Here is a 72,089-nt window from a genome sequence, read left to right as displayed (position 1 = left end):
AAGATTTTTGTAGAAAACGCGACTCGAAACTCGCGCAATCTCCCCTGACAATTACCGAGATTATTTTTGGAAATTTACGTTACGAGCGCGAAATTCGTTTTACGTTTCTCTCCTATTTATTCCTCGTTTGCCCACCCCCCACCCCCCGAAAAGTAATTTCACTTCTTGTTGGCTTATCGATGTTTACAATGTGTCATAACACCGTCGTGTCGCCGCGAGCGCTTTTAGACTTTGGCGCCTTGCCAGTACCACTGCCGGTGGGGTCGTTAGAAACTCGGAAACCTTCTTCTTCTCCCTCTTTCTTCCTTCTTTTTACTGAATACACGTCCTTCTCCCACCTTGTATGTATCACTTATCCAACGAAGATACAATCATTCATAAAAATGAAACTGGATATGCCCCGATATTAATCTTTAACGAATAAAACAAAAAACAAAAGAGTTGCAGCTGTCCCGTTCATGCGCCCGAAAGTCTTATCAAAATGCGCCTCGGCTACGAATTACCTCTGTTTTTCTTCACCAACATCAGCGAGACCAAAATAATCGATTCTCGGATCTCTTACTAACGACGAAGCTCGTAACGCGTGCCAACCATCTTTTGTTTTCTTCGTACTTTGTTTACAAGTTTATGTGAAACGTATATATGTTTATATGTATATTATGTGTGCGTTAAACTTTTGATATTTTTTGGTCTCTTTGTTCATTTTCTTATTTGATGTTTATACAAAACGGTAATGTTTCCCCATTTTTACATTGAACAAAGCTTTCGGATTTTTCTTTTTATGCACCAATGAAATCCTAACGTTTATGTATTGTTTCTTGTAATTCTGTTTTTCCAAGAAATTTACCGTGTTGTAATATTTATCACGTACTAAAATAACAGCCTTTTGTTTATGCTTGCCTAATTCACATAATTTAATCGTAAAAGATGATTTCCACAGGAAAGAGGTACAAATAGGTAAATTTCTTGAATGCTTGCTTTCGTCGAGCTTCGAGAAACGTACCTGCATTAACCTGTGCCTCCTGTAGATAAGACAGTGCCATTCTACGATCCGTAATGCTTGAATTCACTTTGACACTCCATCCACTCCCCCGCACAATGTTATCACTTACGACGAAGAAGATCGAAAATAGATATATGGCACTGCACCAACGAAAAGAGAGAAAGAGATCGATTGAAGACGAAAGAAAGAAAGATAAAGAAAGAAATTGAAAGATCTCGCGAGCATTACCGACGAATGTTTACTTTATATTTTTTCTTTCGGCGATCTCTTTTCCTTATCGAACTTCGAACAGAAAGAGTACTAATGCGCGGGAAATCACAGTTGTCTCGTACGATATCCTCGTGGGTTTTTCCTCATTTCTGCAGTAGATACGATTAGATATGCATATATTATATCTTCGTAAATCTTGAGCAGAGTAATTAAAGATGAGATTAATCCGTTCTCGCTTGGTTTATTTCATTTTACATATCCATCGGGTAAATTGTAAAACTTAAACCGAGTAAACGAAAAATAAAAAAAAAAATAAACAACTGAAAGGAGCCGAGGCCTATAGTTAGTGCTGTCCTACTATAAACAACAAACGGGCGGATGTTTAACTAGAAGGAAATAACTACTAACAATGATGTTACCACGGGCTGACCTAACCCAATACTAAATGACAGTCGAGTTGCGTTCGCAGTACTCAAACATCCCCACCCGTTAGGTTGATTTCCCCCACTAGATCTACTTTTGGTTACCCCCACTTTCCCACACGTTTCCTCTTCACCCTCTTAGGAACAAGAATCCAGGCTGCGCAAGCGGCGCGCGCGCGCGGCTCTTTCGAAGAGACTGGAGTATGTTTTTTGAGCGAGCTGGATATAGCATGATTCTACGCAATAGAGAAAGAGAGAGTGAAATGGAGAGGGATGGTGATTCCTATCGCAAGGGAGGGAAAAACCACGCGCGAGCGAGAGAGAAAGTGACTAGGCGAAGCTAAAGGCGAAGGGAGAAGAGAACCTGCGACCGTGATCTTTTTCGAGTGGGGGGTGGGGGTTGGAAAGAAGAGCACCAAGAAATTTCCTCCTCTTTCTTACACTAACCAAATAGAAAAAGACGCCTATTTTAGGTGACCGGAGAAACCTGCGAAGGGAAGAGAAAGATAAAACCTGTATATATGTATTTATATGTATAGGTAAAGAAAAAGCACTATGCTTGTTTCTCAGTAACTCTGAACCGGACTCACGTTTTATCCCTATTCGAGGGATGCTAAATCTAAGAAGGGGAAACGTCTTACATTATTATTTCAATTACAAAAAATAACTGGTGCATACTTACACAAATACGGTGCACGATAAATATTATGATTGGAATTATAACTCAATTATAATTCAAATGATTTAACAATAGTAGGTATTCAATTGTAACGATAATCACTAGTAACGAGCCTCTATGACTTATTGTTAATCAACTTTTCATATATAGAAACAAAGTCAATGTTCAGGCGCTAAATGCATCAATGCAGACAAAGATTTTCTGAACAACGATAATTGTTGCTTGATATAGCATACTAACAACAAAGATCAAGCGTACATTGATTAACTGATTATTACTCTAATTACTATCAAGTAGACTTTACTTGAATTTAAACTTTATAATTGATATATTAGAAATAATTGGAAAAGTCCGTATTAAATAAAAATCACTAAACACTTTTACGGTTTTTTTTGGAAATATAGATGCAACGTTGAATAGTAACATCTAATATTTTTATATATCGATTAATCTCGTAGTAAAAAACTTGTTTATATAAAATTTTTCACCAAGTGGCACCATATACACAGTTTTATTCGCACCAATCACATAGAAGAAAACAAAGTTTTTCTATAAGGTTACGAAGTTATTTGCGCACCAGTCAACACTTATTCACGTGATTATATTTATAAAAAAAAAAAAAAATAAATTTAAATAAAAAAAGAAAAAAAAAAGAAATGAAGGAAAGACAATATTTAGATTACGATTAATATTATCTCGAAAGGAAGAGTGATCCAAGGAACACCGAGTCAATACACCTGCCTATCACTCGACTGCTCTAGTAAAACTAACGAAATTGTAGGAGATGATTCTTAAACTGGACATCATTCCGGAAATCCGAGCATTTTCTACCGGTAGGTGTGGTAGGGTCGTAAGTTAGTGGAGGTGGAAGCTCACAACTTCCGACAAAAATAACGCCTCCCACAATGATCCTCCTTTATTTTCCATAGAGTGTTCACTGTTTTTGAATTGGTCAAAATTCGAAGCTAGCGGGTCAGCCCTCCTTTTACTTTCTCTATGCGACAATAAACCGTCGGTAAAATTTGTTCATGGGGGTTAAAAAGTACGTCTCGTATATACGTGCACACGTATAAACATACCTTTATTTTTCTCTCTCTCTTTTCCTCACCTGCTGGAAGTCGAGCGTGCGCAGCGCGTGCCTCAGCTAAAAAACTTTTTCTCCTACCACTACATACGCGTTGCCGTGTATACAAAAAATATAGAGAGCGAAAGGGAGAGAGAGAGGGAAATAGAGAAAGAGAGAGAAGAAGAAAAAAAAAGGAAAAGAATGCCTTTCGCTTCGGCTCTGATCGACACGCACACGTGCGCGCAATTTGGGATGTACAGTGAGGAGTTCGCGCTTACGCACGCGTTAGCTTTGAAGAAAGAAAGAGAAAAGGAGATAAATTCATATGTGTGTGTACGCTCAACGATAAAAGAAGCAGAGAGAGAGAGAGAGAGAGAGAGAGAGAGAGAGAGAGAGGGAGAATGGCTTCAAAACGCTCTCCGCGTCCTGTCAGCCGCCTGTCGTCGCTCCACGGATAAAGATGAGTAGATTGCTGAGCAGATAGGGCATGAGAAGAAAAAAGAGAGAAACAGAGGGAGTAGGGAAAAAACAGAGATAGCCAGCAGTATTCAGTAGGTCCAAATCGACAAATGAGATCTTTTGGAGGATCCTCTTCGATTTTACCGAGCTTTTTATATATATTTTTTTTTTATAATTTTTTATTTACTATATAGGTAATTTAGGTTACACCGCATTTAACTGATGATGAATGAAATCGTTTTGTAAGAAATCACAAATTACGATACGTTTAGAAAATTCTAATGTTGGTATTTATTTTTACAGATGTGCAGCATCATTGGGGTCATTACATTTTGCTCGATTGATCGAAATGATCTTGGACCTCCATTGTAATTATCTATAAGTAAATCTTCCTATTTCTTTTTCCTTTCTCTCTCTCTCTCTATCTCTCTTTCTCTCTCTTGCTCTGTTTTTTTTTTTATAATGTTTGGGAATTGCGATATTGTACAATAATTGGGATGCTTAAGTAAAGTCGTCAATAAAATAAGCTTGAGCAAACTAAATGTATTAAAATGTACAATTACATATATTTTTAAAAAGTAATATTTAAATATTATATATATGTAACAAAAACATTTGGAATAGGTCAAATTGGCTTAGTCCGTAAAACTAGTGTAAAGTATGGTATTTGTTATATATTGCAGAGACAAAACTAAGATCATTGATAAATAACGTTGAAATTTTTTAAATGCGTATGCAAATATATATGCATGTGCATTTTACTTCCAATAACATTGGTCACGTTTAATTTGCATTCTAAATTATTCACTTGATTGATCGTGTTAATTTTAAATATTTACAATCACCAAATAAAAAAAATGTAATTTTCAAGAAGTAATTTAACTTTTTATCTGCTAAACGGATGCTGAAGATGAGATGACGAGAAAAAGTAAATTGTTTTTATTAATGAATAACAGTTATATATATATATCTTTCACTTTGCAAGGCCACAAAAAGTTTAATTTTTGCTTTTCTAGTTATTTTACTTGTTTTTTTCTTTTTGATAGCTATTGTAGAATGAAGCAGGTATGTAAACACTTTTTTATACTTTTCTCGTAAATCCTGCCTCATTGAAAAGCTACGAATAGGAGAAAGGTTTTTTACGATCTATTTTGCCACCGAAAGAATAGTTTCTTTTTGGGTCACTTTTTTTTACGTGTTTAAATACATTTTTAACAGTTTGAGATACTTTCTTTATTGTCTGGAAGTCTTTTCAACTTTTTTGAAACTGGTTTTCATCAAACAATGAAGTGTTTCAAAATTCCTAAAAAGTCGACTAAGCTTTTATTGACGATAAATTAGGTAAGGTAGCTTACAATGAAAGTTTCGATTGTTTTTTAAAATATAGTTCTCTGCAGGAAGAGATATTACGTAACAGTAAAACGAAATGTCCAAGGAAAGAAAGCAGAAAGTTAACATTTTAAAAACAAGAGCAAATTTACAGCATTTCAAGGTTGCAGTAAAAAAAAGATCTTCGGGTGGTAGCTCTACACATACCTAACACTGTTAGTATATCTTGCCCTTCCGACATGTTATTATAGTAAAAAAGCTATACAATACGATTTCTTCTATTTCCTTACTTTTCTAAATCGAGCACATTCGATTCTTTTTTTTTTTTTTTTGAAAGAAACATCTTTTTTAAAGCGTATTAGAAAGTATAAAAAAATGTTATAAATCAAGTTCTCATTAAAACACTTAGATTCAATTTAAAACATTTCTCTGAGGAATATTTTATTTTTTATATATTTATATATCTACCAAAGCTGAAAATGAGTATGGGAGTGATTTAAGGCAGTGACTTCTTCATCATCTAATCTCAGGCAATTCGAGTAACTCGTCACAAAGAAGAGTAGACTCGAAGTGTTTCGACTTTTTCCGAAAATATCTTCTTGCTTGGAGGGAAAAATAAATAAGACAGCTGCCGATAATCTTGTTAATCCAATGTTTCATGTGAAAGTAATGTTTAGGTTTTATCGTGATAATTAAATTTGTAAACGGAAACGCGTTTAAAAAAATTATTTTTATTACAGGCTTTATTTATATTACATTTAATATTGTATAAGAGTTGTTGTTAAGGAAAAAGAAAAAAGAAATGAAAAAACGATGAACGTAACGGAATTTCTTCAGGGATATGTCCGTGTATAACGTACGCAAAGATGGCCAAATCTACCCCAAAATCTGACCACTCGGAATCGAAAACATTTTACATAGGGTGCACCGTTGCAAAGATTAAGTCGATATCTTGATTCGTTCTCGGTGGTATAACGGTTGCTCCTGTTTTTTCATAAGAAAGACTCCAACAAAAAAATAGAAAGGAGGAGATTTCGTTATGTCGTACAATCGACAGTTTGTTCAGAGATAGTGATCCAAACGCAGAATTTTTTCCAATCTAAATGAGTTTTCCTATACGTTTCGTTGAAGATTTCACGAATTTCACATAAGAAATCGACAGCTGGTTCTTCAAAAGATTCGTTTTATACGTTCTTTCGATTTGTAAGATCAGTAGCCATTGTGAATGGTCAAAAAATCTTACAAATCGAATTTTAGTAAGAAAAAACAGGCAAATTCTTTTTTTGAATTTATTTCATATTATTCTTAGAAATGATTCCTACACTAAACCTAAGATAAATTACAATAACATTATAATATGTACATTTGCATAGTTTCCAATTGACATGGTTAACAAAGCAAAGATAAATGTGTTTAAAGAAACAAAGTACAAGTATTTAGATTAAATTTCAATGACTTAATGGTTATATATTCCGTATTTATTTTTCATTCGATGACTCTATCAATAAATGTTTACAAGTAAAATAATTACTTTCTTCAAGTCTTTATATAATATTTAAAAACATTTTCCAAAATGTGATAATTAATATGATATAATAATTGTTGTACTTACATTTAAGTTTCATTTATTTTTCTTAAAATGATTAAAATCTTGCTTGCGTTCGTGTCATGTCGAAGCTTGTTATAAATGTTTAATTATTGAACATCAATGGGGGCTAATTGCCTAGACAGATAATACACCGGACCAAAAGAGCCTGCCTTTTCTGCATTAATTCGATGTTCGCCCACTGTCGAACATGTGGTGTGCGAATAGAGTTGAGACGCGGCCGACACACCAGCTGCTGTAAAAAGAGGAAGAACCTTTCTTTTTCTTTCACCCTTTTCTTCTACCCCTATTTCGTTACTTTTTATTCGATAAAAAAAAACAGTCAATTTCGAATTCGACGATTTTGATCGATAATCGTACGTTAATTGTATTATTCGACTATAGAATTACATTTTTTGCTTAACTTGTATTAATTTAATTAAAACAATTAATTTTCTTATCTGAAAAATGATAATACAGTTATAAATAAAAAAGACAATTTTTTGTCGATCTTACTATGAACAATATATCGATTTTATTGATTCGATATCTTACAATTAGTACGGGCTGTTGAATCTTTCAGGTAATCTTTTTTGAAGTATCAACAATAAAAAGACTTTTTTGCAAGTTTACGTAACGTGTTATGCCTTAAGAGGATAGACGGCACCCTTACTTCTTTCGTTGTCCGTTAGAACGAAAGAAATCTTTTCGTTTTCTATTTCCGATTAAACGGAGGAACCTTTAAGTCGGTATCGAGAAGAAAAAGAAGAAAGAAGATAGGAGGAGGGTTGAGAAACGATTGCAAGTAGGAAAAATGCTTTGACGCTTATGTGGCCGGTCAGCGCATCTGGTCGTGGAAAGATCGCACGTGATTCGTGGTGGATTTCATCGAGACCGGACTCCTGGCTTAGAAGGGGGCTGCTTTTGCATCGACCGATGGTCAGTCACCTCCTTTAATAAATAACGAAGCAGAATCGATCCTCGAGGGACGCGCAAGACACGTCGTCGTTTCGGTTTTTCAGGATTATTTGTCGAGGATCCGCGATCGATCGATCGCGGATAAAGAAAGAACGACATCTTCTAGGAGACAAGAATCACTCGCGATGTATCACTGTCCGATTAACGTTCATCTCGTGTTTACGACATTCATTCTAGTTGCGTCTATTTTAAACCGTGTTTGCTAATCGAGTTGTGTTTTTAGGATACGCCTTAACGTCAAACGATTCATTTTTGCAAATATATTTTGTAATATAAAATAGTGAGATCTAAAGTGAAAATTGATTTTAATCAAATTTCATATTAAATGATATTTATATTTACATATATGTATAACATTTTTGTGTGTTAAAATATTGTTAACCAGCTATTATATGCTTCATAATGATTAATTTTCAGTGTTTCGTATATAATTAATTAATAATTTAATTAGGATAATAAATAATTCAAAATATTTATATCACATTTTAAGTAAACACTATCATATAATAATAAATAATATTATAACGATAATTTTTGTACAATTCTATATTTTAATAATTACATAAGTTTCTTACATATAGAAACACGAGTTTACTCGTATATAATATGTTATTAATAAGTATCAAGATATTTTCTTGTCGCAAAATCAATTTTCCAAGTCCATATTTATGTTCAAATGTGCTTTTGTCGATTTGAAAATTGTACTTTAATCGTATTCATTGAATATAAGATCTTTAAAGAAAAATGTATGCACGAGAGAAAAGATCATGATTAGATATTCTGTCTCTCTTCATCTTACCGTACCTCTTCGTCTTTTTTTTTCATGGGTAACGTGCTCTAGCGTAACAAGGGCCTAACAGAGCTGTCAATCCGTCGATAAATTGAATGGCGGGCCGAAAACCACCCTACATTCCCGGAGCCACCCTTCACCCCCTTTCATCGAAGTACCGCGTACTTTTACACCCTATCGAGAACGTTGTTGGCGGTGGCGGTAGTAGCGGTGGTGGTGGCGGACCGACGTTCGCACGATATTTTTTGCCCTACAAAAACGTCTATCTCTGCGTTTGACGTGTGATTCTCTACCCGTCCCGTCCTTTCGAAGAAGGACTTTAAGGAACCGGAAAACTGACCGATCACACATATCTCTTAGTTCCTTCAACGTTCTTTTTTCTTTTGCGATGATACTTGGATACGTATTTTATCTAATCTATATGAAACAAATAATATAATAATACATTAATCGTAAAGATCAATTTTTTGTACAAATATATATCTACAATCGTAGATTTGTACAAAGGTTTCGCTAACATTTTCGTACAAATCATTCGCAATAAATAAGTGCTTGCAAGTGTATATACCTGCGAAAGTATATCGTTTCATTTATTTTCTTTAGTATTTTCATTTTCGAATAAGGGCGACTAGAAATGAGGTAGAAAGTAGACGATATATAAGAGAAATTCGCTTTCGAAGGGGGTTTATCGAAGCGATGAGAGAGAACGTAAGGGAGAAAAAGGGAAAGGGGAGGAGGAAAGAGTGGAAGGATGAAGAGAGAGGAGGTGAGAGAGAGATAGATAGAGAAAGAGAGAGAGATAGAGAGAGAGAGAGTTGGTCGACCCCACGTGATCCGCGGCTGTCCTTCCGCACACACGAACAAATCCCCTCGTTTTGGGATTTTCGGGTAAAACGGGATGGTAAAAGGGGGGGTTGGTGAGTAATTCGAGGCGGGCTTGTACGCTGGGCTCGTACTCTGGGCTCATACGATGGGCTTGCCCTTTCGAATCTCGTACACCCTTCACCACTCTCCTCCACCCCCGTAGCGCGCAATCTCTCCCTCCATGTAGGGCAGGTTTGACCAATATTTCCGAAGGGTGAGGTAAAAGAGAATAGGAGCAGAGCAACTAATTCGTCAGAGGCGCGACGTTGCAGCGCAGCTGCAATGGCGTCGATACGTTTCAACGAGAGGGGTTGTGAAATAAAGTGAAAAGAGTTGCCGCCGTGCAAAGAAGGAAAATTCCGTTAAAATCTAAATTTAAAGATTCGTTCAAATGTTCTTTTTCCTAATACATATTTCTAAATAAGGCTTTAAAGTGATTCATATTAATTCGAACCACTTAACTTTCTCTCATCTGTTTCGGAAATAATTATAATTGTATATTAACGTTATTGTCATTTGTCTTGCTTCGATAAGAATATAACCATTTAGAAAGATATTGCAATCATTCACAAATCACATTCCACAGCGATACGCGTCAATGACCTCGTGCCTTATCCACACTTTAATGGCACGTCGAGCTTCCTAACGATGATGGACAAATTCTTTCCGTTTCGTATTATTCCTCTGATTATCTTACGGCTTGAAGTATTATTAGACGTATGTACTTGCATCTAGAGAGAATTGCATTGAATAGCACTTATGCGTTTTACGACGTATATATACATATATAGAATAAATTTGAAATATATAATAATTGCCAGAAATTCTACGAAATTCGAATTTGATAGATCGAAAAATCTTGAAAGAGATAGAAATGAATAAGAATCGAGTTTTGGTGATGCGACACGACCGTTAAATCAACTTTGTTGTAAGAAAAAAGAAGACATAAAAAACAAGACAACGTATATACATTTGACAGTTCATGAAACGAACTTTAACTTTGGCTGTTTCTCCCTTTTACTTTTTGTCGATCTAAAAACGTCCAGTAAGATATTTTACGATTCTATTCTTAAGTATAAGTCAGGTTAATGTCGAGTCTTCGCATGCATTCTCCCTTTTGAGAGCGTTTGTCAAAATAACAGACATTGATTTCATTTTATTCTTTTTATTAGTGCAAGAGATCCTTGGTCGAGGGCCAAAGATATGTCCGGACTCGTTTCACCAATGTCCCTTTCTTGTTCCCACCTTGTCATTGACTCGTTCAAATTTTCCTACGTACCTATCTAAATACATAGATATATACATATATATATATAAAACGTACGATATATACTTACGTGTATTCTTCTTTTTTTTGTTCTCTAGTGATTCGGGAAAGAACGCAGAACTCGATGGGCCATGACAGTGACGAGCAGTTTGAAAAAATGTGAGCCTGGTAAAGCGGACGAGTTCGATACGACATCGACGATAATGGACGTCGCACATCCTCCGAGAAACGACTTTCGATCTCGTCACTTTTTACCACCGACCACCATGCGACTTCTTCTTTCGCATCGACGGCTCTCCGATCAAAATGAAAAAATAATTGAAGGTATTGCGTAGAGCTCGAACTCGTTCGACTATATATCGATATCCCTTCGAATGGCTATGAGAGCGGTCTGTGAATTTTTTTCTTTCTCTCTCTCTCTCTCTCTCTCTCTCTCTCTCTCTCTCTCTCTCTCTTTTCTTTATTTCTTTTTCATCGATCTTTTTATATCGCAATAAGAACATTTCTTTATGTGTGCTTTTTGTACTTTATCGTATTGGATATGGTATATTCAGTTGTTAGAGCTAAAAATGATAAAAGTTAAACTATTTCTTTTTCTTCTGTTTCTTTTTACTTTCTTTTATTTTTTACAGAGAAGAATTAATGTTATAAATTAAGACTCCATGATGATTAGTCTGAGCACACTCGGTTAGATTTATATGTCGTTACTATAAGACAGGTGCATGCTTCTCTCGAATGCATACCCGTCGGAATTAATAACACCTTTCGGTCTAGATCTAGATAGCACGTTTTCGAGTAAGGTGTAATTGTTTTGCCGTGGATTTTATGGCTCAATCGATCGGCAAACTATGATGAATGTCGTTGCCTCTGGTTCATAAACTATGTGCTTGTGTGGTCCACCCTCAAATCTTTATTTCTTTCATTTTCTCTTCCTTCTCCCTCTATTCCTACCCCTTCTCCTCTCCTTCTTCCTTTTATCCACTTCTTCGACCCTTTCTCTTTTTTTTTATTTTCTTTTTTCAACCCTCCAGTCGGACCTCGCGGTTTCATTGTCACAATTCCATCGGAAAAATGCGAACCGTCGGACGAAAGCGACACGGTTGATTTAATTTCTCGCCGATTTGGATTTTTGAGTGGCTTTACGTGACTCGTACAACCGCTGGAAGGCTCTATGGGATCTTTCTTTGGGATTTTTCTCTTTTCCCAAGCCATTGTAATTGTTATTTGTAAGGCATTGAATGATGTGACAAGTCCGTTCATCGCTTATTTTTTTCGATTATTTAAGAGAACGAAAGATATTGATCATATTTGCTTTTATTTTCTTTTATTTTATTTTATTTTATTTTATGTTACAGGGGAGAAACGTACTTTTGTTGCAAACTAGAAATGATAAGATATGATTAATTCGTTGTATTTGATTCGCGACAATGAAATTACAGGGATCGCCGCATTCCATTTGACAAGATGACGACGACAACGACGACGACGACACTGCTCAGTTCACGGCAGAAGCGCGTAGGTGGTCAGGTAACGTGAGTTAACTCATGCATGACGCAAAAGTAACTTTTATTTATATTCGAAAAGAAGGATACCTTGTCAGACCGCCTCTCTCCATCCACGTCGTGCCTCCGTTCTTATAGTTTTTCGCATGGACGCACCTCAAGTGGTGCCTCTTCTCGCGACAGTCAGAGAACGAAGGGGAAAGAGAGAAAAAGATGTATATAATAGAAAGAGGTGGAAAGAGAAAGAAAGAGCTGAAGAGAGTCGGAATACTCGCGCAGCTGCACAATCGTCGCCCACGGCGTAAGGTTCATTTAACTTTGCAAATACACAACTCTTTAACATTGTGTCGCGTTAAATGTCCTTTTGGCATGTCTCTAATGGACACTGACAAATGGTCTCGAAGAATTCTACAAGGAGGCTCCACGCTTCTATGCTTTTGTAATTCAAAGCCGAGTATCGGTAACTGGATAATTCATTCGAAGGAGGTGCGTTCACCTTGCATTCTCACGAATACACGACTTCCTACTTCGTTCTATGGACTACGAGAAAATACTATTTTAACACGATGCGATTAACATTCGCATGAAGTGGAAGCAAAGATCTAATGTTGGTATATATCAACGTTTACCTTCATTCAACCCACGCGTAAAGATTCTTTTTCTTTTTGTTTAACGAGAATTCACATAGACAATTTCTTGTTTAACTTTTCGCATTGAGCTTAGCTCTGATACGTCAGGTTTATACGTGTTATTATTATTGGCAATGAACACCGTTCGGAAGTACTCTTAACGAGGAAAGGAATTATATAGAAGAGTGATAAGGTAAAAGAGAGGGTGTGCTAGTGGAAAAAGGTTTTTTATTCCATTCGAAAAGATAGGCATTCACGTTTGGTAACATCCTCCGATGTGGCTTACGCTTTCGTTTCGACTCGTCCTGCTTTAAGGTTCCTTCATCTTCCCCCACCTCCTGCCGCCTCTCCGACTCCTCTTCTGACGGGGGTGCACACAAGCTTCACACATGCGAAGGATCCACGCGACCAGCAACAGGCTGCTCCTTCTTTCCTTTCTCCCGGCCGTCCCAAGACACGACGGCAACCGTTGTTCGTGCCAATGGATCATTTTATTGCGTCCGTGCTCCCGGAAGCAGAAACCTAAGCGGCTCTCTGGACGAGTCGCACACACTAGAAATGGTTATTGCATCTTCCCCCGATTTTTCTTCCTTCTCTCAACATACGGTCCTTCCTCAAATGTACTTACATATATATATAGATCGTATTACTAAGATCCGCCAAAAGACAACACGACGCGACGTCTAGACGCGAAAAACTTCAAACGTGCCGGACCACTCTTCACTACTTTTCGAAAAACCAGGACTAAACATTTTTTTGAAAGAGTCAAGTGGCCGCATGGATCATGTCGACGATTTACTCACGAAAAATCTTTAAGAGACTAAAACAGAAACTTCTCGATCGATCCTCTCTTCTTCTTCTCGCTAACACTCCTTATTCCATAGTCGGAGCTAAATGACAAGAAAAAGATAAAAACCGAGCGACAAGGAGAAAAATAGAGTAGGAGAAAATGTGCCGCTTTTGAGAGGACACTCGAGTAACTCGCTTTTCTCCTTGGATGAGGAGCTCTCTTCTTCTCTCGCGAGTCTCCAGCGCGAATAAGGAGACGAGATTCCAGCGGTTTGCGGTTTTTCACTTTTGTTGTTCACCAGCAAAGAGATGATTGCCAGCTCGATCGTAAATGATACCAACCAGGATACCTTAACGCATACGGTGTTTCAGTGGATTTCTTACTTCGTGAAAAGCTCGGAAGATTCGTATGTTTTCATATCATAAAAAATTTATTTCATTTTCTGTTCCTTCTTTTTTTTCTTTCTTTTATATAATTCTCGCGCCAGAAACGTTGCATCAACGAATTCGTTGATAGAGATATCGCAATTTGTTTTGTTGTCTAACAATGAGTGTAAAGCAGGTGTTAGAAATAAAGCTATCATTGTACCGGATTTAAAATCGCCCACGCGTTCTGAATCTCCGATCTCGGAGATCTTCGTGTCTTTGCATCGCAATCAGAGCTTGGCATAATTTTCTTCGATGCTCGTAACAGCTTGTACGATCTTTTGTGTAACATGACGTTTCATCGTGGCGTAACAACTGGATTTAGAGATCGAGAAATGATTTTTTTTTTCTTTTCCTTTGAACTACATTCGATATTCTGACGTAGAAGAAACAAAATGATTTCTATCAAGATAGAAAGAGAAAGAGTATCGATTATTGATGTTGAAGAAACAAAAAGTACCGTTAGGCCTATACTTATTCGATAGAATACCTTTGAATTCAAAGTTGTTACCATCGTCGAGAAATCTTGGTTCGGATTGTAAAAAAAAGAAGAAAAAATTCGATGAATCGTGTTTGTCAAATACAATAGGAATTTATCTCGACGGCACGCGTATGTTTTGCGCCATAGAGAATAATAGAAAAATCGTACAATAAAGCACATTCCCGAGACTGTCAAACTTATATCGGCTTGAAGGATTTTAAAAATCGTCTCCTTCTCTTCGATCCCCTATTGGACAGATGCCGACATGGTTCGATGGTCAAACTTAATAATGTTTATGCAACACGCGTGCACGGCCACTCGGATATATTTTTTTCTTTTTTCTTTCTCTAGATTTCAACACGGATTTCAAGGGTCCTTTATTAGATGACTTTTTTGCGGCAGGAGAGAGGTTTTATGGATTAAAGTGCAGCAGGCGTTTTTCAATCGCTGAGGTGGGAGAAAGCTTTTCTTACTTTTGTTAATATTTTCCATTAACGAAAGTCTTTAATATATCTTTAGCTTCCTTATAAAGTTTCCTTTCGAAGAAAGAAAGAAAACGGGATGGAGGGGAATGGCGCGTTCTTAACGTGAACGGAATTGTGAAAGAAGATGGAAAAAAATAAAGGATCAATGATCGACGCAAATTTTAATCCGATTACGTTGAAAAGGAGGAAATAGACAGTGTTTGCAAGATGGCCGCTGGCGGGTTGTATTATTTCTGTACGAACCCTTTCTTCGTGCATTTTCCCTCTCTTTTTCTCTCATCGACCCTTCCGAAGCATCAACCAATCAAAGCGCCGTGATTCATTTAACCCTTCTTGTTGCGCCCATCCCATCTTCTCGACTTTCTACCAACCCTTTGTAAGCACCTGCCAATTTCTCTTCTTATGTAATTATGCATACCGGACAAGCCCTCGTTTCTTCATTGGTTTAGAAATGAGAAAGGGGCGTGTACGTTTTACCCTTTCTTCCAAGCTCACTACGTCTTGCAGTTGTTTCCATGCTAATCAATTTTTTCACAACGCTTTCGTAATTATGTATTTGATTAAGAAGATTAGTCTTTTTTTTAATTTGATAACATTTATTAGCTGTAGAAATTAATTCGGTGCCTTTAAAAAACAAATTTAGCATTTATTCCAAGGCACCGAATTAATTTATACACCTAAAAAAGATCCTTAGCGTCTTTATTTTTTACTTTCCCGTAGTTAATATCACCTTCCTATGATGATATCGCAAAGGAACACAGTTCTAAATCTTCAAAGTCAGTAGGATCGAGTAAATGGTGGTTTGAAAGTTTTTGGTACTTGCATAGGACTCGCGGAGGACGAAGTTTAAAGCGGGTGCTTGATTAATGATGTCTAGATAATCGCAACTGAGCCAGTGGATTCGAGAAAGCCTTTAAAATAATCCCCATAAAATTGCGCCCTAATGCCTCATCCATTAATCCTCCGTCTTATCTTTGGCGCGGGCGAGACTAGAGGTAGGGAGTTTAGCGAGATTCGTTGAGTCTGCGCAAGCGCGAAAAAGAGAAAACGAGATTAGGGATTTAATTTCGAGGTTACGCTTCGGTGCTGTTTTACTAAGGAAGAGTGTCGTCGTTGTCGTCGTCGTCGTCTACGTCTTCGTCGCTGTTTTTGTTTGGTTAAAGTCGTTACTAAACATTGCCGTACAATCGAGTACTTTCGAAAAGCGATATTTAATTAGATATTTATAACTAAGGCTGTTCAAATCATTATTAAACATTTATCTCAATTTTTTCCTTTGATGATAATGATGATGATGATAATGACGTACAAGGAAAAGAATATAAATAAGGCGATTTTGGAAAACGTTCTGGGAAAGTCGAAGTAATCGATTTCTTAGGGAGCCTCGAGAGAATCGAAAGCGAATCTCCAGACACATCCCTGGCACATCGAAGTTTTTCTCCCTAGCTAGCTTCGTCGCATTTAAGCCGACGGCGATGCCGGAATTAATTATTTAGGGGACAGAAATGGCACCCCTATCCACCTCCTCGATTCTTTCCACCTCCCACTTTTCCCTTTTTTCCCTTCCTTCCTCTACTACTGTCTTTTTCTCCATCTCCGTCCACTTTCTCTTCTAGAGTTTCGCGATCGTGTTCTGAGCCTAACCCCAGGGTGAAGATATAATTATGGGAGGTGGGTGGACCTTCAAGTATTCATGTTTTCATTACGGCGTCAGTCTTCGCCGGTATCGCTCAAGAAAAAAAAGGGATTCTCGCCCTAAAAATATGCCTGCGAGTGCCCTCCATTCTCCTTCATCGTCCTTCGTCTTTATAACTTTCTTTTTATCTATATTATTTTTCTCTTTTCTTCTTCGTTTTTAGGAAGTTTCCGTTTCTAAAGTGCGAACAATTGTATTCTTTCTTTTTACTCGTTTGATCGTTTCTTTCAAATGTACTATCATTTATTAACTTAATCTTTTTTTTTTTTATCTTCGAAAGTAAAATAATCAAAGCTTTTATCGATGTTTCTACGTGATAATAAAAAGGACAAGTTTGATTTAATCGGCCGTGCAAAAAGTTCTATCTTTATCGATCATTCCGACACACCGCAAGAACTTAAATATCACCGTTAAAGAAATCGTATTTCGAGATGCACAGTTAAGGCTAATTTTTCTCGCGTAAGAAGGACGTCCATTTGTGCTTGGCTGAACGGTTGCGCCCTTCATCAGCTAACAACGCACTGTTTTTGCTACCTTCCGTTATTCGCTCTTTGTTCGAAACGTTCTCGCACCCTTTGTTCGCTTCTCCCTTTTGTAACTTCCGACTTCTCAAGGCATTGTCTTCGGAGGAAGGAGGAGCTTTTTTTTTTTGCAAAACGTCGTCCTTCCAAAATTAATCGACGACGAGCTGCTTCTTCTCTTCTTCTCGTATCTTCTTCTTTTCTACATCTACACGCTTCGCTTCTGCTTTCAGAGCAACATCGACGGGGATCGCCCATTAAAAATTCCTGAATCAGTCGCTCCTTGTCCCTGATTAACGGTCTATCCAGCTAACGACGATTCTTCATTGAGATTCTTTTTTGAGAGAGAGAGTGAGTGATAGAGAGAGATTTCTTCTTTTCTATTTTTTTTTTTTATTCCTTCTTCTTCTTTCACCTTTCTTTCAAGACGATAAAGACACTCTCCTAACTTGGCATTTTTCGCATAACTTGAAAATGTTCTATTAAAAAATTTCTGACTAGAAAAAGAATGTTGGGCTAAAGAAGAGGATCTATATCCACGGAGAGTTTTCTTTTGAAAATCTCTCTTTTTAATATGGCTAAACTTTTCTTTTCCCTCACAATGATCTTCCTTCGTAGCATTTCATCGTTATTCGCGCGTTATATTCATACACTACGGATATTAATTATCTCAGAAAATCTTATCGATTGTTTTTGGTCACTTCTTTCATTTCGAGTCATGACCCATTGTAATGGGCAATTAGAAAGTATTATAATGTTACGAAAAGATATTTTCGAAATACTCGTAATTAAGTTCGTATTAATATTATATTTGTCTTTGGCATTTTAAAAAGGATAAGTAAATTTATGTTTGAGAAATCGCGTTAATAATATTTTGAATATAACTTGTAACCATATCAAATTGATTCTCGATGAGAGAAGACGAAAAAATGTTAAATTTGTAAAAGCATTATATTAAATGTTTAAGTTTGTTGTAGAATATTTTCGAAACGTCTGAACGAAGAAAGAAAGTTAAGTAAATTTCTGTTCTCGGAATATCGATGTCGGTCTGTTTATTATTTAGTTGGACGTCGGACATCGGAAATATTACGAGTAACGGACGACAGACTTGCGTTACGATTGATGGGATATTTTCTCTTTTTTTCTCCGTTCTCTCTGGAGTTTTTTCGCCGTACGAAGCGAGCCCAAGGTAGAACTTTTAAAAACGTATTATTTTCCATGCACTTCGTGCAAAGCGAACTGCATAAAGTGTTTGTAACAGAGGGAGAACAACTACGCGGAAAGTTGCGCACGAGATACATTGTAACTATCGATCGTATAGTCTCTCTGCGTGGACATAAGCGAGGGGTAGCTTATTGGTCAGTTGTGCAGTGCACACCCCGTACGACGCAACGGGAAGGAAGAGAGGTAGGGTTGGTCGTTCGAGCGATAGGGTGATCGTAGAAGGGGGTTATTCGTAAACCTTGAGAGACGCCCTATGAGCGAGATAGACCAAGTATACCTCATTTTCCTAAATTATTGCTCCAGTTACTTCCACGAGCACATTGTCCAATAATATTATCGATTGTAATATTGTATCTTTAGTATAAATAATTATTTTATTGTTCAGATTTTCTTTTTTATAACTTTTCACATATCAAATGCTTATCTAATAAATGGTACGCAGTAGATACCCAGGAAGAAGTTTAAATTTTGATTTATTGTTTATTATTATTTATATATCTTTCATCGAGATATAGATATAATATATATTGGTTTATCTTTCTGATTTTTTTATTGTTATAAAGTGTCTCGAAAATCACGATAACCATAATACCCTAAGGTGAGCGGTCAAACGTGTCTGGGATAATTCGATGAAAGAATAAAAACCATTAAGGTCAAACAGAAAAGAATGGATATGGCGATACATGCGGAAACATTTGAAATCAAAAATTTATCTGCCGCGAGAGTTTTCCTTCTAGGAGCCTTTACTCTGACACAAAGCCGACTCCGAATTCATAGAATATTTGATGTTGCCATCTCAACGATGAACTCGTCGACATCATCCGAAGTAAAAGAAGTTTCTTTGAAGTTTCGCGCGCCGAAAAAGTTCCTCGTCTTCTTTTCCCCTTCGACGAAAAACGTTCGATATAAAAGTTTTCTTAGGAAGAATCGTGACCGGTGGATATCGTGAGGATCAAGCGGGATACACATCCGTATTATTCCTCGCGAGGGACTTCACCACGGATGGGCGAGAAAGATCGATAGCCGAAGCATCTCTGCCAACCGGGTACGAACTTTTGCTTCTCCAGAAGAAACGGATAAAGTAGGTATCCCTGGAGTATGCTGGGTGTTAGAGATAGAATGAGAAAGATAGATATCAAGAGAGAAAGAGAGCTATGTCTTTCCATCTTTCCTTTCATCTTCCTTCATCATCCTAAGACCTTTCGACGATTCCTTTGTTTCCATCGTGCGATGGAAGAGTTAATCTCTACTGTGCTCCATCCACGAGGAAATTCATCTTTCAGAATTACATCTTCTGTCGTCACTTTCTTGCGATCGACAGAAATAACTGTTCGAAAAAATATGTAATACTTTTTCTCTGGTCCGACTTTTCATTACTTTGTTAAAGTCATTTTAGAATTATTTACTTTATTTTATAACAGGTGGAGTATACATGTGTCTACCGTCCGAGTAAATGATCCTTTATTCATTTTTAACACATCGTCATTACGAGAAATATTTGTATAAATTTATGGATGAACATTTTCATTATATCCGATGCAAATGTTTTCATAATCGAAATGAAAAAAAGGAAGTTTTTTGAGGTAAACTATGATCTTCGGTACAGATCAAAAGGTATATCGCGCATGAATCCTCACATTAAATCTTGAAGAAAAACACAGAACTCATGAAACTCGAGATCCCACTGGGAACTAACATTTCTTCACAATCTTTCGAGGTGGCAGATCATATAGTTGCACCATCATCCTATTCATTTAAAAAGATCGAACAGGATATACCGCTTGGTGTTAGCTAATTTTACGGCGGTGCTTTCTACGTGATTCTAAGAAACCAAAAGATTAATTGGTTCTCGTTTGATACGTTGCTTTTTTCAAGTCGTTTAAGCAACTTTCCTTACTTTTCTTCGCAAATGCGCAAAGAAGTCTCACGAAAGGTTAATTGCTTTCGACTTCTATACGACATCGTTATTTCGACTTTTTATCAGTGAAATCGTTTGAACTCTTCTCCTAGTTAGTAAGACTATCTTAATGATTGCTTTTATCGAAATTTCAAGTTTTTATGAGTTTCCAACGAGTTTTCTAATATTACTTACATATCGCAACGATCGTGAATGATATTAGTCAGATTGATTGACGTTAACTAATGATAACTAACGGTTAACCAATTTTGAAATGGTATCTTTTTCTAATCTTAACACAATTTGTTTATTGACCCGAGGAAACAAGTAAGTAGTTTGGAAAGAAGAAATTCTTTATAAATCAATCGGCCCCTCGAGGTGAAAACAAGGAAGTCGTAGTATCGAAGGAGGTTCGCGTTTCTTTCTCGATAGTTTTATTTGCAAGAGATCGTTCCATGCTCGGAGAAGGCTTACGCGTCGGACTTTGAAGTTAGAAAGCTTCCCGAACGAGATTACGCGCCCGGGAAAGAACTTTCCGACACTTGTGTGGTTTTTTCCACCCTCTTTTCTCAACTTTTACACCCACCTACTTTCCTTTTCTTTTTCTATCATCTTTTATAGCCTACTTTCTTCTTCTTACAATTCCAAGTCTACAATATCGATGAAGGTCTTCGATGTTTTTACAGATTAGTCTTTTGACGTGTTTCTAATTAACTAGCTTTAAGTATCTACTTAATTAACTATTATAGCGCTAATTACAAAATAGAAAGAGAGATAAGATTAGCTTTCGTTCGAGAATGTTTTTTGATATTAATTTTCTTCCTTTTCGTATATAAACATTTGGCTATAAATCTTGTGTTGCCCTTTGGTATAGCGAACCTTTGGTAAGTAAGGGTTTTCAAACATGAACATTTTTACCTCCAGAATAAAGCTATAAACACATTTAATATTTACACGCTAAAAATTGATTCATCGAAAGATCACCTATCGATGGCCGAATACGTGCATTCTTCATCAAAAGTAACAACCTTTAAGACTATGCATTCGCGCGGAATGCCGGTTTCATCGAAGAAATCGATTCGGGACCACCGTGATGGTAAAACTTATTCGGAGAATGCTTTCCAAGAATCTTATTCAGCTGTTGGACGTTTTCTCCCTTTCCCTTCTTTTCTGAAGGGCTTATGGTACCTTTAGCCTTCCATCTTCTTCTATTTCTATATATCTATACTACTAACCTTTCTCTTTCTCTTTCTCTTTCTCTTTTCTCAACGGTTGCTCGTGACACGCCCGTCTCGAGACTACAGAAAAAGGAAACGAGAAGCGACCTCTCATTACTCGGTACCGGCTAATTATCGAGTCCATGTATCCCATAGCCTTTCATCCCTTTTTCTCGTGGCGCCATCCTACTTCCGGTTACAAGAGAACCGACGACGATCATCATAATAAGCGTCGATAATTATTGGCTTTTAGCAAATTTCGATTTTTCAGTCTGGTTGGCTTTGATTTTAAAAACAGACCGCTTCCAATTACTAAATTTTCTATTTTTTTAACAAATGCTACAATTTCTTAACGATCTATAAATCGATATGAACAATGCGAGAAATATGTATACTAATTATTATTTTATAATAAGCGCGGTATTATGTCTAAATTATATGATACATTGTTTGAAAAAGACATTCGTAAACGAATAAAAAAGTTAAAAATTCTTCATGCGAAAAAGGGTGGAGGTAAATTAAAAAAAAAATAAAATTATGTTGTGGTGTTGCGCAGTCTCGTGAAAGGAATTGCAAAGGACACGGATCCCAACCTGTTATGCGAAGAACCGCTTTTTTCCCTCGTTCGGTATTGAACGTTTAACGACATAATGCCTCGACCTCGAAAGGGTTGTTTACCGATGGCGCCTGCATGTACGAGGGCTCAGTCTGCATTCTTGTATATGTGCATGTCTGTGTACGTTTGTATGTGTTTGAGTTATACCTGCGAATTTACACGGACATGAATTGTGGAAGAAGGGTTACCTCGAACCAATCATTTTGGGTCTCTCACCCTTTTTAACCCTCTCAAAAGAGTTCGACCCTCAGATCAGTAGAAATGCGTGTTACTATGTGCATCAGGTGCATCATGTATATATACACACATATATATATATATATATATATATAGATATATTTGAAAGATAGAAAAAGGAAAGACCTATGATCTACGACAGAAGGGTTGTGACCCTACTCTTGCAGGTGGATCTGACCTGAGTATTCTTCGTGGGATTCTACTACCCACCACGAAGTGTACAAATGTTGAGCGTCCAACTGTATTAGGCGTGATCTTTTCTTTCTATTTTTTTTTTATTATTTCTCAACGTTTAATAACATAATTGCATATACTTTATGAAAATGTATTATTCGTATATGCATGAGTAAAATGCCTGAAAATATTACAGGTGTTTGTTTTCCGCTCTGATCTTTTAAATGCATTTATATTATAGTTAGGCTATCTTTATTATTCATTTGTTTAAAGATCATTTTGAATAGATATGTAATTTATATATTGGAGATAATATCAATTTTTTTGTTTTAATTTTCCTTTTCTATAAAAATTTATATATTCTTAATGTATATTTTTTAGAAAAAATATTTGTTATATATATGCGTTGAGCGAAAGCTATCTGTGTGTACTAACGAGGCATATATTCGCTTATCAATTGTTTCGACTTCCCCCGCGCTTAAGATTTTTTTCTTTTTTTCTTTTATTCAATCAAAAAACATATTATAATAGTTTACATTAGTAAAAAAGTATTCCATTCTCAACGATCACAATTGGCAAGCTCGTGCCATCCACACGGATTACTTTCATTGAAAGTAATCAACACCTAACAATGGGTTAAGTAACATCAAAATGATTGAATATTGTATCATGTATCTGTTAAATAAGTTACTGGTGATATGGATCAAACTCCACTTTGTCATATTCAAGACTCTTTTATTTATGGAGTATTTATGGTCAGGAGTTTATAAAATACACATAAATTTTCATCGAGTGGAAGAACATATCGCTTTCCAATTATCCTTTCGGAAAAAAAATCGGAAGGGGATAAATTCTTAGGGGGTACAACCCTATCGATCCTCTCGTACAATAGTACGACGATAGATATTTAACCTAAACATTCTGACTCGTGTACGGTGGTTACATGTCGATTATACCCAAGTGCTTCGTGCACCCGCGGAGAGAAAGAAAGCAGGTATAAACACATCGGTTTGATGCCGATAGAAAAAGAGAGGGTTGTGCCATACGTTGTTCGATTGTCGTAGGGTAGGTCCTGGTTTAATCCATTACACGATATATTAATTCGTTTTTCCGACTAGACGATCCCAGGTAGCTGTGAGAATCCTAAAAATAAAAGAAAAAAACTTGAAAGATTGGAAGACCCGAAACGCGCCTCGCACGCGCTCAGGTATCACCGGAAAGAGCTCTCTTATGGGGGCCCGTAAAAAACTCCTGTCGAAAGAAAAAGAAGAAAGGAAGAATTATAGCGAGCCACGTGGAAGCAGTAAAGCTATCGGCGAGGTTCGAAATTCTGCAGAAAAGATTTTTAAGGGGTTACATATCCTTGGCGCTCGGAAAATCTAGCAAAAAAAGACATTGTTGTTTGACGCAACTTTTCAAGTATACAAATTTTATTTTATTATCACTAAATACATTGATGAATATATATATATTTATATAAATTTATTTAAAAATAAAAAAAAATTAAAGAGGTATAAGCCGTTCTGTGGAACGCCTTTTTTCGAACTAGCAGAAACTATATATCTCGAAAAATATTCAACCGATTTTAATGAAATTTACATCATATCTTTTTTATACTATTATTTAAAAAGTAGCGTAGGCTTCTAACGATTACATGTTTCGTTCATTTTTTTTCAACCCATACGCTCGTTCTTGAATATTGCGTCAAATAAAAATTTTCTTTTTATGCTAGTTTTTTCGAATGCTAAGATAGTGTAATTTCTTAAACAAACGTTTGATCGGATGATTGGATCGATAGCAGTTTAAAATAAAAATCAAATATAATTTTATTCTACGAATGTTGTTGGATAGAGAAGAATAAAGAAGAGTTCGTCAGAATTTTATTACATACATGTATTGATTTGATTTTTATTTAAGCGATAAAACTGGACGCATACTTGCATACAAATATTTAAAAAAAATTCTTTCGTATATATTGTACATTATTTAATATGTATTACGGATTTATATGAATTTGAAACGAACACAATGTTACTTCCTTCCTCGCGGCGTGAAAACTTTTTTTCGAGGTAGCCTGATAAGAAGCTTCTTCTAAAGAAGTAAAAAGAGACAGAGCGAGAGAGAGGGAAAAAGACGATAGGAGAACGGTAGAACGTCGGGGATATCTAATGCTGGAACTTTAGAATGTGGAAAAGTGTAGCAGAGTACAGCTGCTCCACTTCCGCTACTCGGCACTCGTCGACCGCCCACCATTATCACGGATTGTGTACCATCCGTTTCTTCCTCTAGAGTACCTTTTATGCACCTGAAGATATGTACATTTGCCTCGAGCCAGGTTTTTAACGTATTTTATTCTATTAAAAAACACTCCACAAGAAATGTAAAATTCTAATAAGGTTACTCCTATTTCTTATATTATATATTTACGAGTTTCAGTTATATAAATTTGTACATTTGGTAGAATCGTGTATTCTTTCTAGTAAAAAATATTACCGAACAATCGACTCATGTTCTAATCTCTGTTTCTTTTGCATCTTACAAACGTTCTTTTTAACCTTGTCACCTTATGTAAATTTAAATATGAATTTCCTTTTTGCCTCGTATCTAGTTATCTCCGACGTATTATTATTATTTTTTGCATCACCTTTCCTTTTCATAAGCATTAGCTACGTGAAATAAAAATAAAGCTATTTATATACCTGCCCATCGAAGTTTCACGCACCGGTTCGTGCTTCAACTTTTTACCCACGTTCCAGTCTCAATTCGAAGGTAGTCCAGTCGGTCAGCAGAGAGACGAAAAGGTAACGGCTGGCCTTTTCTTCTTTAACCCTCTTCGATGTCCACGACTAACATAAGAGGTAAGAGTAGAGCCAGGTTACGCATAGTACGACTCTTTACGATCGACTAGATCGTCCACCTTGTGTCGGGGTCAAGGGGTTGGCCAGCTGGCGACGGACGGTTGTGCAATCTGCACACGGTCGACCCCTCTTCCACACCCTCTCCTCTTCTTTCGGGAAGAGACGAACCGAGAGAGGACGAACTTAGGGACGGAGACAGATAGATGGATAAGGACACTGAGAAAACGAAAGAGAGAATGAGAGCGAGAGAAAAGTTTGGGGTTGGCTGGAGTTACCGCTGCCAACGTTACTCATTGTCCAAGCTCAATGGCCGTCTGTCCAGCGCCATTGTTGGTAATGATTTCGGAAAGGTCTGTGGGAGAGAGATCGTGCGTGCAACACCCTTCTCTGCTCCGCAACAGATAAACCTATCTCTAACGTTCCTACGTGTCCTTTTCTACATTCTACTCACTAACATTTATTTCCTATCGTATGTCTTCTCTAATTATGATTTAGGTGAGAATTCCTTTCTTTATTTTTCTCTCGTTATAAACATCCAATTTTATAACGTAATTATTCGATCATGCAATTCGATTAATATATTTTTTTTATTATTCTTTCTTTTTGTTGTAATAATTTTTGTTATAGTTTTTAGTTTGAGAGGATATATCGAAAAAAATAAAATTTGTTATTTTCATTAGATTCATAGTACGTGCGTTAATTTACAATCGTCTCTCAGAATCAAGAAAATGCCGTTATAACGGATATCTGACGGAGTTAAAAGTCGTTGAACGCTACTAAAGATCGCGTTATATGATTTCCTTAGGAAGAGACGAGATCAAGAATTCTAAACAGTCCGGTGGGTCTCATTAGGCGGTCCTGGTTCGCACCTATCTCACACCGTTGGACGTTTCCGTTGAATTATGTGCGGTAGACTGCATCTTAGTTTTTTTCGTTTTTATGAAAATTTATGCGCTATGCCACCAACGGACCAACGTATAGATTCTCAAATGACAGGAAACAAGTTACGAGTCCTCTAAGAATATTCATGTCGCAAAATAAAGAGAGCCTCCTCTTGTCCCTTTTTCTACCTCTCTTTCTATTTTTCTTGCTCTTAAGACCAAGCGAGGGTGTCGCTACAACGGAAAAAGACAGGAAACGGAAAGAATCTTATGAGGAATATCAAACGCATTACAAAATTTTATCTCCTTTCATCGACAATTTATTTCCTTTTCTTCAATCGATTATTAAATACTATCCTTCCAATTGTATATGGTATAGCTTACAATTAGAGAGAAAGAGAGATTTCAGCTTCAATTGGATAAGCTATATGTACCGCCATTTTGTAATCGACACCGCCATCGTTCAATCTCAACCCTTACACAACACCGTCCCTCGAAGAACTCACGTCTGACCTCCTTCATTCACCCTTTCGTTCATTGAAAGAGGGGTCAATTCTTGCTCCTGTCACAACACTGCCATTCGAGCATCAATCCCGCTATGTCGTCATTGGCTGAAATCAGAATTGCATTTTAGAAAGGGGTTGACACTACGAGGAACTTATTTGATTGAATAGAGACAAAGGATAATTGTTTATTCAATTCTATATATAGTAAATTAAAAAAAAAAACGACTCGTCGTTAAAAACAACTTTTACTCTCGAATGACGTTAGATTCGTATTGTTGCACTTTGGCAGTTCGATCGCAAATAAATTGCGGCTTGGTTTTGGCACACAGAAAAACGTTAGAAACACTTATAGCAAACTTATTCCCCTCTTTCCCCCTTATTCCCTCATTCCTTATTTCCCCCTTTTCGTATATACTTGTATATCAGAGGGAAACTCTGACTTGGCAGCAATTCCTATTTTATGGCACATAAACTCAGTTCGAGGCTTGCTCGGATACTTGATTGGCTGCTGGATAACGTACTACGCGTTATTATAATAGTTTATGGATTAACGCTTTTGCACGTTAAAACCTTTACTAAAATTTTATCATAAAGTATTGTATGTATCTTCGATGTATAACACCTTAAAGGTATAAGTATATTTCTTCTCTTTACGAAATGTCTGTCGATAATATACGAATACTTATTAATATTTTTTTTATAATGAGCGTGTATACTTTTCTGCTTTGCAACATATAATTTTTCAATAGAAATTAAACGAAAAGATAAATAATAAAAGAGATTCGTTTATAACGATTCAAATTGTAGCATGAAGAGATAAATTATGATCTTCGCGTGATATGTTTTCGATAAAAGGATTCGAGATATCGATTCTTTCTTTCTCTCTTTTTTTCTCTTTTCCACTAGCATGTGTGGAAAGCATAATAAGGGTACATATCGAATCCCATTCTACATTCCCTCGTTCTGCTTTCGCAAAATTTCCACTTTTTTGAGAGAAAGACAGCGTAACTCGTTTCCCCCTTTTTCATCGAGTCTTCTGCAATCTATTCCTCTCCTGCCCCTTCCTTTCACTACCCTCTCCTCTTTTTATTTTTCTCTTTCTCTTTCTCTCTTTCTAGTATGGGCATACGCAGATGCGCGGTTTTCGTTCTCCCTTCGCGACTCTTCATGTTTTAGTCCGGATTTTCTTTCTATTCACTTTTTCTCTCCCTCTTTCTCACTCTCTATTTCTCTCTTTTTTCCACATATATACATACACGGACACACTTCTCTATCTCTCCCGTTTTCGTAACCTTCTCGCGTTCAAATTTCAGTCGTTTTGCACCCTCGATGCGATTCGTGTAACGAATCCGCGCTTTTTTCGTCAGTTTGGCCCGTACAAAAATATCCACTTTTCGGGGTGTGGAGCATAGAAAAAAAGAGAGGATACACGATAACACGAAGGAAGGAAAGAAAGAGATGTATATATATATATATTCACACCGGAAAGATCTCGATAAAAAGCAGAGAACTCGCGCCGAAAGCGTGCCCAAGGGGTGATGGTCGAGAAAAAAAGATGGTTAAAAATATGTAAACCGACATCGACGGGATAGGTAACACGTGGAGAAGAAGGGGAAAAATAGGGAGACAATGTGTCATCGGCACGTGCTCCTCTTGTATATCTCTTCTTTTTCTTCTTCTTCTTTGGCCCTCCTGTCGACGACGAGAATCGAAGATGTTTTTTTATAGGTGACGATCGCACGAGTCTAGAAGAACAGAAGGCGGGGATTCTTTCGTGACTTTATAACAAGGAAGAAGTTCTATGCTACTCTTCAATCCACTGCTGGACCAACGATAGCGTCAACGAGTTTCTTCTTCATCAAGATTAACCTGAAAAATCGATTACTTGAAAAATAAAATCAACGGAAGGATCTTTTCCGTAAGTATACTCTTTCATCAAATTCTTTTAGTTTTTTTCGCCGTTTTAATAGCTTTTATAAAAAATAACGTAAATTCGATTGAACAAAGTTATCAAATCATTTAAAAATGAATTGATTTAGAACAATTATTAATGGTTCGTTTATAATATGACAAAATTTGATTATTAGTTATTCTTTAATTATTTTCATTTTTCCGATCTATCGATGCACGGATACCGACAAACTTTATCGAATTTTTCTTCATTAATTAGAGATTGAAAAGAGATTCTTTTAGTCGTCTACAAATATTCGAGTTATGTTCATTGATCCGCACCGATGAATCGGTTTCTTACTAATTAGTGGAATCAAGGACGCTTATTTATTGCGTAAATCGAAAGACAAGAGGGTCCTTAGAGAAGCGAAGGTATTTAAGATGTTTTCAGTTGGGAAGGTGTGCTCGACCAGACATTTATAGCGGGCGTGGTTGTTCTTCATGAGGGGCGTTCTAGTATTTTTAGTTGTTCGATCCTGGCACGCGCTTCTCTCTCCTCCTCCTTTCCTCCTATTCTTTTTTTCTTTCTGTCTTGTTTTTTTTTTTTTTTAATGCCGCCGAAGCATCTGGCTTTTGGTAGCTAATACCTTCTCTTTTGCGCGGGGCACACCCGCGCACGCCAACGATAGTAGTGATGCTGATGGTGGTTCTTTATTGTCTACCTTAGAAAATAGGATTAAGTTACTCATTCACGAAAACATGGCTCGTAATGCGAGAATAACGTCTCTTTCATCCGTAACGTTTATCCTTTGGGACGGCAAAGACAATTACACTCGAGAGTTCGTTTTTCTTCATTGTTCTTATTACTAGATATTTATTTTTGCAAATGAAAAAACAAACATATTTAATAAAACTATTTTTATACAATATTTCTTATTTATTTCCAAGGAATAAGAACTAGGTCAAAATGAATGGAAAAATGTAGCATAGCCTCTCTTCATTTTGTTCGATGTTAAGACAGTACTCTTATCTTTAAAGTTTCAAAAGAGAACGTATCTACCTGAACCAGCCACCTCGATAATAATAGGGCCTCATTGTGAATTCCTTTTTTCTTTCTTTCTTCTCTTGTATAATCCGCCTTCTGACGCACGCTCGTGCGGTCCATTGCCAAATACACAGCAGAGATCCTGAACGCAAGGAGAATGAAAAGAAAAGAATTTAGATAAAATGAAGGAGGGGATATCTTGTCGATTTTTCTCTTTTTTTCTTTCTTGCCCTCTTTCCTAAACTTAACGGAAGAAAAATAGGAAAAGGATGATAGAAAAAAGGCAAGCTTATAGCTCGTGTTCAGCACGCGTTCGATGCCAATGTAAAGACAAGGCAATGACGATCTTCGAAGCTTTTATATAAGGGAAGGGGGTCTTCTCGTATCGATAGAGAAGGGAATAGAGGGGAAAAATGAAGGAAAAAAAGGAAGAAAAAAAGTGGAAGTGTCGATGGAGAAAAAAAAATGACAGAGGATGTAATATATGCCATCGTGTGTACGTTCCTAGAGTCAGTTTTTCTTTTTTTTTTTTTGAAATGGAACGAGCTTGGACAAAAATTTAGCGTGCGAAGAGGGAAAAAGATTGAAGAGGGCCATTCTAGTGAACACGTTGCAAAGTGAGATTCTTGGACTAAGTCCGGTGTTTTGGTTCGGTGGTTATTTTTCCTTCAGTGTCACCGCTTAAAAGCTTTCATGAACGGAAACAGAAAAAAGAGGTAGAAAAAGGTGTAGTCCGTTATCTTTTTCTATTGAGGATAAAGTTGAACAAATATATCTCATTTGTTACACGATGAAATGATCTTGTTAAAAAGTCTACGAAATAATGTTTCTCTTTTTTCAAGAATAAAGTATTTTATATTTTGGAAAAACAAACCACAAAAGAATCACAACATGATTTCATTTGTGGATTTCGGAAAATGGTGAAAAATCTTCTCGCATATGCGTATACCAACCATAAAGAGACAGACGGCCATGCCGATGTTTTTCCCCAATATTTTTATTACCGTGTGGTGAACTCGATTGGTCGAATACCACGGCCACCCCCGACAACCCCTGTCGTATCGTACTCGATAGGCACCCTTCCAAAAAGTACTTTCCTTTTCGAACTTGTAGGAATAACTACGGCGGGAGCGAAATCGCATTCGCGCCAGCCGCGTAATAAATTCCGAGTAGCCATAGTAGATTTATCATAGTCACGCACTCGCACTCGCCTGCCGTCGATAATAATTATTAGCCGGGATGGTTTCGGTTTTTCCCTTCATCTCGAACGCAACGCCGACCACCGTCGATCCGTCTGGATGCTGGAAAAAGGGAGATGAGAAAAGGGCGAGAGGACGAACGAATGTATTTACGAAAGGACGGACAGACAGAGGAATGAACGGCTAGTGGCTCGACGATCATCCTGGCGGTTTCGAGGGCCAGGAAAATAATGATTCGAGACATTTTTCATCGGCGCGTGAGAGGCGGAGGGCGTGAAAAAAAAGGGGATTCTTCACGAGCAGCTTGATTTGCAACGCGTCTGGCCCTCCGCAGAAACGCTTGCCTTTTGCTTTGTGGATTCATGTATATTTAGAGATATTCCGCTTAATTCACACCTGCCACCTGGAAAAATATGAATTCTCCTGCTGATTCCAAAATTTACTTTCTCTTATCTACCTTTTTATTTGTATTTTTTGGTTTAATTTGTAATGAGTACAACATTTTATATTTGTTTTTTTTTTTTTATCGAAGTGAATAGATATATTTGTCCTTAATTACAGCAGGTTCATTTCAACGTATTCGAAGTTAATTAAGACAACCAATACTATCAAACATCACAATAGTTTCCATCTATACAGTCAACACCTATTTTGAGCAATCTTCATTTGCGTCTTTTCATTTCCTTTGATTGAGTGATCCAATGTACACTCATGAACGATTCGAAATAATGTATTTTAGTAGTAGTAGTAGTAGTAGATTCTTCTTTTCGATCTAGAATACTATGAATCGTCCATTGTATGGGTTGTAATCCTTGCCAGTTGCACCCTCGTGCAATCGATGTGCTTAATTTCAGTAGGGTTCGACAAATTATTGTTTTTATTTTCGTCTGATTCAGTGCTGCAGTTCATTACGATGTTTGAAAGAAACGAAGTAACATGCGATGGAGTTTAATGATCCTCGCTGCGTGCGTGATCACGTGAAAATAGAACTAGAAGATCGAACAAAATCAATTAAAAATGTATCGATTGGAAAATATGTACATTTTTTGACAGAATTTTTTCTTTCTTTTTTTTTTTATTATAATTATATGAATTTATAATCAAAAAATTCTCAGCGAGAATTATGAGTAATATAAGATGACGTGATACATTGATATGAATTGTAAATATAGAAAACATTATAATGATGAGCGTAAATATATATAGCTATTATTATTATTAGATGTTAACCGAATCTTATTACAAGATCGGAAGAGTAGAATCTTTTCAACCTATGAGTTAGATTCGAGATTTCTAGAAAACTTTTTGCTAAAGGATTTAGATGCTTGGCTAAACGGAAGCTGTAGCATTCGCTGAAGTTAGCAATCTCTTCTTTTATTGTAGAAATTCTTAAATCTTTATAGATTCTTTCATTAGTTACATACCATGGGCCATTGCAAATGTTTCGCAGTGTTTTTGATTGGAATTTCTGTAAAATTTCCATGTTTGAGCTACCAGGACTTCCCCATAGTTGAATTCCATAAATCCATATAGGTTTTAGGATAACTTTACAGATAGCAAAAACTTGGTTAGATGCTCTGCCAATGAACCAATATAGCTTTCTCACTTATTCCTTTAGGTAGGTTGTTTTGGATTGAATGTGTTGTCTCCATGTCAGCCATTTATCCAGTACCATACCTAAGTATTTGGTCGAATTTTTGGTTGGTATAACTGCTCTATTTATGGTCACAGGAAGACATGTGTGCTTACGCTGTGTAAATGTTACTTGCGCCGACTTATTTTCGTTTATATTGATGTGCGCTTTTGATACCATCTTTCTAGAATATATAGGTGTAAAATATCAGTCGCATTTTGGGGATTGCTGTCAGATGCTAACAGAGCTGTATCGTCCGTAAATGTAGCTGTAGTTATCTCGTCAAAGGTTGGAAAATCTGTTTTGTAGATAGCGTACAGTAAAAGTTCGAGTATACTGCCTTGTGGAACACCGGATAAGATTGATAGGCTGTGGTTAGTTGGTTTTGATATTTGATTATGAATTTCCTGTTTGTGAGGTAGGACTTGAGAATCAGATAGAATAATATAACAGATAGAATAATATAACAGACTTTTTTTCTGTTTACATAGCAGTCCCGGGTGACACATTTTATCGAAGGCTTACCTAATGTCCAAGAATACTGCTAAACAGTATTTTTTCCGTTCTAGATCTTGTGATACCTTTCTGGTTATACGTTGAATTTGCTCAATTGTTGCATGATGTTTTCGAAATCCTAACTGATGATCAGGGAATTCTTTAGAGTCCAGCTCAGCGTGGAGGCGAAGAATGAGCATTTTTTCAAATAACTTAGACAGAGCAGATAAAAGATTAATTGGTCGGTATGACGTAACTTCACTTGCTGTTTTCCTGGTTTATGAATGAGCATTATCACAGCTAATTTCCAGGTGGTATTGAAGTATCCTAGACGTAGAACGGCATTAAATATGCAAGTTATTGATACGACTCCTTTCTTCGTCAAATTTTTAATCATCTTCCCGCTTTTGACAGAATATTTATTTTATTTATTAATCGTGTCTACTTACAAGCGCTCGAAATATTTCGACTCGTTGATATTATTTGGTATTGTAATCATGATTTTTGACACTTTTAAATACGTAAAATTCCAGCGAATCCTAAAATTAAAAATGAATACCGCGAAGAGCATATCGAAAATAGGAAAAAAGGATCTTCGTGAGAAGATAAAAATTTCGATGGTTGACAAACCACAATGTCATATATTGGAATGACATATCGAATTTAGAACCAACGAAACTTCCGGCTTCAACTTTTATACTCCATCTACGTGCTACTATATTATGTTTGATCCTAGTCCGAAGTTATGAGAAAGGGATGCTCGATGTAACGTTAGGTTTTGTCAACTTTCCTCGGTGGCAGCCCTTTTGTCACAGAAAAAAGTAGTTGACAAAATATGACAATCATAATACCCATAACTCTCATAAGCTATGTGGGTGGAGTATTGGTGCGTATAAGCGACAAAGCCCTCGTCGAAGCCTTCCCGAAGGTAGACAAATATTATTTTGACAAGCGCGTCAAAAAGTAGGACCAGTAAGGGAAGATGAATGAATGAACAAAAAAAATCATAGTTTTGTCATTGCTTCATATTCAATGGATATATATATGCTACAGAGCTTTTATAATAAATATATATATATTACCGTATTAATAAAAAATTATATTAAAAAATTTCAAAACTCCATTTTTTGTACAGATCATAAACCGATATTGATTATAATAAATTAAAATAAATTAGTATATATAGAAAAAGAAGATATAATAATTAAACAATTTTCATTAAATTAAGATAATCTCATATAAAACTTTGATTTAAAATTTTTATAGTATAGTATATTATTAAAGAATGCACCATTGGATATTGATAGAAATAGATTAAATTATGAACAAAAATGAAAATCTTTCTACAGCTTTTGGAAGCTTTCTATTGGCTAACAAGTACGTGTCTTATGCGTTTTCGATGGCTCGAGTTGTGTTGCGTTTCGAATCGAAGTACGAGGTGGACACGTTAAAAGGTTTCTTTACGAGGTCGTAACAAGGATCATGTCTCACTTTATAACGGCTACTGTTCCGTCTATATGTCGATCATAAACCGCATAATGTCGCGGAGAAAAAGCAAGAACCATACGCATTTTCTTCTGTCTCGCTTTTTCTTATTCCTTTTTTTTACTTTTTTCCTCTCTCTCATTCCTATTGATCACCAACACATAAAACATTTTTGATATACAGGATAGTGATGTAACGATGCTATAATATATAGTATCATCGAAGCTCTTAGTAAAGGGAATAAGCCATTATTTTTCAAAAGAGTAAAGAGATTTTCTACGACAATGACGTTCATATTCCCGATGAAGAGTATAGTAACCGAACCGAATGTATTCTCTTTTTCCAGTTTTATAAAAGTACGAATATAATATTACGGCGAATAATATTATATTATGTCAGAGTTCTTTTCGATATCTTCCTTCTTTCGTATTTTCTCGATAGATTTATATTTTACTATTTATTTTCTATATAAATATAATACAGTAAACGACTTAGCTGTGTTGGATTATTACTTCCCGGTCAATCACTAAAGTCAAATAATGTGGGCACGTTTAGTAACATGAATGGGTGGTCCCATCGAGAGAAACAAAAGGTAAAATTTAATATTTATATGCAGTTAATTATAAAATAATAAAGAAAATAGTAAATTTACTTATTTAATATCCAATAATACGATAGTAAACAACTTTTACTTCATGTTATTAGATTTTTTTCAAAGTCACAGTTATATTTTCTAACATACTTTCTCCGGTTTTCTTGTCTTTTTTGTAATTTTAGTCTAACAACAGTAAAGGGAGATTGGAAGGAAGAAAGAAATTCTTTCTTTTCTTTTTTATTTTCAAATGAAAAATGTATCGCGAGCATTGTATCTAGAACCTGTAGCATTAGAAGTTAACCTTTCTTCCAGTGGGAGGCCCCATTTACTATTTGAATTCTATAATTTTTCTAAAGGATCGTCTCTAGATAGAATCGCTGAATTTGCATGCTCTATTACTTTAGTTCTTCTTTGGCTACTTTAGGGCAAACTAACTAAACCATCGACACGTCAAGATGTTTTTTATGATCTTTCTATAACTTTTCTTTTCATTTTGTATTTTATGGTATTTTTTTTGGAAACATAGGTTAAATAAAACTGACCTAACTGTAATATAAAGCGTAACTAATGTTTTTGTCGTGAATTTTCGAGTTCTATCCTCGGTGATATTTTTTTCCGATTATCAATATCGTCATGAAGAAGATATTACAAAATAAGTTGCAACGAATTTTCTACCCTTTCTAAGACCGCACGTGTCGATCTCATCTTCTCGGATATTTCTGTCGCAACACGAGGTTGCATTCGCTTTCGATATAATCCATATTACTCAGTTTTATGAGATCGACGATTTCTGTCATATTCTAGTGGAAAATTAATCGCAAAGTAATTTTGAAAAAAATATCATCAAACATCGAACGTTCCATTAGAAATATTTTTCTCACTTTAATTGCACAAATATTTTTGTTCGCTGAGCATTTTTCACGTTTCTATCCTACATAGGAATTCGAGAAGTTCTACCTTTCTGAAAACATAAAAAAAAAGTAGCGGTACTGTGTTTCTAAAAATCGTCTTCCAGTTCTTTGACCTTGCTACACTTTTCACGTATTAATTTACACACGAACATTGATTCAATGGGTGGTCAAGAACGTTTTATAGCCTGCATAGTATAAGGAACTCACAAATCATTCAGAGGACTATTCTTTAAGTTATAAACGTTCGACGCATTTGGTCTAGATTTTTACGCCTGTTAAAGAAAACAAAAAGAAGAAAGTCGCTATTACATAACATCGAGCACATTGCTTAAACTTTCACGCTCGAACGAGGCCCAAAGATTCAGTTTTTTCCTTTTTCAAGGATATCAATAAAAAAAGGTTAGAAGAAAGGAAAAATAGAAGAAAAGAAAATATATGCCGTTGGACGAAATACGATTTACGAATTGGTTGACTATTTGCTAAAAGAAAATTATAGCGAGAAATGCGAAGGTGTGATAAGTTTTCTTTTTCTTTCCGCTCTTTCACGAGTTTTCTCCGTGATCCTATACAAGCAGCGCGCGTTTCTATAATACGAGCTACACACGTGGTATATCTACGTAAGCTCAAAATCAAACAAACCTAGGCCTTAAACCACTCGGGTCTCGCGTTATCTGTTTGCAAGCCTACGGGCCATAACGCCAAAGAAGACGGACGAGAACAAAGAGGAAAAGAACGAGGAAAAGAACGAGGAAAAGAACGAGGAAGAGAATAAGGAAGAGGAAGAGGACGAGGACGAGGACGAAGATGAGAATGGAAAGGACGAGTTCGAGTAGGAACAGACACAAAGAAGCGTATCGCTTCGACTGGTTGCTGCGTGGACTCACATGCCTTTCGGAACGATAATATTGCGACAACGGCTGCACAATATTTGCCTGTTTGCTCTTCTTACTTCTACCCTACACCTACATGACGGAGATGGACTCTTTTCGAAAATCCGCAAATAACCAGTTCCCTAGTCCTCTTTCAAAGTTATCGAGGAGATAACGATGAGTGCAAGAAAAGAAACATTCGTTTTTGAAGATCTTTTCTATCTCGATCGGACTGAAACGTTGTTTCTATGTTTCCTTTCTTTTTATCTTTTTCGAAGATAGTTCTCTCGGAACTTTCTTTTGCTTACCTACGTAGAAAACTCGAACACAATTGCTTTTTTTTGGACACTTTCTAATTCTGCTGTGATACACATTTTTAAGTTTCAAAAAACTCGTGTAGAGTGCATTTGTCTTTTTCTTTTTTATACAATGCTTAGGTCACGCTCAAATTAGAGATGACTTTTACGATTTTTTTATGTTATTGTATTTTTAAAAAATATCGTCCGATTACATAATAGCTTTGTTGACTCTAAACATCGAGCGGATTTTTTTTTTAAGTGACTCCAATAAAAAGAAACAGTCCAAGTTTTGACCTTCGTAAGAAGCCATCAATCTTAGAATAAACAATGATTATTAGTTTCAGAGATCGTCTATTTAGAAACGTCTTTTTGAATGTTAAAAATTTGTTATTTTGCGTAAAAAATTATATCTTCAAAAATAAGCAAAAGTTGTATTTAGCAAGAAATAAAACAAATGGATAAAGTACTCATATCAAATTGAAAGTAAGAAAGTAATGAAGGTCTACACAAATCCTTTTTCGTATATATAAAATTTATCTCAAATAATATTTTTCTAATTTTTTTTGATATTATTCAATTGATTTTTCAAATTTTCAGCAGTGAGACAAGCTCGAGAAGCATATGGTAATTGTTTTTTGTTCTGTTTTTTGTAGTATAATAAAATTTCTTTGCCTAGAATCTTATAATTATACGAACAAATAAAATTAGCTTAACGGTAAATTGCTATATTTCTAAGTATTCGAATATTAAAATCAAACATTATTTCACTTAAAGTGCATTTTTCAACAAAACAAATATTTTAAATTATGATATACATTTTATAATAAAAAAATTATAATGCTGCAAAATAAACATTTTGTAATGTCAAAATATTAAAATTACTTATTGCATATTTTATCCATAGTTAATTTGTAAAGATTGATTGAAATTTCTATAAAATAGAAAATAACAATAGAAATGTTGATTTTCCTAGATCGAGAAGGATATTAAAATAAGAAAAAAACCATTAAAGGGTTTAATGCATTTTGGGTGCGGCTAGATCGACTAAGAGTTTCTAACTCTTTAAGCCTCTCTCACGAGGTAAAGTCAGGCCCCATGAAATGTCGAACAAAACCAAGACATGACTTGAAAAATGTCTAAAGATTAGCGGTTATTTTGGATATGGGAGAAAGAATTCACCGTTGGAGCAATATCTGAGAAAAGGATCGTTAAACGATGGATCCTTAGTCATCAAACGACCTAACCCAGCGATTCCTAAACTTTGCGCTGCGCCTCCCTGGTGTGCCAGGGTTGTGTTGAGATAGTTGCAGGGGCGTCGCAATATATTTTGTACCTTTGTAACAAATTTTAAAATAATGTAAAATATATAAAAATAATAATATTGTTTAAATGAATCACATCAAGATATTTTAGAACAAGCAGAGACATCTATCTATTAGATCGAATGATAAATTTATCCTTCTTTTATTGTAGATAATTTATTTTCAGTTATTGTTTTTTTTTTATAAATTTTTGCCAAAATAATGCTTATATTTAAATGTTTCATTTTTGATTTTTTAATTTTTAAATAGAAGTGAGCTTGATCGAAAAAATGGTTCTTATATTATGTTAGTCTCAAAACTTGTTAACTCGATTACGTAAATTCTAATATATAAATCCATATTTAAATTAATTTTTATTTAAAAAATATATATTTAGAATAGATAATAGTTTTATCTACGCTGACTGATTTATTTTTATAGTTCCTTCATTTTACATTTTCGACCAATCAATACACGACACAGAGTTGAACAAAAGGAATTGGTAAATAACAACTTAATTCTCAAAATACTCTCGAAAAGGTTTAAGAAAAGGACTGTATAATGAATGGACAAGTAAAACGGTATAAGTACCTTTGTGCTAACATAAAGAACATTCGGATTTCAAATAGAAGGTGGATAAACCAAAGAAAATGAGCATATAAAAGAAAAAGGTATGAAGTTAGAAAGGTTTGTATGAGTAGGACCTTCTTACAAGACTAACTCTTGTTACATGGTGTAATCACAGCATACACTGTTTGTTCTAACTCCACGAGAGGTACTCGACTTGCTATATATATTTTTCATTATAATAATATCGAATTTTCTTGTCTTCTTTGCTTATTTTATATTTCAACTCCTTCTATATACGAAAATAATTTTGTTTAAATATTATATTTGGTTAAATAAACAATTATATAAGATAATGAGTACAAAATTTTTGTTATTAAAATTTGCAAAAATATTATCATACAAATTTTTTTTTATTAATATTAAAAAAAATTATTATTGATAAAATTTTTTTTATTAAAATATTTTTTATTAAAATTACTTCTCGCAATGTAAATAAAAATATAGAAAAGCATGATCAAGGATAATTTCCATTATCATAACTTATGTTATCTTGATTATTTTAAGACAGATAGATTATTATTAAAATGTTCGAAGATTAGGTTAAACTAGGTGTATTTAATAATCTTACGTAAAGGAAATTCAAGCGAAGCCGATTGAATTTTGTATGTTACTAGTTTTGATTGGCGTACTACATATCTGAAAGTAAAAATTTCGTCGATGTATCGTAATCTTTCGGTATTTTATTAATGCTGTTTAATTTTTTCATTTTCACTTTACCTCTTCTTGTCAAACAATCGTATTGATTGAAATCGCGTACTTACAGTATTGAATTAAGATTTTCTAAAAATATTCCTTTTATAATTGATTTTTCATTTAATTTTTCTCTTATGGTCAGTGAATATCTCAATTATAATATTTTGTTAAATTTTTATTTACGTTCATATCGGGAGAGTATTATTGAAATTTTTTTTTTATCTAAGAAACGACTCGAGATTCGTTGCACAGGCAAGTAATTCGATACTGAAGAGCTTCCTTTCATAAGAAGGAAAAAGGAGCAGATCTCTTGTATTTGCGCAATCGATGCCCTTCCGTCCTTCTAGAAGCGACCAATGAATTCTTGAAAAATGAAAAAGCTTTACTCGCTCTTCCTTTATCGAATAAGGAAGAGGAGGGTGAGATTGGTCAAGCAGTGGCCGGACGTAGGTTGAGTAATATTATATTTGTTAATTGTGAAACACAATCCTATAGGAACCCAGAAAATTCTACCTGTACGTAGATGTCGTGGGAAGTCGTCCTTTTCCGACTACTCAACGAAAGGATCGAGATGAACCAGTCGTTTTTCTAGTAAGACTAGCGACGTTCCGAGATTCGAGATAACGTCATATTTGTTCGCAAAGAGGAAATGCTTTAATATGGAATATTTTCTACGGATATTTCTAAAAATAGAGCGCCCTCTTTTTTAGAAGGTGTACGCTTTCTTCTTCTAGGTGTCGATTTTCCGCTTGGAATCATCGAAAAACGTGCTGACAGATACGGACGAGAGATTAGAATATAGACGTTATAGTTTGAATTTATCATAAATGTCACTGTCACCATCGAAACGTTTGTCGAGTATTCATCGCTTATCGAAGTAACGTCAAGAATTTTATTAATAACAGAACTATCTCTCTCTCTCTTTTTCTCTTTCTCTTTCTCTTTCTCTCTTTCTCTCTCTCTCTCTCTCTTTCTCTCTCTCTCTCTATTTTTCGTAATACCTATTTCTCGATAGTAAATTCTCTTGCACAGTGGTGAATCGTAGAAGCGGAAAATCGAGAGCAAGGAAGCATTTTAAGGGACATTCCTTCGGAGGATATATATATATATATATATATATCGATTTAGTAATATCGATAGAGGATATATCGTAGATTAGAGAGAAATCCTATTACTGGCGCGCATCAAAAAGCGTACAATATGATCATACACCCTTTACGAAGGGAGTCTCTCGAAGGGTCAGTTGCGAAAGGGAATTAAGTTTAGAAAATTATCGAAAGCAGTCCGAAAGGCCCCTCATCCATCCTGAATGCTAAGCCGTCTAATTTCATTCCCCCGGTGTCTAGATACTATTTCATCTTCGACGAGTCCCTTAAACAGGTAAAAAGAAGTGGGGGGTGCGGGTGGAAATATATAGAATGGCGTAGGGTGGACTATCTTCCCACGCTTACAGTTGCAAAACATAGAGGAGCTATAAGCGATGCTACTCGGACACGTTATTTTCGAGGAAATTCTTGCGTGCGGACCGTATTCACATCCGGTACGATGCATGCAGCATGTCGTACATCCCCAAACTTTTGCCCACCACTCGTGTGGTTCATGTCATATTTTCTTTTTCCACAACGTCAAGGATAATCTGAAAAAAATTGGTTTATAACGATATTACTATTTATGCAGATAATTTTTGAAAGCGGATTAATGAAAGGTCAAAACAAATTGTTAAAAAATTTGTTTTTATTATTTATTTTGTTATTTATAATTCTCGGCTAAGAATTGATTTTATATTTTCCTCTATTAATAATAAAAAAAAAAATTTATTTATTTTAAAATATAAATCATTATAAACGAAATTTGTTCAGTTTTTGACTTAGAATTAGTTATCTTTCATAATTATTGGAATATATGTAGATTATGCGAGAAATTTGATTAACTTTTTTTTTGATTAATTATATGCTTAAAATAATAAAATTCTTATTTTCTTGGACTTGATAAAGGGAAGAAGTATTTTCTCTAAAATAACTTTTCACAATATTTCTCACGTTCAAATAACCATTTGGATAGAAATGTTAAGCAAACATTGTGCCCTGATCGATTTGTGTATTCTCCTCGGATTTAACCCGTTCTATTGCAATAGGAGACGAAGGTTTAACGCAACTCTTTCTAAAGGTAATATTTTGTTCGTTTCTCGTAGCATCAAGTAAAATTCGCCCTCTTATGTAAACGTTGGTATGCTAGAATATCGAAAGGTGGTATACCTGCATTCCCCCATCCAATGAATGGTCAGGACCCTTTGAAAAAGTGCAGTTTTCAGGTGAAAGGATAGCATAGGTCGTTGGACGTTAGATGGATTTTTTCATCCGTAAGCGCGAAGCGTGGGATAGACATACGTTTCTCTCACTCCTTTCCAAACTCATGTCCAATGATCCCTCGACGTTTCTTCGTTTTCGATCATTCGGTCCTATTTGAATAGGAATCAACCGTGGGAGTTTCATATAGGGTTATCGTTCCGGTAATGCTGCGTAATTTTGACTCACGATTTTCGCAATCGTATTGTCACTCACCTGCGTCTATTCCAGGTAAATCGAAAGATGACGCATGAGATGTATTATTCGACTGTGGGAATAAAGATGACGTTACTTTCTATCCTTCGTTATAGCCTTTCGTACGAGTTTTATGCAGGAAATATATATTTTTGTAAATAAGTTCTTTTCTATCTTGACAATATCTATTACTTATCTTATTATCATTTTTTACAATCTCTTTTTCTCCCTATTTTTATTTTTAAAATTTCATATCTTCTTACTATTTACTACATTTATCTTATATTGGATATTTCGTTTTTTATGGAAAAGTAACCGTGGCGATAATACATGCACGTGTTTTTTTTAGAAACGGTCGACGGTCGACGGTCGTCGGTTGTCGGTTTTGCGACGAGAAGTTTTACATCATAAAAACTTGAAAGATACAATGTTTTGATAAAACATCAGTAAGTAAACAAGTTCGATAAGAGTATTTTGAAAGAAAGAATCCTTCCAAGTAGCAAATGTAAATACGAAACGGCCATTTTCCAAAGGTAAAATACGATATTTCCAACATAGGTTCGTAAAAGGGAAGGTTCAAAGTCTCCTATAAGAACGATATTACCTGTGTATTTTAAACGAAGAAGCTTTCATCGAATGTAATGAGAACAGACTGCAATTAAGTAGATATTAAAGATTTCGTTTACTTTTATTCTAGATCGTATAGCGAGCGTTCGCTTCAGGGCATTTCAGATTTGAGATTAATATTTTCTAGACAAAGGGTATTATAATATGAGATATTAAAGCGAGAAGAAACTATGTTTTCTCTCGAATTCGTTCTATTTAAAGGATGAAATGAAAGAGAAAAATAAATAAACGATGCGAAAGATTTTGTTAAAAGATGACGTTTCTTGGAAAATAATTTCTTCGTTCAGTAAATAATTCAAAGATAAAATAATATATATATATATATATGTGAGTTGGTGTTTTAAAAATAGATTTCGAAAAATCGACCGCAAATGTACCTACTGTGAAGTTTCATATGGCGAGTGTAATTCTGAGTGTCATGTGGCGCTGGACCTGCTTTTACCCTCTCTTGCGTTCATCCGGTCATTTTCAATCCCCGGACGTGTCTAACTGCGTATTTTCTCAGGAAAAGGATACATTTCAAAATATTCCCGGGAGATAGTAATACGGAAAACCGCTGGATCAATTCAGAACGGTTCTTGTCAGTATCCGCCATTCGTGTCTGCACTTTTTGGAGCTAAAAACATTCTGTTGGCATCTTGACACTTCATAAAAATTACTCCAACAAATTTTTTTCTATAATATATTTTTTCTAACAAAATTTTTTTTTATTTGATATTCTTGTTAAATAGATTTAAATGTCAACAAAAGGTTCTGAATAAGCAAAAGTTGTGAACGTGATTATTATCCCTTTCATGTTTTTATTGCTTTATTATGACTAACCTTTTCTTCTTGCTGGTAAACCTTTCAGTATTTTTATGACTAAATCACTATGATCCTTTTCAGAATCTTAGAAAGATATCCCGATGTTTATATCGGCAAGAAAGGGACTCTTTGCTATAGGCAAACCTATTGTTTACTTTATGCAACCTGTTGTGACCGCATTGTAAACCTTTCTGTCGCTTTTGCACCAACTTTTATTTTTAATTTCCGCTGTTTTTTTCCTCCTTTGTCTCTTTATATTCTGTTTTTCCTTATCGATGAAAAGATATAAAATACTTCAAATTTCACAAAAACTAAATAGTAAAAAAAATAAGTAATGATTATGTATACACATATCTGCACCATGGAATTCAAACTAAGACACGTATAATTTTTTGGGATAGATCATGGTATTAATTTAATTTTCAGCTCCCTATATGACGTCATACATGTGCGTGCACTCGAATCGGGGGCGTGACAGTGTTTACTTCCGCGAGCAAATGAGCCATTTCGATAACACGTGTCGTTGAACGATATCATATATTAATGTAACCTATCATCGTGAGAAATACATGGAAGAAGTTATAAAAATTAACATAAAATAATAAATACACAAAACAATTCAAAATGAAACTTGATCGATCGTAACAATTAAGTAGAAACATTAACTTAATCTTTTCCCCGCGTGCTTGATCATAAAGTAAGGATCTTGCTTTGGCGAGTCTCTACTTCATTAACATGAACGTTCACTTTACTAAAATCTTGATAAGAAAAGAATGAAACACTTGTGATATCAACAATTGAGCAAATTCAACGTATAACTAGAAAGATATCACAAGATCTTGAACAGAAAAAATACTGTTCAGCAGTATTCCTGTACATAAACCAAGTTTTTGATAAAGAGTAGCACATCGGACTACTATATAAGCTTAAATAAACACTGCCATATCCTTTTTATCTGATCCTTAAATCTTACCTCACAAACAGGAAATTCATAATCAAATATCAAAAACAACTCACCACAGCCTAAGCCTGTCAATCTTAGCCGGTGTTCTACAAGGCAATATACTCGAACTTTTACTGTACGCTATCTACAAAACAGATTTTCCAACCTTGGACAAGATAACTATATTTACGGACGATACAGCTCTGTTAGCATCTGACAGCAATCCTCAAAATGCGACTGATATTTTACACCTACATACTCTAGAAAGATGGTATCAAAAGCGCACATCAATATAAACGAAAATAAGTCGACGCATGTAACATTTACACAGTGTAAGCACACATGTCTTCCTGTGAGCATAAATAAAGCAGTTATACCAACCAAAAATTCGACCAAATACTTAGGTATGGTACTGGATAAAAGGCTGACATGGAGACAACATATTCAATCCAAAACAACCTACCTAAAGGAAAAAGTAAGAAAGCTATATTGGTTCATTGACAGAGTATCTAACCAAGTTTATGCTATCTATAAAGTTATCCTAAAACCTATATGGATTTATGGAATTCAACTATGGAGGGAAGTCCTGGTAGCTCAAACATAGAAATTTTACAGAAATTCCAATCAAAAACACTGCGAAACATTTGCAATGGCCCATGGTATGTAACTAATGAAAGAATCCATAAAGATTTAAGAATTCCTACAATAAAAGAAGAGATTGCTAACTTCAGCGAATCCTACAGCTTTCGTTTAGCCAAGCATCTAAATCCTTTAGCAAAAAGTTTGCTAGAAAATGTTGATTTAGTGTATATGTTATAGGGATAGTGGGACCTGCAGGGATTGTGAGCTTTTCCTAGGCATTGCCCACAATGCCAAGCAGTAGGCAATATAAGAAATATAAGATATGTTACGGACTTATCGGATAACTGACACACACATACATAACATAGTATAGTATAGCGGATGTATGTGTGCCTGTGACCGATAAGTCCGTAACATATCTTATGTTTCTTACGTTGCCTAAAAATGCCTGACATTGTGAGCAATGACTAGGAAAAGCTCTTAATCCCCACAGATCCCACTTTCCCTATAACATATAGATTAAAGGTTTTACCCTTCTTACTTAGAAACGAGATTTGGCTAATTAATAATTTTGTTATGCTAATTAAGTGTTGTATGTTTACACTTATCATTGTAATGTCTCTTGTATTTATAATTCACGTTTATGTATCATGTCAGCAATATTTACTTATAATTCTTGCTGAAAATTTATTGTATATTTCTTTAATAATAAAAAAAAATAAGGTATTTAAAATGCATTATTTAGATAAAGTAGAGGCTTTAAAATTATCATGGATATTTGTATTAACGAAAATGTCATTTTAGTAATATTTTTCATGCAAAAATGTGAAAGTGGATTCATATCACGACAGAAAGCTTACTCACGTATTTATTATAATACGATGATAAGAAAACAGCTACGTAACTAACAATAAAATAAAGATTACTAACTACTTAATTTAATTGCGTTATATTTATGATGCTTTAAAATATATTCTTAACCCATAAAACTGCTGAACGATCTGGTATTTACCTATCAAAATGAAAATACATTTAAAGGGTCATTAATCATTTTCTATATCGACCGATCAATCATCTATCCTTCGTTTTTTATTATACAGTTACAATCCGTCTCTTCTTTTATCCAAAGTTTCCTTTAAAAGGAAATAATCGATGATCGTAAAGCACTCCTCGCTCGACACGTAACAAGTACCATAAAGCTATAATTTTATGCCGACGATACGGTAACATTAAGCAGGTGGAAAGTTAAAACGATCGTAGCTTTATCTAATATTACGTCAATGTAATTATTTTCTATCCTTTCGTATTCTCGAGGTTGCTCTTTTTCAAAGAATCCTGGCAGTGGCAAGGGTGCGTTTTAATTGTCCCGTTCATGCATTATTTTCAATATTAAAATCGGGACGAGTGCAGGTGCCTGCTTTTATAATTGACTTTTGATATCTTTAAGGCCTTATATACGTCCAGAATTTTTCTAAAATAGATTTTTTTTTTGACAGATTGTTGTTATCTATAGTTTTAGGCTTATTTCTGTGAAAATCAATTGCAAAAATTCCCTATAGATCCAAAGTTATGGTAGAAAATGTGACTGCCCGACGAGAGTTTGGTGCGCGCAGATAGCTGCCCTTTGTTTTAAACGCGTTTTTCTCGAAACTACTTTTTCCACCACGGTACGCATGATAACTCATACAGTTTTTAATATTTTTTAATGCGATTTTTTTTTAAATATTCAAAATCGTTTTCTCTATAGTTGTTTCGAGCCGGATTTTGGATACATTGATTTAACAATTTTATAAAAATAATTAAAGTGTAAAATTTATGACGTAAAACGCATACTTTTTTTTTAAACTGCCATAAATTGCTAAATTTTCCGAAATTCAAAATTTCGGCTCGACAATTATAATTATAACTTTATTTTACAAGAATGTTTTTAAATTCTGTAGATCGATCAAAATTTACACTAGATATAATCCAGACCGTGGAGCAATTTTTTTTTCTTAGTGTTGTGGATCACGTGATTTTTTATATAGTAATTTTTGTAAAAATAAAGTAAAATAAAATTTTGTATAAAGTTTAAATACCAATAAAAAACAATGTGCACCATTTATTTTTATTAATTTCTATTGTTATCCCTATTGTCAAAAATTTTTTTCTTTTAGCGCATTTTTGACACTGCTAGACGTATGTAAGGCCTTAAATGAAGATTATTATCTTAATGAAGAAGAATTAGTAGAATAACATAATAAATAGTAGAACAATTATTATATTAACTAGTATATAAATAATGTTTTCCTTTTGTTATAAAATGTTTACTATTTCCGTTTACGAAGATATAAAAAAAGTTGTCTAAAAATGACATTGTCTAGGGATTCTACGCTTGAGGAAAAAAGATAAAAAATAACACTTAAAGACGCGATAGTTTAGGTTATTCATATTTTATGTTCTCTTATTATCTCATAGTTTCATGGTCATATTTTAGATAATGTTGGAATTTGTCCATTTCTTACTTTACCTGTCTTTCACCTATACCCTTTTCTGGACAAAAGGTTAAGATTAGAGAACAATAAGTGCGATACAGGAAAGGAACTTTTTTTGCGATTAGCTCTTCCTGTGTGCTGGATTTTTATTTTTATAAAAAAATTTCAGAAAAATCAGAGTTCGTTTCTTGTTGTATTAGATTCCATTTGGAACAAAGATCTTTATCGTCATTCAACAGTGCTTCAATAAGAAAGAAGTGATCGAAGTTGATATAAAAGTGTCTTCAAAGATTCTAATCTTTTTTTTCTCCCCCCGATTGAAACGAGACGAGCATGCTTCGTTGCTTTCTCACACTCCATCTCTTCAATCCTTTGCTTCTTCGATCTCGAAAAATACGCGAGAGGGTTCTGTTAGCTCGCAGTACGCTATCATCTCTCGCTTTCAAAATCATTCAGTCGTATGATCATGGCCCAAAGGCAACGAGTCTCATTTGTACCTTGTATTAACGTCCTTGCCATTCACAAGTTCTTAAGAACCGATGGATAGATAATTGTATGGTACATTGATAGGGCGTGTCGTGTTGAGAATTCGAGAGGTATTAGAATTAGAGCTCGAATTTGTCGATCGAAAATTCAATAGCTACGCATTCGACCGAGTGGTATTTACTAAATTTTTAATTTTCTATCGATAAAATAAAAAAATTGTCGATTTTTAAGTAATTTTTTTTTCTTTGTACAATTTTCTTTTCTTTTTTTTTTTTTGTCTTTTTACTTAATCTTTCAACGCATAATGTTTTCACATAGGTACAGATAAATTTTTTTTTCTAGCTACTCTCCCGACATGGCATCGCGATAGAGCAGGGGCAGGGGGAAGAAGAATGCAATAGTAATTCCACACGAGTTCAGCTTTTACCAAAGATAAAAATCTCTACTGAGAAGGTGAATAAAAAGATTTTCGACCCACGACGAGAATTTCGTACTGTGTCGTATACTAATATTACATCTCTTTCGATTCATATATCTACTACAAATTCATTTTACAATAGTATAATTTTTTGAAGAAAATAAAATTGTACTTCGATTAAAAAAAGATTAAAAAATACTAACAATGTTGACATGATTATATTAGATACTCTTATGAGAATATCTTTCTCATAAGTTGACTACCGCGCGCATTTCACGTGATTTGCATGCCACCCAAACATGAATTTTTTATTATGGAATGCATATTTTGTTGAAATTTTTTTATAGCTTATAAAGGGAGTTATATAATTGTGTTTAATGCATTATTTGTGGTGAGGTCACTGATGACCCTCGAGGCGCTGTAGATCATTTTTGTGAATATCAGTTGTTTCAAACTGTCCAAAAATGATAGTAGATTAGAATTTTTAGAAATTTGTAGTTGATTTGTCTGATCAAATAACTGCTTATAGTTCACCACTACGAAAAACTATCAAATGTTACTGGAAATTGGCAAAAGAGTTTTTACTGATTACTTTTGTTGTAAAAAAATTAAATAGTGTTAAATAAGTAAATCGACAAATATATTAATTCCCGATTTTAGGATGAAGTTAGCGATTTATTTAGTGAAATGTTTTAATGATAAAGATTGCATTTTATCAAGCAATTACATACAGAAAAAACGTCGTTACATGTCATGCATATTTTCCTTGTACTAATAAAATTATTTTTGCATATTCTGTATGTTATTATTTTCTTCATACAAACTCTTATAAAAACAATGTTATTATTTAAAAATTTATCAGTATCGATATTTATTCTAATTATGTATTGTTACTATCGGTTGTTACACGGCAGTCAACGTGTAAATATACCATTTATACTGTTTTTTGGGGGTCAATACAAAATTATCTAGAAAATAAATAAATTCCGAGAATTTACTTTTGGTAAAATTGATATTTTATCTCCGGAGATTAAAAGTTGCGTTCCCTTGGAGCCATCGTAAGTTTCAAATCTCTTTCTGTTTCGATCTTGGTGGTTCTTATAAATACAAACATAGTATCTGTCCTATAAGCACGGATAGTGCGTGAAATAAGTTGGTTTGAGCTTGTCTCTTGATAACGATATTTACTAGAGAAGTCTTTCGCTACCTTTGACAAATACTACCTACTCATTGTAAATATATAATATACATATATAATATACATATATAATATATAAGGTATATGCTGTCCTCTCAAAGGTTTTCTAAGAATATATAAGACGGGTTTATTTAAAAAGTAATCAATAATACCATTTCTTTTTAATAAATACATAAATATTCTCGATTTAATAAAATAATGACACGTTTTTAAAAATACTTTTATTTTAATAAAATTAAATTGAGTATAAATTCAGAATATTAAAATTTATCCAACGTGAATTGCAATGCTAGATCAACCAATCTTGTGGTTTTATATTTGAGATTCTATAGTCCGTCTTGCTAGAAGTCCGTTGTCCAATTCTAGCTGTCGCACCGGGCCCATAACTTATCCCAGGCAACAAAACTTTTAGAAAAACTTTAAAGAGGTAGTAACATCCATGAAGCCAACGGGATAGCCGTACTTTAAAGAGTTTAGCTTTCGGGATGCAATAATTCAGAGTGGCCTATATGGTCAGTATAGTTCGTACTACTGAAAGGGCTAAGATATTTATGGTTGGCAGCTGATCTTCGAATGAGTTCTATTTCTAAGACTTTTTTTTAAATGGTTCTAATAATCGATATTATTTTCAATAAAATTTAAATTGGTTTTTGATTGTTAACTATAACGATAATTTAAAGAGGAATTATTACAATATTTCAAAACTACATATTACAGACTATTATTCATATTTTTTGTGTTTCAATTATTTGGTTAGTTTTCTTTAAATACATTGTACATATTCTTTTATTTAACACATGCACGATTTAATTTGTGTTTGCGTTTTATCGTAAGTTGATAGAACAGTGAAAAAACATCTAAAACCTCCTGATAGTCCCTTTCGAGTATCGTTGAAAACTTCTTCCAAGACGATATGCTCGTGTCTGTAGAAAACCCTTTGAAAGATAGAAGGGAGGATGAGAGTGAGAGGAGGATGAGAATGAGAAAGAGAAAAGAATTCTTTCTTGAAAGGTGGTTGGGCGAGCAAGCGAGCGGGTGCGAACGGATGGTCTTCTTTCTTGATAGGATGTGGTTCGATAAGTATGTGTATGTTCGTTGTAGACTTCAAATCTCGGGTGTCTTTTATGATGTAATCGCATTGGAAAACCTTCCTGAAACCCCTTTGATCCGTGCGCGTTCCTCGTGGCCTCAGCTACTAGGATCGAGTAACCAAGAAAGAATCGTGTTTTGGCAGGGTTCTATAATGTTGCTGCGAGAAAGAAAGTTTTTCTTTTGAGAAGAGCCAACGTAGGTAGCGCTAATGGAACCTGCCGCAACATTCGAAGGTGGCAGCTCGTGAAACGCGATCAGGATTTCATCCCTGCGGTGTCCCTCGACTCTTTCTCCTTTTTCTTCTTCTCGCACCCGTTTAATCCGCCTACGTCGAGTGGACAGAACCATCATCGGACGACTACAACGTCAAACAAATATATACATCTCTTTTTCCACTCACATTGTAATTATTTCAACATCATCGGTTCGATCATTTTTTGTTTTTTTTCCAAATATATTTTAACATAATTTTTCATAAATTCATATATAATATAAAAGATTTTATTTATTTTCCAGATAATAATTTGATATTTCACAAGATCAACTTACTTATGTTCTTCGATCATGTACGTCACATTAAGACCATTACTAGCTGCAATGGAATCGCGGTAGGTTGATGCATTGATCCATCGAAGAAAGTTCTCAGTTTTCTTTCTCAAGATTGATTGGCTTTTTGAATATTATTCAATTCCATTATCTCTAAAACGAGATCTAATTGTATGTTATTTCTGTCCATTAAACTATCTTTTCCTTTTTATTAACCCTCTGAGCGTCAAAGTCTTCAGGAATTTACGCGTGAGTGATAATGGAGATACAGTCAATTAAATTGAAATCTGACAATGCAAGAATTTAATAGCAAGAAAGCAGAGATTTAAAAATAAAGTGATATCGATTTTTGGTTTATGAATAAATTATCATCATATTTTTTTGAAGTAATAATGTTATACATAATAAATTAAAAAATTATTGTCTTAGGTAGGTAGAGAATTATTTGACAATTTATTACGATACGTGACTATTTTTGGTATGTTCTTGTCCCCGTTATGCGTTGGAATGCCTATTGTTGATTATAAATGGAATAGAAATTTTTTTGACGTTCATGTAAAAGGGTTAACTATTAATCGTAAGTGACAATAAATGGCGAACGATGGTCGGGTAGTTTTGATTTTGTAGAACCTCAAAAGAAGAGTCGTGAACGGTAGCGACTTTAATCACTTTGCCGTACGATTCTTAAAATTGTAGCTTGATTTATTGACAATCGTTTCTTAAAAATGGTTTGTAACCCTTACCTATACCAGTCATTTGATACACACTAAAACGTTTAGAAATGACCCTTTCAACTTTATACCTACAGTTTAAAACTGCCACGAGCTGCACTTATTTCCATTTCTGTAAGCGATTGTTGCAATAGTTTGAGAATTCTGTAACAATGAGTTTCCAATGATTTCAATTTGAAAAAAGAAAATCGTGTTTGGCTCAGCAGGTAGCAAGAATATTGTAATTTTTTCCTTTTATTTCGAACGATAAATCGTATATTGGTTGGAAATTATACGACTTTTTCCTTCGTAAACTGTCAAACGAATGAGTTTTAGTGGAAAATATAAAAATGGGACAAATCGATTTTTTTTAAATAACAAATTTATATATCAGATTAATTCATTTATATTTCATTATAAAATATTTTTATTGAATATGTAATATGCAGAAATTATTATTTCGTAGTTTCGTATAATCGATGATGCTAATACTGTAAAAAAAAGGAAGAAGTAGGTAAAAAAAGAGAATATGAAGAAAAAAAGGATGAAAAAAGGGAAAAAATAGGGAAAGGAGAGAAAAAGTGGACACGCTTTTTCCGGTGAGTTAGAAATTTCGAATTTTAAGAGGGTTCTCCGAGGAAATGATGTACGCGTGGACATGAAATACAAGCTTGGTCGAGCATAGGTCGATGCCATTGGTGTGTATATACTGAACTAGGATAGCCCAGCATCGCAACATCTGCCAGTGGCCACTGACAGACCGACGGAACCACCACGTACTTACGCAACTGTCGCGTTAATGTTCGGGATACGACGACCGTCTCCTGACCGTTCAGACTGACCATCGATTAGACGATTAGGAGATACTTTTAAATGCTTACCCCGATAACCAACTGTTTTTTTTTAGTTTCCCGCTTTTCCAACCTTCCATTACTTATTCTCATTTGAAAAACACACAATGTGTAGATAATTAATTCTATGAATGATTCATTAGGAAGAGTTATCTAAGGAAACTTCTGTCGACAAAGAAAATTTCGGATTTAGATATATTGTTTTATCTCAAGTATATATACAATATATCTAGTGTTATATACCTATTTATGTGTCTAGTGTTATATATCTAGTTATATGCTTAGTGATTTACATCTAATTAGTATATCCTTGGTATTATATAATACAATATACCTAGATATGGAGAAACTGTGTGACACTTACTTTTCTTTAAAGTACTGCTTTAATGATCCAAATACTATAGTAGGAAAAAATAAGAAAGTCGTGAAAGATATAATTGAAATAGAAACGTATATTAAATAATAGCCAAGTGAAAGAATTAACAAGTCGATTTTAGTCTTTTTATTCGGTCTCGACTTCAATACCAACATTCAATCGGAGTGCTCTTATCGCGATGAGAGGCTAAATAGAGTTCGTGGAAAATTTGTAGGTAGTGACTCATGAATGTGGGTCGGATGCAAGACTCCTTGACGAAGAGTAGATCTTGTATGAAGACCTGAGAACATCTAATGGTGTCACCTGAGATCATAATGGATGGTACTCGGGAATAAAGGCTTGTTTTTACCGACTTCGAATAGAGGAACCCCCTTCGGAGTGTCTCGTGTCTTGGCAACGCGATAATAGTGTCATCGCTGCGAGAAAAAATACGACTTTCTTTCTTCCTGTAAATGGATGTAAGGTCAAGGTTTCTAAAAACTGTTACTTTCTCATTTATAAATCATAGAATTTTTTCTCTTTCTTTTTAACTCTTTCTTCTTTTTTTTTTTTCATATATATACATATTTTGTGATTTAAGTTTATGTGTTTGTTACGATATATTCAGAAGTATAACCGATAAATTATTTGCATCGCGCACACAATTTATTTAATCGGATCTATATGTATTGTTGTATGTACAAAAATTATTCATAATAAAATAGATTATTTGATTTAAGTGTAAAAAAGAAATACATTGCTATATATTTTTATTTGAATAATATTGCATCGTGTTTAACCGGTTTCGGCTTCATACAAAGATACACTTACTAGATTCCAGATTTTAGGGTCAACAAAAAGAAACATTTGTTTTTCAACATATGTGAGAAAGAGAAGCAGTGTGTATGAACAGTGTGTGTATGAGAAAGAGAGAAATTTTCACTTGCTCTTGCTATTACTATTTATTACAGAATGATTTTGTACTCTTCGTAATTCAAATAAGTAATCTCCAATTTTACGCTTCTTTAGCATTATAAAGTTGTGCTGAGATTAGAAATATGGTTTTTATTCATGTAGCGAAACATCCATGAAAGGTTTCGCTTTCCGACTTCCATTTCCTGTCCCGTTGTTTCCTTCCAAATCGGTTTCTATCTTATTTTCCTTTTGGTCAAGTTTTTAAGCTAGCACCCTTGACATTTTTCTCTCTTTTCTTACGTTTCGACTATTCACTCTACTTTCCCACTCTTATTTCTTTCCTCTTCTCCTTTCTCATGCTTTTTTCTTCTCTTTCTTTCGCTTACTTCGAAGACTGTCGTCAAAGAAATTAGACCTGTCTCAGCTTACGAGCATGCGAACATCCGGTAGGCACGAAGAGTTACACTCCATTGAGAACTTCCTTTCATTCTAACCGTCTCAGGAAATAATTTCTCTTTAAGTTTGATTAGTTAAAAAAAAAAAAAAATTAACTTATTAGCAAAATATATGGAATAAAATATTCATTCATTTTAAGATTGCAATAACATAAGAGATCGGGAAAACATTGATGAGGATTATTCAAGAAATTTATCAGATGAATTTTTTAACAAGATTAATTCCATTCACACACTATAAATGAATTGAACGTTTTCTTTCTCTTATTTGCTCTCTTTCTTTTTCAGATGCAGGTATCAATTTTCTCGCAGGTTTGAAATCTCTTTTTCCAGACACCGCAATCTCATAAAGACCTAGCGCGATGTCTTCTCTCAAGACCATCCACGCTTCTTCTTTTTCCTCATATTTCTCTCTTTCTTTCTTCTTCTAGGGAAAAAGGAGGCTTACCTTACGATTTTTCGCGCTAAGACGACGATATTTCATCGTGGCCGGTGAATAGAAGGAGGGGAGAGGTGGTCCCTTCGTAAATGTAAAGATCAAGTGAGCGAGATTGTCCCCGTTCTTTGCTTTACCTTCCTTCTCTCCTCCTATGCCTTTTGCCTTCACCTCGCAAATTCTCGCTCTAATCTTTGAGTAATTGTCCCAGCATAAAAGGGAAAACGGAGCGACGAAGACTCCAATGATCTGCCCATACCCGGCATACCATCTTTTTCCTTTCCTTTCACTGCATTTTTTTACTTTAGCGATCAGCTCTAACACCCCCATCTCCACCCACCGTACCCTACCGTCTCCAGCAACGATTAATCTTCGATTATGGCGCCGCTGACAATTGCACTCGTAACACCTTTATGGTCCCCAAGAAATGCATCAAGATGTTGACCTAAAAAACACAATGTTGTCATCACTTGCAAACGTGTTTGGAATTGTTATCATTCATTTTTATAATATAAGGAAGAAAATATTCTTACGTTTTTAATCATTTTTTTGTGGAAAAAAATAAAAAATAAAAGTAAACAAAGATTTATTTAATAAAATCAATGTTTATTCTAGAACCCTTCATACACAAAGAAGAGTTTTGAAATATATTCTAACGTATACATTTTCTAACAAATTCATCATTCTAAATCAGACTTTTTATCGCGATGAAAAAAAGAAATAATCTTGCTTTCTTCTCGTAAATCGCAGTATTTCGAGTGGGTGAAAAAGTCGTTTTTAGAAAGAAGGATCATTTCGATGGAAGAGAAGAGGGCTCACAGGTATCGGTTACAAGAGAGAAGGTGTCATTTGTATCGTGAAAAAATATGTGCCGTTCGACGTAAAGATATTGATGCGCATCGAGAGGGGTCCTTATTGTTAAGGGGCCACCCCCTCGAGATTTCTAGCATACGTCGACTCCTTCTTCGTTTTACGCGCGAGGACGAAAGGACTGCACTTAATATATTGGGACTTTTGTACCTTCCTGGAACACGGCTTTGCGCAACAGCCGGCACATCCTTTTATACATGCACCGAAGGATCTAAAGTCGCGAGATTGCTGGAGGATATCTTCACCTGCCTCTGTAGATTCTTAAGAAAGATCCTCGATTTTGTTGTTAGATCGACTGGAAATTTATATAATAAGTAAATGTAAAATAATTGTATAAAATATAGAACAATTAAATTATTGATTTTGTAGTATTTTATTATTCTTTTTCAATTGTAATCAAATAATATTATAATAAATCTTTTATCTGTTATAGAAGGATAGAAAAATTAATTTTATAAATATCGAAGTACTTAGATAAAATAATCGATTAAAATTGATGATTTAAAGAACGAAAAAAGAACTTTTCTCCATACAAGCACAAATTCTTTTTCTTCCAATCTAGATCGTTCAATCTAACTTCATATTTTTTTCTTTATTTCTTTTTTTTCATGGTCATCCGGATTTCGGTGAAACAGTCTCTATCTCAAACGTACCACGTCGGAGGGTCTGCGGTAAAATGATAGAGACAATAGGCGGAAATATTGCCACGTGACTAGCCAAAGGTTCTCACCTCTTGGAAAAAAGAATAAAAAAGGAGACCGACCAGAGCAAGATTGTAAATCATTTCGCCTAACATCATTACGCCTCTTTTCCTTCTCTTTCTTTCTTTCTATACTTTATTTCTTTTTTTTTTCTTTCTTATTTTCATTCTCCTTTTCCTCGACCTCCTCCTCCTCCTCCTCCTCCTCCTCCTCTTCCTCATTCTCATCCTCCTTCTATTTCTTCCGACGTTTGGCTTTAGATGAAACAGAGGTAGTTTTTGCGGAAAGCGTTTTAACGCCGGCATAAAACGCATCGTTAAGCGAGATAGAAAAAGGGACGAAAGGAAATATGTGTATTTGTGTGTATGTGTGTGTGTCTATGTATAAGTGTATTAGGCAGAAAGAAAAAAGGAACTACCACCCCTTATACACTTTCCCTTTCTTTCTATTACGATCCTTTTGCAGTATACCTTCCATCCACGAGTCCTGGATCCACTAGTGGTTCCATTGGTAGTGCTCCAATATTATTCCACAAATGATGAATGTTGTTTCTATACTATATACCATAACTAAGGCGTTATTATAAGGTGGTTTCGCGATTTTTTCTGGTCGGTAAAATGTTAAGTCATTTGCGGCAAGTCCTAACGGAAGCCGATTAACTGACTGACTGACTGACTATTCCAACTTTTCCTATGGCATATGGCGCTTGCTAGTCCACTAGATTAAATGCATAGAATAATTTGTTCCAATGGTCAAAAGATAAGTGATTTACCAAAAAGTCATCATATTCCAATGCGTTTCGCATCGAACAATGAATAGAAGATCGATCGAATTCTATTTTCTTCGAGTCATCTTATATTGAAAAATAGAAATTCTGTTAGGCTGTGTATTATTTAAAATTTAAAGTTCAGCTGTCATTAATTTAATAAGCTGTTGTATTTATACGATGTCGATTTTTTCAATAAAATTTCGTAGGGTACTAGAAATTGAAAAACGATTAATGACGTATCTATTCGGTTGGAAACGAAACGTAAGTCGATTATGGATCTATAGATTTGAACCTCGATTCGTCATAGGAAAAAGACGTACGTACTTCGCGTGCGTATCTCTTTTCCAAGGATCTTCCTCTCAAGACAAGAAAAAATCGTGACGCGCGAGCATTTTTTCCAAAATTCGAACAAAGCTCGTGGATGCAGCTGCGATTAAAGTTCGTGCGGGTGAATGCAGATCGGAATGACGTGCGTGACAGGATGAAATAAATAAGAGCGCGTGTCGTAGATCTTTTATCCACGGGTTAGGACATGTTTTATGACTCTCGATGAATTTCCTTTTTTATCAAGAGTTACGATTAATATTTTCAATACAAACAATTTTTAATTAAAAAAGCTCAAATAATAGGCATAAAAAAAGCCAAGACTTTTTTGATCTTATTTATTCTTCTATTTAATTTTGAAAGTATTATCGTTAGTATTCGAAAATTTCTGGATAAAATAAACACATGAAAGTGTGCGGAACAAATTTGCAAGATTCAAAGTATCTTCATCGTTTCTCCTATAAACGCTAACTTTTTTGTTACTTTCTGGTCGTAAGAGTAAATGGAAATAGTTTTTGGCAAAGTTTCAAGAAAGAAATCGTATTCATAACATGTTTTTAATAACACCTATTCAAAGATAGTAAAGATACGAAGTAGCAGATACTAATAAGAGATATATCAGAAACTGACAGTAGTAAAAGAGACTAAAAGAAAAGGTCAAAGAAAAGAATGAGTAGTGGAGGTTAAACAGTTGAGATGGTTTGTAATACGACAATCATATTATCCTTCCATAGCTTGAAAGTCGGAAACCCTTTGTACTCCAAACAAAGGATAATGACTGATTCTTCTTCTTGTCAAATGACTAGAAGAGACTTGTTGATCAGCCAGTCAGTCAAACAGTCAGTTCTATTCGATGGCAGGTAGCCAATAGTTTCGTTACTCTCTCAAGCTAATCTACGTATTATCGGGGAGATTATACTTGGAAAAATTTTATTTTTTTCATTTTAATCTCTTCTTCTTATTCCACCTTCATCAAATTTCTCTTCTCTTCTACTCCGATTTTCAGCTTGTCTGAATTCCTCTTCTTTATTCAAAAGAAAATAGTTTTCTTCTCTTTTTTTCCATCTCTTTCCTCTCGACTCAACGACCATTGTCTTTCTTCGTCTCAGATTCAGCGTGCATGGAAGGATTTAAAGAAGTCGAATAAAGCATATTTTCAAAACGCTAACTTGCTCCTTGGTACACCAAAGAGAAATAAGAGAACAAAGAGACTGACCACGATCGCCGTCCATCGTAAATGCTATTGTGCTGAGTTCGTTTCTCGTTAATGTCCGTGAAACTTTAATAGAACCTTCAAATGGGCGCGAGCACAAAGACCGATTATTCAAGAAATGAAGTTTCATAAAATCTGTAAGTTTACATCCAACGTACCAATTGGTATTAATTAAACAGGAAAATTGTATAATTTTTTGTATTGGTAGACGATTAATCAACGAAATCGATCGAGCATGGTTATTATATTGATTGTCCATCTTGATGATCGAAACGAGAGATGAATTTAATCCCTTACGCTCAGCCACTTCATCTCTTGCTCAAGGAGGAAAAAACGACTCTCGAGAGCAGATGCATGTCCCGGAAAGATCCGAGATTTCAGATATCCCGCCAATTTCTACTGTGGGTTGTCAATATATGTAAGAGCCGCGACAATAGCTGAGGGGTAGCATCTCTAAGATACTCGCTCAAGCTGAACAATAACATATTGCAGAATTTCAAAGGTCTACTTCGGGTATACGTATGGGTATCACACAGAACACTAATGTTACTCGGGGGTGGCGAGCTCGTTTTCAATCTTCCGTGTGGGTTTCCACATATCTACCTGTTTTCACCGAAGAAAATCGTTGCCGATGAGGAAGGAATGGGAGTGCAGCACCTTGTTGGATTTCACGCTTATTGTTAGTCCTAAAAATTACATTTTATGTCTTGAAGTGAAACTTATTATATATAACATTTTTATTACAAAAATATAAAACAAATAGAAAATTCTTATTAAAAAATAAAAAAACATTTAAAAATTAGAAATATAATTGGGAGGAAATTGTTCATATTTATTGTTACAGTTACGTTCTTGCACAGCATCTTAAAATAATAATTAAGAATTTTCTAATAATAATTCTGTTTTATTTTCAATTACACATTATATAATATATAAAGTAGAAATAAAAAGTCAAGCGTAAATGTTTAAAAAAGAAATATTTCAGAACTGTTAATTTAAATATTGATAAGTAAGGTTAATTATCCTTGGATCATTCGTAAATAGACTGTGATAATTAATTTTCAACATCTGTATTCCATAAAATTATTGAAACAACTACTACAGTTTTATCTAACCTTTAAGATTTACGACAAAACTGGCACGTCATAAAAATTATAAAAATTTTGTTTATGAGGAAAAATTTCCGAATAGAATTGTATTGTAAGTATCCCGCAGAAAATAACGAAAGTTGCTTTGTTATACATTCAAAAAACTTAAAAATCACAATATTGTTCTAGTTTCGTTTTGTAACTCGGAAATCCAAAAGGAATTGTTTTTTAAACATTTCTACCGCCCATTGCGAACATTTTTTGGACTAAAAATGGGCAACAATTCGTATGTTTATTATTAAAGAATCGTACAAAAGAAAAAGATCATATTATAAAACGTATAAAAGCGAAAGTCATCCCGTCAAGAGTCAAGTTCTAGAATACATTCTTTGACTTTTCGTTTGCTTAATACATCGAGCAAGATAAATATCAAGTCCTCATGTAAATATTAAAACATGTATGATGCGTGTTTTCTTCGTTTAAGTAGGACTCTTTCGTATCAGACATCCTTTTACATGCGACAGTAAAAAAGATAAGAAGAAGAAGAAGAAGAAGAAGAATAAGTAGAAGTAGAAGCAAAAGCGGCCTTCGACGAATCGTTAAGATTGCGTTCTCAGCTTCTTCTCTCATCCTTTTATTTTTGTGCTAGCGGGAGAGTAACGAGGGGCTTGTCAGAGTGTCGGGGTTGCCCTGAGAGGAGAGGGTACTAAAGGGAGAGGAACTCGAAGGAGAAGAAGAAGAAGAAGAAGAAGAAAAAACAGGAGGAGGAGAGGAAGAGTAAAAGTAGTAAGAGAGGAGGAAAGTACAAGCCGGAATGGAGTGAGGAGAGAGAGTAGGATACTCTCGCGAAGGAAGAAGGCGAGAGTTTAATGATATTCCTGATTACGGCGGCACGTGGAAAGAGAAAAAGAGGGTTGGATGGTGAAGGGACAAGGGTAAGGGAAAAAAGGAGTGAGAAAGAAAGACAGAGGAAGGAAAAGATAGATAAAGAGAAAGAGAAAGAGAAAGAGAAAGAAAGGGAAGAGCTGGGCTTCTGGTTACGTCTCCACCTTTCCGTGCGAGAACCGTACTCGTCTGAACTAACCACCCCTCCTGAGTCTCTCGCGCAAACCCCCGCACCATCTTTTCTCCCCGTGGTTCTCGCATAAAAAGTATTGATCTGAAGTTCTTCCTTGGGCTCTCCGTGAACCTCTCGCGAACCGAGAGGGTTGAATCCACCCTAACTGCTTGCCTTGCCTTTATATTCATCATCCCTCTAGCGGCCCAAGAACTTGCCCCGAAAGCTCGGCCTGGGCTCTGTCTTCTTCCAAGGGCTCCTACAGTTGGACTTTCTTTCCGTCTTCTTTCCTTCTTCCCCCTTTCTTTTGCGGCTTTCACTTCCTCCTTCCTTCTTCTTCCTTCCTCCTCCACAATCTTTTTCTTCTCCTTCGCGCCATCTTTCGTTTCACCCGATCGTGAGAAATCCAAGTTACGTTCTTTGCTAGGGGTGAGGCTATTTTTTATACGGCTCTCCGGCGAATGCCAATGAGAGTTCCTTTTTTTCTTTTCCTTCTTTTTTTTTCTTACTTCTTTATTCTCGTCTCGTGTCTATCTCTCTTTTTCTTTATTCCTCCCTTCCTCCCACTATTTTTTTTTCAGCTTCTATTTGCCGTTTAATCTACCCTCCTTTTACCTTCGACTTTAATTGGCATCCAATTGGACCATCCTAGACGTTGATTCGAGCATGAATTCGATTTCAAAAATGCGTCGGAATAAGGATAAAACTTTTTCCTCGATCGTTGCGTTCTTCGTCTGGATTCTTTCGCCAGGAGCAAGAAGCTAGGGAGAGAAAGGGATTCTGCCCTTTCTTTACGTCAATGCCACTTCCATCGGGAAACTCTCGGTCCAATTATCTTCTTCTTATCATTTTCTTGAAATCCTTGAAACGGTATGGAACTCCTTATAGATATTTCTCGTTATTACTAACTCTTAGAAATGTAATATTTGTTCTGTTTTTGGAAAAAAAAAGTCAACATTTATGATAATGAAGATACGTAGGAAATTTGTCGATGAATACGTAAATCGAAGGGTAAATTTGTAAGTGCTTACATCTCAGGAAAGAGCGTTGAATTCGTAAGAGATTGGCAAAGTAAACAATAATTAGAGGATAAAATTTCCCTAATTACGTTTGCAATTCACTGACTAACAGCAAATTTAATTAAAGCGAATTCATTCGATTTTTATGTGGTTTTATCTCTCAACCAAGATTTAAATTTGTTTATTCTTAATTTTACTTTTAGTTTAAAAAATTCTTTTCCTTTGGTCATCGATACGTTTTTTATTTATTTTCTTAATTTCCAAACTACTTTGTCATTAGTATGAATATGTCTTGATGCATGTGTGACCAGCTACATATTTCTTTAGTGTTCGGTTTCATTTTTCGGGGTACCTGCCAACGATATTCGAGCCTTTTGCCCTTTTCTTTACGTAGATTAACAAGAAACCCTTTTCATAAATAGAAGTACATCGATGTACAAATCTGGTAAGCGAATGGCAATGCTTATGCTATCTCTCAAAATATCGGCAATCCACTTAAATATTTCCAAAACTTGAATCACCTATCAAGTCTGAATCCCTTTTTGAAGGGTGACACACCACGATTGTTGTGACAGGCCAGATTTGTCGCTCATCGTATCAGATCGCACTTTATTTATTTAAATCGATTCAATGTTTCCTTGTAAGCATTGTCCGACTAATGCATTCACTATACGATCTTTTGTACAATTGATATATCTAAACTTATGGAAACTTTTAAAGCCTTTTTTATATTCATAAGCTTAGGACCTTATGGATCTTCAACTGGTATAAATCAATTTTTCAAATTTTGTGGTAGTCAACAGATTCACAAATGTCTTCAGAATTACTTATTATCATATGGAAGGTATTTTATGGTGAATTCAGTGATAATAAGAAATAACCGAATAGATCCTTGATTATATCAAATTCCGCTCGATCTTCCTGAAAATGATGCTGCCGCAATGGCGGAGTATTATACACCTTGCATCGTGATATCCAATACGGCAGGTAGGGTCGCGACTATTGGACCTGGGAGCAAAAAAATGAAAGAAGGGTTGGTTACTATGGCTACAGAGATGGCGTTAGATACACCGACCCTCTTTCTGAATTCTGGGTAGTGAAGGGTTAATGAGATTGGATCGCAGAAGGGGTAGGGTAAATTCTGACCGTACTTCGTATTCTTTTTTCATGGCCGGCATCGCCATCGTACATAAACGAAGAATTGTCGATTAATGTGATCCTTACAATTCGCGTGAAAACAATTTATGTACTTTGAAGAAAATAAAAGAATTTATAAATCTATAGTCCATACTCATTGAAATAAAACATTATCATATTTAGTGTATCGAATATTCCTTTGTGATAGATTTTCCTTAAAATACGTTTAATTCTGGTTGAAAAAATATTTTCGCAATACATCGATTCGAATTGTATCTATGAATTCACTTTCCTTCCTTTCCTTTTTCTCGTCTCTTACATATTCCTATCTCACACATTTACTCGCCTTCTCTCAACCATTCTCTCTTCTGCACTTCTTTCTTATTCCATACCTCCCTTTTGAAGTTCACATACGAATTTCCAACATGTTCCTTGATGCGACCGAATACGGATATACTCGAGGAAAAAGCTATGTGTCAGTGTGAGCTTTGGTGCAAGGGTGCTATTCTTATTTCCATACAAAGCCATACGATTTCACCGGCTCAACCTTTAAAGGACGGAACGACGAGGGTCCACGTTTATTCTCTTTCTCTTTCTTTAGTTCTTTTTCTTACTTTCTATCTACCCTTCATACACATAGGTTAGGCAAGTGTTGCGATTTTCGAATATTCGAAAAGCGTGATTCTGGGAAAATTATGTAAACCGGAGCAACTCTCACAATATGTCGAAAAGAGAAGGATAAAGGGTGGAAATAGTTGATGGAAGATAGGAATAGGACAAGTAACCTAAGCATCTTTTCAAATCGATCGATATCCTAAATCATATTCTAAGACTGTAATATATGCATAGATATTATAAAAAGCGTGGGAATCGAAAGATTCGCTCAGCTTTGAGTTTTATATACCCGCAGAAGATATGATATATCATCGAATACAGATTACGATGTATATACAATCATACTGATCATAATACACGTTTCCTTAAACTTAACATTACTTTTTCGAATTTATCGAGGAAAGCGATTTTATTATTTTCATACTTAAAGATTTACTCTTTTATTTGTAAGATATCCACATCATCATGAAAAACATTCGGCTTCAAAAGAGTGAAAAGGGTAGCTCCATGCGGGTAAGAAATTATTTAACGAGATTAAAAAAAAATCTCACGGGGATTTTACTAAGGTATTAATAGAGTTTCTTAATTGACTATATAATCCAGAATATATATTTTAATCTACTTATGTAATGGATCATGTATCATTTTAATTGCCTGCGTAAATCATAATTATAGACTTTTAATAGCAACAATTTGTCTTCTCTTACGCCATTTTACGTTTAGTTTAAATTAGATTGACAGAGAAATTTCATAGAAGAGATATAGGGCCTACTAAAAAAAAGGATCCTTTCAAGGGTGGTTGGAAAAAATAGTTCTTGATATTCCGTAGGACACGTTTCTAAATGTAAAAAAGTAAGAAGTAGCAAGAGCGTGACAAGTATTTAGCAAAAGCAGTCCGACAACGTCTAGTGACCAAGTATCGTGTTAACGCCTCTCCATTCCACTTCTTCGCGACAAAGCTCCGACATCGTCAAAACGTTATTGTCCCTCTCTTCCGGTCTAACATACATTTATTCTTGTCTTCGCATATCTGCTTCTCTTGCATTGCGTTCGTTTTTCACGAGAGTTCTTTGATCAATAACATTTGCTCCCTTTGCTCCAGAATCGAAAATTTCTGACAGGATGTACCTACATATAACGGCAAAGGGTAAAAGAAAACGATTTACATTCTGAAAGGGAACGGTCCGATCCTTGACTTGAATTCTCCATCAAAAAATAATATTTTAAAGGTTACCTTTAGAATGGCAAATCCTTTCTTTTATCATCAAATACCTTAATATCCGGAACCAAGATCGATCGTTTTCGGACTTGGTATTGATAGAAATTTGAAAGAATCCTAAAAGATATTTGATATTTAAATTACAAACGACTCTCTTTCTCCACACGGCTATTACGATATCGTTAACAATAATATTTCCTTTCTAAATATCCGACAAGGAAATCTGTTTTCCTTTTTGTAGAAAACCGATTTACGCGAAATAATAAAGATATTAGATAAATATATTTGAGTTAATTGAATATAAATACCCATTATATAAAATTATATTTAATTGTAACGTAGAGGTGTTAATAGATCATCATCGTCCGTCAAGGAAATCAATTATACCTTGTCCAACAGTAAAATAATCTAACTTACGTTCCATCGTCATACCTTCTCGTCATATTTGTATTATGGACCCCGTTGGTAAACACGTTACAGGATTTTCACATTAAAGGACAGAGAAGAAGATAAAAAGAGAGAATAAGAAAGAGAGAGGGTGGGACATGAATAAGGGGATGAAGGTGGAAAAACACGAGTTCTCATCCGTGAAAAGTTTCTTCGTACGAACGTCCTCCTCGTCTTTTTCGATGCATTCGTCTATCCTTCTCTAACCACTCGATCATCCCTCGTGTTTACCTCGAGAAAGATTTCTTCCATCCTTCTTTCACTTCGGATCACTATCCTTATTCCGTGAAGATCGTGAACGAGAAACGATAGACCACGGACTGTCGAAATCAGACGGATATTAAGACAAACAAAATAATAGTATCGTAACGTATTAGCCTTATATTCTATATATACTATCCTCGAGATCTCAATAAACGTGCTACCCATCTTATTTACTTTCTTTCCTTTTCTTTGTTTTCTTTTCTCAATTCTTTTCTTCCTTATTAAATCAAAAAGCGAGGCAACGAATTTCTAATAGCGTTTCCATAACTCATTGCAAGTTCAATATTTTATCTCAACGGCAAAAACTCGCAAAGTATTTTACAACTTACTTTTATCTATAACCCATGGTAGGAAAGTTATGTAAAATATATTATATATATACTATATGTACATATATATCTAGATTCCGGACGTTAACCTCTTCGCACCATTGAGATCCAACAATGACATTTTCTGCATAATACGATAGAACGTAGGATGGACCGAGATTCAAGGAAGGTAGAGAAGGAAGAAAAGAGGGTTGCACATATGCCGCAGGCTTGCAGGCGTTCGATTTATTCGATCTAACCTAAAACCTCGTACAGTCGTAGAAAATTTCACAATACGTCTGTCGATTCATTCGATTTCCTTTTTATTTTTTTTTAATCTGATTCTTATATGTATTTTTATACTAGTAATGTTTTGAACTACAATTGAGTTTCTTTTTGGTATCCTTCATAAAAGAAAGAATGTTCGATAATTCGAGCGAAGAAAGAAAGGAAAACAAAACTCACGTAGCCTGTTGCTGCTGTAAAGTTATAGCTAGTACGATGAGAAGGAAAAAGGATATCAACGAAAAAACCTACGTGTTTTGTTTTATGTTAGCCGTTTTGGAAATAAAATCATTTTACGTTTTATTTTTAATAATTCATTTAATTGATATTATTTTTTCATTAATAAATACAAATAGTCCATAACAAAGTCATACAAATGTACGAACTATGACACCAAAATCCTTTCCTCTTTTTTCCATTTTTCATATACTTGTCTTTTTTAATAGGAAAAAATATATAGTAGGATTTACCACGGTAGTTAACAATGTTAACGACTTTGAAGCAGATACGAGATTTTCTAGTATCTCACAATCAGTGTTCTTTTAAAGATTTATTAAACATTCGTATACACGAGTGAAACTATTAAAGAGTTTTCCTTTCTGCAACCGAAAACCTTAATCGGGCCACCCACCAAGACGCAATATAAATCAGTTAACTAGAAGGAAGACTTTTTACGAGCCGAAAGAACATGACTTTTCAAAAGCTTTTTAATTATCTGTCACCGCTAGGACTGCCCTTTTTTACATAATTAATTTGATTTATGCTTATTATGATTTATGTTATGCTTTAAATATCATTACATTGCAAGTATATGAACGGAAACTGATATACAATATACTATTAGCTTTTTAAATTTAGATATTAGATTAAAATGTTAATTAGATCGGTATAAACTTCGTCTACGACGAATACACGGGATGCATAAAAGATAATATCAGAAAGTTTTTTATTTTTTACGATGTTTATAATATTAATTGAGGTTGCTGCCACCCTCGAATGTACAAAGTTCTTAGAAAATCGAGCTATACACCACGATGACACAGCTTCATCAACGATATTTCAAGTTATTTTTTCCCATCCACGGTAGGCTAATGAAAGAATAAATACTTAATGTCGACCTAACTATATTACAACTCTGTCTCTCTCTCTCTCTCTCTCTCTTTCTTTCATTTTTGGTCTTAAGAAAAGAGATGAATTGAAAATTGCACAGTAAAAATAATTTTCTCGAAACAAAGTGCAAAGAGGGATCGTTGATTCTCGCATAGAAGGAGTCACCTAAAAAGGTTCGCGTTACTTTCTTCTGAATAATTAAAAACGCTTACAGGCGTAGTTTTATGTTTCACAGCCGTAATTTGCACAATTTTTTCTTGGAACTTCCTTTCGAACTTTTCTTCTGGTTTTTATCTAGCGAATAAAGAGAAAACGGAGTGGATGTACGCTCAGAGGTACTTGGAAAATATGGAAAATAAATTAACTGGATCTAATTAATATTTAACACTAGGTTTTTTACGGACAGTTTTGCGTATCTATTTCTACGAGGATACTCAAGGAAAAGAAAAATACATATTTAGGAAAAAAATTGAAAAATTAGAGAGTTGGGAAGGAAATGGTTTCGGATATATATATATATATATATAATTGTATCATACAATTAATAAAAGTTAGTCTAAAAATTGTTGGAAAATAATAGTAATGATTTTTATCATTTTGCGCACATGAGGTCAGAATCCATCAAATTGACGAATCCCGTAAATCTAATGTTAAAAATAAAAGAAGCAGAGGATCTTGAACCTTTTTCTCGAATGAAATTTAAGATTTATTTTTTTTTTATCATAAGATCAAACAGATAAAAGGACACTTCAAATGCGTGGAAAAGATCATTTACTTCGTTAGATCAAAAAGAATATTAGATTCTTGGCTGTGATCTGAAAAGAAAGAAAGAACGATGGCCGACAAAACACGTAGAAGGAGTGCACACACCCTTCGCTGTTCCACCATAATTTCTGAGAATGAGATAAGGTACATCTCTTTGGGACCCTCGGACGATGCCATGGGGGTTACAACCCTCTCTCCAAACTCAACCCCCTTCGACTCTTTGCGCCGGACTTTTACGTCGTTGTATCTGGGGAGCATTCGTGCAACTGACCAATACCCCATTGGCTAGCTCGTACTAATCAATAAATCGTTCTTTACAGCGACCGAGCCAACGTGCGTTTAGGTGCCCTACGATCTACGAGGGAAAGAGAAAGAAAGAGAAAGAACCACCTTTCCGGTTCACCATTATCGCAAGAAAAGGAGATGGAGACCGGACACGGTGCCGTATTTCTATGGCTTTTTTCCCTTACTTTCTTTGCCATTAAAGTCTACATTATCAAGCAAAATAAGAAGGTTAGGTACGCAATGCTTCAACCAAAAACTAATGTGTGTACTTATGTACGCACGTAAAAAGTTATACTCCTTTTGTGTAACAAAACATTTTTTTTCGCAGTCTATACGCCTTATAACGTTCCGCGTTTGTATTTGATGGATCCTTTCTTTTAGATATATTTTTATAACGATAGTAATAGGCATTACACTTCTCTGCATTAGTTTTAGAAATCTCGTAAACTAAAACAGAAATTTAAATGTATATTGATACTGATCAAAAAGCTGCACAAGAGATTATAGTTTAATAAGAATTATTGTAGAAAATAATTTATATAAATAACTAAGATGTATTCATTTTTCAATTCTTTTGATAGAATATTAATGCACATGGTTTCTTCCCAGTGTGAATAAAAAGAAAACGGTATCTTCCAGAATCTTTCATGATTTCAGTATCGTCGGTTTTTTCATATCGTTATTGAAAATAATGCGCTCTCTCTTTCAGTAAAATGATTGATCATCTAGGTAGAGAGAATAAGTTTTCTAATGCTTTGAATAAATAGTTTTCCAAGAGAATTATAATATTTGTTTCTTTCAGAAGCAAGATTATTATTTTTATCTTTTAACAGATTCATGTCTTGCTTATTCCTTGTAACTATGGTTGTATTCTATTCGCCTAATAATTCACATGGAATCTCTACAAAGGAAATATTAGTTAAAAGAAATCTTTATCTCGTTAATCATTGGAAAATGAAATTTATATGCATAGATCCGATGCTGGAATGGAGTCTTTTGCTTGGGTATGCTACGATCTTTGATTTTAATAAAAAATGTAGAGCCACATACTTAGATAAAATTATTTAAAAAAGTAGTTTATGTGTGTGTGTATGAAATATAAAAAATATAAAAAGAGAAGTAGAGCACTATAAATTGAATTAAAAAACAATATAATACATATATTTTACTCGGTAAAGTATTTTAACTGAACAGAATATATTGCTATTCTATTTACTATTGTCTGTTATAATATCAGGATAAAGAGAACGATTTGTAATTCATTAGTATTCTTAGATTAAAATCAGAAAATTGTCATCATATGGTTAAGGCATAAAAAATCGCACAGCATATTATCTAGTTTATTAATTTTCAACCTAAATTGATGATCACTATAGAGAAGAAATGAAACGAATTAAAACTAATAAATAATAATACATACTTCAATTAACCTTAAAAAAGACTTTTATTACTAATATTCACAAATAATCAATGTTTTTGAAGATATTTTTGAAAATATTTACAGTTTTTTAATATCAATCACCACCATATGTAATAATTATAATAAACCAGTGGAAGAATAGGACAAGTGTTTTTGTTAATGGACCCAGCAGGGCGTGCTTAGCAACGGTTTGAAGAGTGGGGAGGCGCGATAACAACATTTCGATATTCTCAATATTCTCAACAAGGAAAGAATATTCTCAATTTGATATTCTCAAAATGATTGAGGCACGTATTTCGAATATACACTAAGAATCTACAATCTTTACGGTACGTACATAGATCGTTAACACCACGAAGCCTATATACATGGAGCCTGTATACAAGGAGAACGATCGCAGTGTTATAAATATGTCTACGTATATACACTATGAGAGGATGATTTCTATTGCCACTAGAGAACGCGTCGATTCACTGGACATCAAAAAAAGAACTATTTGTTTCATTAGTTTTTTTTTTATATTTATAAAATCACACGTACTTAAATCTAAACTGCTGAACACCACCGCCGCCCTCGTGGAGAATTATCGTACTAGGTATTTTCTTATTTCAACGAACGTGTATCTCGATTGTCCTCCTTGTATAAAGCTTCGTTGTTAACACATTGAGTGCCATAAGAATTCTTAAGGAAACCCTCTTCAGGCTACGCTCGTTATTTAGTATTGAAATAATATCAGAATATAGATATCAGTCCATACTAAATCTAAGGGAGATATATCGAATTACTTCATGCCATAAATTTGAAATCGCTTTTCCCGCGCATCGTAAATACCGACCAACTTCATGGTGTCGCTTTTACATTAGTCGCGGTGCGCGCGCATCGTAAAACTTCACTCTCATCATTTTTTCCCAAACGCGCCAAAAGAATTATAACTTCAAAAATGAAAATAAACGATAAAAACGTAGTTGGTTTTTTGACGAAAATCAGAAAAAAATAAATATCAAAATCGTAATATCTTAATAAATGACATGGCCAATTTTTCTTTTTGTTTTACCATAGAAAATTATTAGAGTTGAAAGAAACGAGATATGGTATCCTAGCGACGCAAAAAAAAAGGCGGTAACTGGATATCAAAGGTTGGAAGATGGTGAATCGTAGAGACATCATGACGTTCCCCTTCTTTCTAGCATGGCTTACGTCTTCGGAAAGGCCAGGACCATTGATCGATGGAGACCGAGATGCGAATAAACAAAAGTTTTCGTCAGGAGGAGGGTGTTAGCACCATCAGTCATCGGTTTTGTCGTGTGTGCTCGCACGTAGCCATATACCATATCTCGTCGAAGAAGAAGTAGAGAAGATCCATTTAGTATTAGATAGGAAGAGAGCAAGTCTTGACTTTGATCACACATGTCCGATTCAATTCCTCTTTTTCTCTCTCTTTTTTTTTTTCATCTAGATAGATTTTTCCATTTTCTTATTTAATTAATTGTTTCATGCGAAGAGAATTGTTTTGAAAAATAGGAAAAGGTGAGGATCTGCCGGGATGATAGAAGAAAACGCCTCCACGTTTTTATTGGCATCTATTTCATAGTTTGAATTTTAACATCGTCTAAACCTTGCACAATCGGCGACGTTTTCCTGAAAAACGGAAGGTGAACAATAGACTGACTGCACCCTCCCCAGGTAGGACCAGTTTGAATACGCATAACGATCGCTCATTGTAATCCCAGGAGCGGACCCTACCATCTTGATCCTTTGAGGCCTCCACAAAATTGCGGCAACATTACGCGAGTCGAGCGTGCGGGTATACACAACTCAGACTCACCATTACTAAAACGATGAGGAAAAAGAAAGAAAGGGAAAAAGAATTTCTTCTGGGTAAAAGTATCTCACCGAATGCTCGAGAATTCTCTCCTTCCATCGTC

The 72,089-nt window shown here is 34.9% G+C and overlaps 1 protein-coding gene and 1 long non-coding RNA gene across 2 annotated transcripts in view; one reads left to right on the top strand and one right to left on the bottom strand.

Moving 5' to 3' along the window:
- The window catches only part of LOC106784878 (protein krueppel-like), a 7,258-nt gene extending 5,611 nt beyond the window's left edge, over positions 1 to 1,647 (bottom strand). The window contains exon 1 of the mRNA XM_014744851.1: positions 1,004 to 1,647. Coding sequence (XP_014600337.1) covers positions 1,004 to 1,043 — 40 coding nt within the window. The 5' untranslated portion in view covers positions 1,044 to 1,647. The remainder of the gene's footprint in view (positions 1 to 1,003) is intronic.
- Positions 1,648 to 19,405: 17,758 nt separating this feature from the next.
- On the top strand, positions 19,406 to 48,732 carry LOC106784883. Its single transcript, XR_001381459.1, has 3 exons — positions 19,406 to 19,486; positions 28,520 to 28,709; positions 48,635 to 48,732. It is a non-coding gene; the product is annotated as an uncharacterized LOC106784883 (long non-coding RNA).
- The last annotated feature ends 23,357 nt before the right edge of the window (positions 48,733 to 72,089 follow it).

Source organism: Polistes canadensis, unplaced genomic scaffold (genome assembly GCF_001313835.1).
Source record: "Polistes canadensis isolate GaletaPanama2010 unplaced genomic scaffold, ASM131383v1 scaffold_41, whole genome shotgun sequence".
NCBI lineage: Eukaryota > Metazoa > Arthropoda > Insecta > Hymenoptera > Vespidae > Polistes > Polistes canadensis.
Note: the sequence above shows the minus strand (reverse complement) of the source record. Positions and strands in the feature narration are given on the sequence as shown.